This window comes from Macrobrachium rosenbergii, chromosome 5, assembly GCF_040412425.1.
Source record: "Macrobrachium rosenbergii isolate ZJJX-2024 chromosome 5, ASM4041242v1, whole genome shotgun sequence".
Taxonomy (NCBI): Eukaryota; Metazoa; Arthropoda; class Malacostraca; order Decapoda; family Palaemonidae; genus Macrobrachium; species Macrobrachium rosenbergii.
The window spans coordinates 7,601,469-7,673,557 of record NC_089745.1 but is presented as its reverse complement, the minus strand read 5'-3'; the positions used below and the strand labels follow the sequence as shown (position 1 = coordinate 7,673,557).

At 36.9% G+C, this 72,089-nt stretch overlaps 2 protein-coding genes across 11 annotated transcripts in view; one reads left to right on the top strand and one right to left on the bottom strand.

Annotated features, from left to right (window-relative positions):
• Nucleotides 1-35,662: 35,662 nt before the first annotated feature.
• LOC136838481 (zinc finger matrin-type protein 4-like) lies at nucleotides 35,663-58,700 on the bottom strand. Of its 10 annotated transcripts, none has more exons than XR_010853008.1 (11): nucleotides 58,533-58,700; nucleotides 56,013-56,193; nucleotides 54,467-54,934; nucleotides 51,249-51,331; nucleotides 49,349-49,492; nucleotides 45,587-45,762; nucleotides 44,958-45,080; nucleotides 42,738-42,862; nucleotides 39,898-39,990; nucleotides 39,499-39,598; nucleotides 35,882-36,502 (listed from the first exon to the last, which is right to left on the bottom strand). XR_010853008.1 is itself a non-coding variant. In XM_067103450.1 (10 exons), exons 2-10 carry the CDS (start codon nucleotides 56,014-56,016, stop codon nucleotides 36,402-36,404), a joined length of 1,317 nt encoding a protein of 438 aa, XP_066959551.1. In that variant the 5' UTR covers nucleotides 56,017-56,193; nucleotides 58,533-58,700; the 3' UTR covers nucleotides 35,870-36,401. The 10 variants fall into 10 exon arrangements, 6 of the variants coding, with proteins under 6 accessions (XP_066959552.1, XP_066959554.1, XP_066959551.1 ...); XR_010853010.1 differs by having other exon boundaries at nucleotides 44,958-45,065; XM_067103450.1 differs by lacking the exon at nucleotides 39,499-39,598 and having other exon boundaries at nucleotides 35,870-36,502.
• A 9,354-nt stretch (nucleotides 58,701-68,054) lies between these two features.
• LOC136838477 (uncharacterized) overlaps nucleotides 68,055-72,089 on the top strand; it is a 57,780-nt gene continuing 53,745 nt past the window's right edge. Inside the window, exons 1-2 of the mRNA XM_067103440.1 lie at nucleotides 68,055-68,385; nucleotides 71,103-71,244. Of these exons, the coding sequence (XP_066959541.1) occupies nucleotides 71,156-71,244 (89 nt within the window). The 5' untranslated portion in view covers nucleotides 68,055-68,385; nucleotides 71,103-71,155. The remainder of the gene's footprint in view (nucleotides 68,386-71,102; nucleotides 71,245-72,089) is intronic.

Sequence of the window (72,089 nt, the reverse complement as noted above, 5' to 3'; positions counted from 1 at the left end):
ATATATATATACGTGTGTGCGTATATGTGTATATAAATAATCATTGTATGTATATGTATGTATGTATATATATATATATATATATATATATATATATATATATATATATATATATATATATACACACACATATACATGTATAGAAGAATTTACGTGCATGAGAACACTCGCGCACTCAAACGCACGCACCTTTTTCCTTAACTCTTTCCTTGACAAGAATTCCAAGAATACTTGCACCTCCCTGAATGGAATTGTGAGCTTGTAAGGTGCTTGTAGAGCTTCATTATAAAAGCGGAAAATCTTAAGCAAATTCGGTCTTTTCAGAAAACTTGGCTGGGTCGCGGGAAAAGAATCCGCCGTTTCAGGAATATATATATATATATATATATATATATATATATATATATATATATATATATATATATATACATATATATGTGTAATGTGTGGGTATGTATACACACACATTTTATATATTTTATATATATATATATATATATATATATATATATATATATATATATATATATATATATATATATATATATATATATATATTGTTTATAACTGTAGAGAGACCTGAAGTTTCCAACCTAATCCATTATTATTATTATTATTATTATTCTTATTCTTATTATTGTTATTCTTATTAGTGTTATTATTATTATAATTATTATTATTATTATTATTATTATTATTATTATTATTATTATTATTGTTGTGATCATTTAGATTGAATAACCGAAAATCAAAGAATAGAAGCCTAATTGTGCGCAGGGAGAAAGCAGCAAAGTAGAAAGCTGTATAAGGGAATTTATTGAGAGAGAGAGAGAGGGAGAGAGAGAATTTTCAATAAATGGTTGTAATAAAAAGGGTTAATTTCAGCCCGAATGAAGGAAAAAAATTGTTCTTTATAATAATGCATATATATATATATATATATATATATATATATATATATATATATATATATATATGTATGTATATGTATATATCATTCAGAGATTGATATCTTTTTAAATAACCTCACTGGAGTCTTTAGGTTTCAGAACCGATGATCGATCTTCCAACATATGTTAAATTCCTCTCTCTCCCAAAATCTTACCATTTGTAGTCAATGACGAGGCCCACCTCTGGTCAGATTTTCGTGAAAAAAAAACCCGAACAAGAAAATAATCTCTCTCTCTCTCTCTCTCTCTCTCTCTCTCTCTCTCTCTCTCTCTCTCTCTCTCTTATTGCAAACGGATATATCCCCTAAAATACGCTTAATTATTCTTTGCAATGTCTCTCTTTTTCACTGTTGCAGATAAATGCATCTCCTAAGATGAGGGCTTATTCTCTCTCTCTCTCTCTCTCTCTCTCTCTCTCTCTCTCTCTCTCTCTCTCTCTCTCTCTCTCTCTCTCTCTTTCCAGTAATATGCAGCCCCTAAGACATAGGTCTCTCTCTCTCTCTCTCTCTCTCTCTCTCTCTCTCTCTCTCTCTCTCTCTCTCTCTCTCTCTCTCTCTCTCTCTATTTTTTTACAGGGGACGTGGGCAATAAGCATGAAATATGGCCGTCAGAATGCATAAAGGAGACTCCATCATATTACCATGAGGGAGAGGGGACATTAAGGCTCTGGGAAGGAGGAAAGGAGGGAGAAGGATTGATTAGGAAGGAGGAAAGAAGGGCGAAGGATTGGGAAGGCGGAAAGAAGGGAGAAGGATTGGGAAGTTTTGGCGTGAAGGAAATAAGGGAGAAGGATTGAGAAAGAGGGAGGAAGGGGGAAGGATTGGCGTGAAGGAAATAGGGAGAAGGATTGGGAAAGAGGGAGGAAAGGGGAAGGATTGGGACGTAGGAAAGAAGGGGGAAGGATTGGGTAGGAAGAAAGACTTGGAAGGATTAAGTTGAAGGAAAGATGGGTGAAGAATTGGGATGGAGGAAAGAAGGGGGAACTATTGGGAAGGAGGTAAGAAGAGAGAAGGATTCGGACGGAGGAAAGGAGGGAAAAGGATTGGGAAGGAGGTAAGAAGAGAGAAGGATTGGGACGGAGGAAAGGAGGGAAAAGGATTGGGAAGGAGGTAAGAAGAGAGAAGGATTGGGACGGAGGAAAGGAGGGAAAAGGATTGGGAAGGAGGTAAGAAGAGAGAAGGATTGGGACGGAGGAAAGGAGGGAAAAGGATTGGGAAGGAGGTAAGAAGAGAGAAGGATTGGGACGGAGGAAAGGAGGAAAAGGTTGGGAAGGAGGTAAGAAGAGAAAGGATTGGGACGGAGGAAAGGAGGGAAAAGATTGGGAAGGAGGTAAGAAGAGAGAAGGATTGGGACGGAGGAAAGGAGGGAAAAGATTGGGAAGGAGGTAAGAAGAGAGAAGGATTGGGACGGAGGAAAGGGAGAGAAAAAGATTGGGAAGGAGGTAAGAAGAGAGAAGGATTGGGACGGAGGAAAGGAGGGAAAAAGATTGGGAAGGAGGTTAGAAGACAGAAGGATTGGGACGGAGGAAAGGATGGAAAAAGATTGGGAAGGAGGTAAGAAGAGAGAAGGATTGGGACGGAGGAAAGGAGGGAAAAAGATTGGGAAGGAGGTAAGAAGAGAGAAGGATTGGGACGGAGGAAAGGAGAGAAAAGGATTGGGAAGGAGGTAAGAAAGAGAAGGATTAGGACGGAGGAAAGGAGGGAAAAGGATTGGGAAGGATGAAAGGAGGGAGAAGGATTGGGAAGGGGGAAAGATTGGGTAGGCATTTTCAAGCTCGAAGGTCCACAGCAGGCCTTTAATCCCTTTCACATCTTCACACTCTTACTAGGACATGGGACTGTGCTGGCATAAGGCCCGCTTAACCTAAACTATCCACACATTGCGGGAAACAGAGAAAAGAAAATTCTCTCTCTCTCTCTCTCTCTCTCTCTCTCTCTCTCTCTCTCTCTCTCTCTCTCTCTCTCTCTCTCTCATAGGCGTTCCTCTCCTTTCCTATCGTCTGACTTATCATTAAACTTTTCGAATATTTGTGGCCCTTTCATTAATGTGTCAAAGTTAACTCTGCCTAAGGATTGGTTGAGCTGTTTCTCTTTATAATTTATTATCTCTTTTAATCATTATTCCTTTTTATCCGACTGAAAATTACTTTAGAAGATATAGAAGGACGTAGATCGTTTTCGCAGGACCGTAGGTTATATTAGTTGTAACCCATCAATAGGGAATAGCAAAGTAAAGATAAGTATTATTGAATTATATGACATTTACGTAAGACGTCAGTATTGACAAATATTGCTGTGACAGCTTAGTATAATGTGATGACATAAAAAGTCACGTGTACCAAATTGGAAAACTTTTGCCACCATTTTTCATGTACCTTCCACTCACCTCGGTAGTCCTGTTTAATGCACCGCAATTACGTTATATATATATATATATATATATATATATATATATATATATATATATATATATATATATATATATATACACATATATATATACTACATACAGTATATACATATATGTAGTGTGTGTATGTATGTATATATGTATATATATATATATATATATATATATATATATATATATATATATATATATATATATATATATATATATACATTATGTAAAAAACTGTGTATATATCAAACTGATGGAGAAGAGTATATATTTGAAATACAACAGAGAGAGAGAGAGAGAGAGAGAGAGAGAGAGAGAGAGAGAGAGAGAGAGAGAGAGAGAATTTTCAACAAAAGTTGCAAAAGCGGGAATGAATCCATTACCTCCGTAATGGTGGGGGAATAAATTGCCTTGCCTGCTCTGAACGAGCATCCCCTTTTATTTCTGTTTTGCAGCGCCAGAGAGAAAAAAAAAAGTTTCATTTGGTCTCCACGTTTTGCTTTATCTTTCAAAAAGTGTTCGTGGAGGATTTACGCCGTTGCCCGGGGAATTTTTTTTTGTTTTCTTTTTCCGGTAAAAGATGAAAATGGCGCTATTGCTGCGCTGCTGTTGGTGCTGTTCCCGTCATCCGTTTACGCTTAGTTGGGCACGATTTGTTTTTAGGCGGGAAGCTTCTAGATCATTTACAATTTACAAACATACACACACACATTATATATATGCTTATATATATGTGTGTGTGTGTGTGTGTATGTATGTATGTATGTGAACAAACCTGGATTTATGTATCACTAAAATTTGTTGCGAACTGATCCGTTGTTGAGAAAGATATTTTTTTTTATTTGACGTGAAAACTAGTACTAGTTGGATAGTCCCCTAGGCATATTTAATAATAATAATAGTAATAATAATAATAATAATCTTTTGTTTCGAATATAAATTCATATACATCTAGGAAATAACTTGATCGATAATCAAGGAATGTTTTGACAGGAAAGATGTATGTTAAACTTTGATAAATGAATATTGTATAATTATGAATGACTGTATTGTGGTTATCGATTAAAGAGACAATTATCTAACGTACAGTGTTTTATATTCAGATTCTGAGGTTGAGAATCAAAATGAAAGATAAAAAAAAGAAAGAGAAAATCCATGGTTTCCGTACACCCATTCCCTCCACCGTAAGTTGCATTGGCTGGCAATTGTGTGCAGGGAATGCTTGTGCTGCGGTTGTGTCGTTGGAGGGGGAGGGCTGGAGAGAGAGAGAAAGGGGGAGAGGGAGGGGGAGGGGTAACGGAGGGGGAAGTGTGACCTAGTAATAACATAATGTCAACATTGAGGGGAAGGTCTGTGTGGATTCAGTCCTCCCGATGGACACCGAGGGATAATGACAGGCTGGTTGGTTCACAGTTTGATCTCTCACACCAAAGGAACCCTTTCCCCTCGCCCCCCCCCACTCCATAGTCCATCAACTCCATCTCCTCCCTTCCCCCTCCCTCCCCACTCCCCTCCCCACAAGTCAAGTTTGGTGTTGCTTTCATGGTCTGAAGATCCCTAGACCGAAAACGCTATGTTGGTCTGTTGGACGTTAGCGAACTGCTCCCCGGGTCCTAAGCCCGGATAAAAGTGGAGGGCTGAGCATAGGGCTCTGCTGAAACTTGCAGCAACCCCTGGCAGTCATGTGTGAGCGGCAGTGGGTCACAGTAAGGCTGGAAAGGCAAGACTCAGTAAGTTTTCTTTGATGCTCTCTCGGGGGACCCATTAACCATCTGCTGAAGAGAATAACAGTCAGATTTCCAGTGTTTCTCCTGTTTTGTGTGTAACAGTGAGATTTTGTTTATTTATAATAATCAGATTTTCTTCCTTTAAGATTTGTATATTACGAAGTGGTAATGAAAAGGGTGCCACAGAAAAGTATAATATCTTTCGTTATTGTATTCGTCAAACTTATAGTTTAACTGTCGTGATTGTATGGGTAATTGTATTGTCAGCAATTTTTTTATTCAGTAATTTGAATTTAATAATTTTGCAAAGGGGCTTCTGTTCTTTTCTATTTGTGGAGAATTCTGAAGTCCCCCCCCCTTTTTTTTTTGCTGAAGTTATAACTGAGGAAGCACCTCAGGTGGACACACTGAGGAAATGACATTAATATTTTCTGTCTCTCACTGGAAATATTGATGAATCTCTCTCTCTCTCTCTCTCTCTCTCTCTCTCTCTCTCTCTCTCTCTCAGCGTTGACCAGTTTCTCAGTCTCTCTCTGAGTCTCTCTCTTTCTCTATGGAAGTGGATTGCTCTCTCTCTCTCTTTCTCTCTCTCTCTCTCTCTCTCTCTCTCTCTCTCTCTCTCTCTCTCTCTCTCTGGATGGTTTCTCTCTGTTTCTCTCTGATGGAATGTCTCTCTCTCTCTCTCTCTCTCTCTCTCTCTCTCTCTCTCTCTCTCTCTCTCTCTCTGGGAAGCGTTGACCAGTTTCTCTCAGTCGTTGGAAGTATGGATGAGTCCTCTTCTCTCTGTTTTTCTCTCTGAGTGCTGCCAATGTCTCTCTCTCTCTCTCTCTCTCTCTCTCTCTCTCTCTCTCTCTCTCTCTCTCTCTCTCTCTCTCTCTCTCTCTCTCTCTCTCTCTCTCTCTCTCTCTCTCTCTCTGGAAGCGTTATTACGTTTCTCTCTGTTTCTCTGTTAACTGTGAGATAAATGCATCTCATAAAATATAGGGGCTTATTCTCTCTCTCTCTCTCTCTCTCTCTCTCTCTCTCTCTCTCTCTCTCTCTCTCTGCCCGTTCCTCCTTATTTTTACGTTCTCTATTTTGGTTTATTCTCAGCCTACTTCGAATAACTCAGGGGCACAATTTGACATCCGGACATTTTTCCCAAATGAAGGCCGATCGTAAAACTGATAAAATAGGGGCTATGGAGTATTCTGACGGCTATCACTCAAGTTAATGCGAGACTGCGTAATTTTAAAATGTGTTCGGTGTGAATCTAATGGCAATTACAACGTTGTTCGTTCTTATAGATTGGAGATAAATCAGTGGGGGAAATAGATTCAGATTAATTATTGAAATAGATTCAGATTGATTATTTTGGATACCACTGTTTGCAGGGTTTAAAAAAATGGTATATAGCATAATGACAAAATGTCGTAATTTTCGGTTGGTTTAATTAAAATTGTCTGTATATACATCCTGTATTATTTCTTCATTTTTCATGAATATTTTCTCATTCATAAGTATTTTACATTTCATATATATATATATATATATATATATATATTATACACATATATCTATAAGTTAAGTATACACACATTTTAGTTTTACCTTTAGACCACTGAGCTGATTAACAGCTCTCTAGGGCTGGCCTGAAGGGGATTAGACTTATTTTACGTGGCTAAGAAACCAATTGGTTACTTAGCAACGGGACCTACAACTTATTGTGGCATCCGAACTACATTATAAAGCGAGAAATGAATTTCTATCACCAGAAATAAATTCCTCTTACTCTTCATCAGCCGGACGGGGAATCGAACTCCCGGCCCAGCGAGTGCCAGTCCACAGCTCTACCGACTCACCCAACGAAGAGCTTACACACATATCTATCTATAATATATATATATATATATATATATATATATATATATATATATATATATATATATATATATGAGAAAAAGGTCACGTTGCCGACTTGACCTTCTCCTGGTCAGGTCGGCAACGTGACCTCGGATGCGGGTTCAAATCTTTCTACGTCCATCAGAATTGCTTCATATTCTTGCATTTGGATCTCAGGCTTTGTAGTGACAAGAGTACCCAAAATGTCTGAAGTATTCGACAAGTTAAGAGGGCATTGTGGTCATTACAATTACATACGTATCTGGTTAGAATGTGACCAGTAGATTGTATATATGCATTTGTTGTCATGCATTGGTTGTGCAAAAAATACTTGCAGTTTTGATAACTTTGTGGTTGCGTAAATTTGACCCCATGCAGGGCATGGTATTTTCGTTGTCAGGGACCCTGGTAGGTGTAACGCCAGAAAATAATTTTCAGTCAGTCAGTCAGAGGATGATAGATCCTAATTCAGTCCTGATTATGCAACTACTGAATTTTTTTTATTCTAAGAATTTTATGAGATGTGTTGATTTTAAAAAATTGTATAATTTCACCTTTATTGGTTGTTTAAGCAGTATTTTGCAAATTATTATATTTCCACCTAACTGATAGTGTATTTGTTTTAATCATTCATTTTCTTTTAACTGAGATACAAGTGATAATTTTTAAGGTAATTATTCCATGTTTCATTTCTTTTAAAGCAGCTTTGCAAGCAACTCTTTACCAGTTTTAATTTCCTCTTTACAGGATTTTTTTTTTTTTTTGGCAAATAAATTTTTTGTTCTTTCAAGCAGTTTGTTGGTAATGTTTAGTTTTCTTTGCAAATGTTCATATTTAATCTTAAGTGGCCTTGTAAGTGGATGATGCAGTCAAATTTAAGGTTTAAGTGGCGTTATCTCATTGCAAATGAACGGATGGATTTTGTGAAAGATATTTCCTTTTAAAGAGATCACATAATTTTTTGTTTATATGCAGTATATACTTATATGTGTATATATATATATATATATATATTATATGTATGTATATATACCTATGTATATGTTTTTGTGCCGTTGTAAGTGGATTGGTTGGCAATAATGGGGACCTGACATTGAACAAATAATTAGCAATAGGTTTACTCATAATAGCCATTCCTTGATTTCAATTTAAGCGCCCCGTGCGAGTAAATTCTTTCTCTTTCTTTTTTTTTTTTTCCTCTTTGCAAATGTTTTTTTTTATTCCCATTTAATCCTCCGTACAAAGAGGATTGTGCGGAAACAGACGGAAGCTCAGAGCCCGGGCAGCCGTTTTAAATACGCTCTCGCTAATCTCGCCCTTTGCAAATCACATGTTTTGCCAACACTCTCGCCTCGCTTCGACGAATCTCTCACTGAATTATTCATTGCGACGCAACATAACATCTGGTTATCCCCACCCTGCAACCCCCCGCCCGCCCCCCCTTCCTCCTCACTTAGAGAGAGAGAGAGAGAGAGAGAGAGAGAGAGAGAGAGAGAGAGAGAGAGAGAGGAGGTACTGGTGCATTGCTTGGCAGAGTTAGAGAAAGGATACTCCTTGATTTGTATATAATGGCGTTACAAGGACAAAGGTCGCTGACGGAGATAGAAGCCGTATTTGCTTACAAAAAATTTAACCTAGTCACTGTGAGGGAGAGGTGGGGGGGGGGCTTTGCGTGGCAAGCCAGCCCAGCTCAAGGCAGGTCCCAAGCCCAGATAGATATGGAGGCTTTGATTCAGGAAGAGCATCCGTCTGTCAGACATCTGCCAAAACCCAGTATGCAATGAGCTGTTCAAGACAGAAACTGCTGAACGAGGCTGATTAAAAACAGCGACCCAGACTAGGGATTAAGCTGAGAACAAGAAGACTTGGAACAAATCACATGGATAGATGTGCCTTGAAGTCTTACTGTTGAGTCATTCATGTTGCCTAATTTATTCTAGCATTGGTTAGTTGCTGTACAGGTTGATGACTTTTAGCTTTCTTTAGTATCCAAGGTGTCTGTATTGCTTGGAATCTTTCTATGTCTTTCCTTTGGAGAGAGAGAGAGAGAGAGAGAGAGAGAGAGGAGAGAAGGAGCAGGGAGGTAAAGACCAGAGAAAGAACCAAGAGGAGAGACCTCCCACCTAGAAAGAGAAAGAGAACTAACTCTTCTCACCTCCAGAGAGAGAGAGAGAGAGAGAGAGAGAGAGACTGATTGATTGATGTTGATCATGCGTTGGCATGACAATAACAAAACCCTTGGACACCAAAGAATAAATCCTAATTTTCTATAGAGAGGGGAAAAAGAGAAACATAGAGAGAAGCCCGTACTACTTCGAGGCCGAGATGGCGGCAGTGATTGAGGGAACGCCTTCTCTCTGGCGCAGAATAAGAGACCAAGAAAAAGGGCTGCCGGCTGCTAAAAGCGTCCGAGACGCCCGAAAGTGTAAGAGAAATGAAAAGAAGATTTCGTCGACTCAAAGGAGATTTAGAATCGGAACACGTTTGCCGACTCCCACGAATCTCTTTTTTGACGTCTAGATTTGCGTGCGAAAATAGGGCTTATCCACTCTCGGCCCTCTTAAGGCCCTCCTCCCCCTCCTCCCCCTCCTCCTCCCCCCATCAGTCATCAGCCATGCCTTCCCCCCCAACCTCCTTACTCCCTACCCCCCTGCGGCCTCACCCCTCCAGCCACAAGTAATGTTTTCACTCATCCGCTTTTGACCTTAATGTCTTTTCCCTTGTGTCTTCGTTTCAATTTTTGCGTGTTTCTTGTTAATCAAAATCATGCATTAGTTACAGTGTTCCTTTCACTCATGAGATACACACACACACACATACACATACACATAGATATATATATATATATATATATATATATATATATATATATATATATATATATATATATATATATATAGTTTATATATATATATATTATATATATATATATATATATATATATATATATATATATATATATATATATATATATATATATATATATTATATATATTATATATATATATATATATATATATATATATATATATATATATATATATGAATGTCTAGAATAATGAGGAACATAAGTAAAGAACGCCTGCTAAAACAAGGAAATTTGTGTATTGTCATTAACTGTTTTTCACTATTTCTGTGACGAGTCGAACCGAATTTTTCACTTGAGAAAAAATTGTGAATTCTAATATTCACTTGCAGCAAATCTCTCTCTCTCTCTCTCTCTCTCTCTCTCTCTCTCTCTCTCTCTCTCTGACACGCATATACACACACACATTCTTCAAACGCTGAAATGAAATAAATTATTTTTCCTTTGCTAGAACCATCAATAATAATTAAATCGGAGACAATGCATCTGTTTGGCTCAAATTTCACAATAATAATCAAGGTAGAAAGAAATGGCATTATTTTTTCATGTGTTTAATACGATAAATTTAGCGTTATTATCATTTGTATAATACGCTAAATTTAGCATTATTATCGTGTGTATAATACGCCAAATATAGCGTTATTATCGTGTGTATAATACTCTAAATCTAGCGTTATTATCGTCTGTATAATACGCCAAATTTAGCGTTATTATCGTGTGTATAATATTATAAATTAAGCGTTATTATCATGTGTATAATACTTTAACTTTAGAGCGTTCCTCGTTGGGAAGGTGGGTTCTGTTCTCAGCTAGCACTCTGCGGCCGCGAGTTCGAATCTCCGACCGGCCAATGAAAAATAAGAGGAATTTATTTCTGGTGATAGAAATTCATTTCTCTCTATAATGTGGTTCGGATTCCACAATAAGCTGTAGGTCCCGTTGCTAGGTAACTAACTGGTTCTTAGCCACGCAAAATAAACCTAATCCTTCGGGCCAGCCCTAGGAGAGCTGTTAATCAGCTCAGTAGTCTGGTTAAACTAAGGTATACATTTTCTTTTCTAAATTTAGAGTTATCATGTGTATAATACGCTAAATTTAGCTTTATTAGCATGTGTATAATACGCTAAATTTTGCATTATTATCGTGTGTATATTACGTTAAATTTAGCGTTATCATGTGTATAATACGCCAAATTTAGCGTTATTATGATGTGTATAATATTCTAAAGTTAGCGTTATTATCGTCTGTATAATACTCTAAATTTAGCGTTATTATCGTATGTATAATACGTTAAATTTAGCGTTATCATGTGCATAATACGCTAAATTTAGCGTTTTTATCATGTGTATAGTACGCTAAATTTAGCGTTATCATGTGTATAATACTCTATATTTAGCGTTATTATCATGTGTATAATACCGTAAATTTAGCGTTATTTTCATGTGTATAATACTTTAAATTTAGCGTTATTATCATGTGCATAATACTCTAAATTTAGCGTTATTATCATGTGTATAATACTCTAAATTTAGCGTTATTATCATCATGCGTATAATACGCTAAATTTGTGATCATTGAAACTTGATAGATTATTTCTGATTCAGATGTAATCTGTAAGAATTAACTCCACTATAACCAGGAATAATTATCGATCAAATTATCATAACAAGACAGTCAACTGCAATGATAATTTAGTCTTTAAAGAGTCAGTTTTAACTGAAGTCTTTTCGATGAAAGCCTAAAGGGTCTTGTAATGAACCCTTAAGAGTCTATTGGTGAAGAACGTAGGAATGACTTTAGTCTAATCGCCAAGAAAACTCCCCGTAGGGTGCACTGTAGGCATTACCAAAGGTTCTTTGCAGCGTTCCTTAGGCCCCGAGTTGCAGCCCCCTTTCATTCGTTTTGCTGTAGCTCCTTTCATATCATCTTTCTTCCATCTTGCTGTCCACCATCTCGTAACAACTATTTCGAAGTAAAAGTGCGAGGTTTTCCTCCTGTTACACCTTTAAAACCTACCTACTCTCAATTTCCTTGCCAGCGCTGAATGACCTCATAGGTCACAGTGCATGGCCTTTGGCCTAAACTCTGTATTCCATTCCATTCTACCAAGAAGACTGATTCGGTAACAAATTTGTCATGTCTTTGAACAGCGAGGGAATAAGTCTCATATCTCAGTGTTCAGGGAATCGGGAGACATCTTGACCGGACTGTGGTCATCATATCGTATTCAAGACCGGACTTTCGTCATCATATCGTATTTTTGACAGGACTGTGGTCATCATATCGTATTTTCTGACAGGACTGTGGTTCATATCGTATTCTTGACCGGGCTTTCGTCATCATATCGTATTTTTGACAGGACTGGTCATCATATCGTATTTTTGACAGGGCTGTGGTCATCATATCGTATTCTTGACCGGACTTTCGTCATCATATCGTATTTTTGACAGGGCTGTGGTCATCATATCGCATTATTGACCGGACTGTGGTCATCATATCGCATTAATGACCGAACTGTGGTCATCATATCGTATTTTTGACCGAACTGTGGTCATCATAACGTATTCCCCATTACTATAAAATGATGAAGTGGTGATCGTTAGCCCAACGTCAGTCTGCCTTTAGAAACTTTGCAAGTAGACAATTTCCCCCTCGATACGAAAGGCCATTATTATTCTTCATCTTCAAACAGGGAAATTACTTGTGTGCTAATTAGAGGCCTCTCTCTCTCTCTCTCTCTCTCTCTCTCTCTCTCTCTCTCTCTCTCTCTCTCTCTCTCTCTCTCTCTCCCCTAGGAAACAAGGACAGGTTTGACTCCATTCACCTCACCCCTCCCCTCTCACTTTCACCTCAATAAACCCCCTCCACCCCACCCCCACCCCCACCCCACCCTCCACGCCAAGCAAAGGTGCGTGGCTTGCTTTCTTTGGTGAGAGAATGTGCATAATAAGTTTCTTTGAATTTGGTTGATTTCGCCACAACTCCTGTCCCTTAACGGAGCGTTTAGGAATTAATTTAAATTATGACGGACGACGTCTGTGTTATTATTATTATTATTATTATTATTATTATTATTATTATTATTATTATTATTATTATTATGTTAAAAAGGATGGCAGCATGAGTGGAATTGATGCTGTCATTTTTTTTAACAGAACATCCTTAAAAGGGGGTCTACTCCCTTCATATTATTATTATTATTATTATTATTATTATTATTATTATTATTATTATTATTATTAAGGAGAAGAAGAAGAAGAACAGAGTGGCAAACTGTGAAACAGAAAAGGCAAACACAGAAGGAGAAAGAAACCTGATTGAAGAAAAGATACGATATTCTCGATCATCTCTACTTACGTGGTTATAGAACCTCCAGATTTTTTAATATAGATCATCTGTTCCCCACCGTAAGTCTTTGTCAATACGCCTCATATAATATTCAATTATCCATTATGTAGGGAATTATTTCATGAGAAAATATGCATGTATTAACAATAGAGACTTGAGTCCCCTCTGATAATTTGAGTTCCCACGAGAATTATTCGTATCGGAAGTCCACCGTTTAATCTGCCATTTAATGGAATCAATGGAATGTCTTAAGTCTGTTCAAATCTTTCCCTAAAGGAGAAATTCAGTTCATCTCTACTATTTCTCAGACGTGAAGAGAACAACTCATTCCACGTCATTTTAATTTCTCACTCGCAATCACAGGCCCTAACACCCCCCCACCTTCCTCTCCCCTCCCTACCCCCTCCAAATCCCCCTCCTACCTCAATCCCCCAATCTTGATCCACGCCACCATTAACTCTAAAGGTTTTAAGTGGTGGCCTAGAACCCGATTAAATGCATAATTAGCTTAAGGGAAAAAAAGGAATGAAAAGAAAAAAAAAAAAAAGTCAGGATTTCCTGTTTCCATCTGAGATTTGTGGAATACCTTCCGAGGTTCTCCCTTTTCTTTCATTTTTCTCGTATATTTATGATTTATCATCGTGATATTCTCCTTTTCTCTTATGCATATTTACTGCTCATTATTCATTGTCATTCATTTTGATAATGCTAGTGTTTTTGTATAGCTAAGGGAAATTCATTCCTGTTGTCCCTCAGCTTTCATTTTTTCCTTTTTAAGGGCCACAGTATATTTGAAAATATAGTATATTATTATTATTATTATATTATTATTATTATTATTATTATTATTATTATTATTATTATTATTATTATTATTATATACTGTATTTTCAATTATTATTATTATTATTATTATTATTATTATTATTATTATTATTATTATTATTATTATTATTATTATTCAGCACATGAACTCTGTTCATATGGAACAAGTTCGCAGGGGCCACTGACTTTTTAATTCAAGGTTCTAAAGAATATGGTTTTCATTTGAAAGAAATAACAGAAGGTAATGGGAAATACAGAAAGAAGAGATCAGTTATTAGAAAAAGATTAAAAAATTTATGAATAAATAGATAGAAATATAAGTAAATTATTAAAATACAAGGAAAATTGTTTTTGGGGTAGCAATGCTTTGCATCTTCTCTTTGAAACTTTGAGGTTCCGCTTATTTCAAAGATTTTGTGGAAAAACTTTTGCTGGCCATCAGTCTAATGTTGTAAGTTTTGATTTAAAGAGTATCTTTCGTTCCCTCTCTTCATTTTGTGTTTTTGTTATACATTAACATTTAAGGAACTTGATCTTTCAGAATTTTTTACTGTTCTCTTATTCATATTAGCAGGTGAAACCTTTTTATAAGTATTAATTTATTCACTTCCCATTTTCCGTAAACATTCAGTTTTCCTGTTTCTCTGTATTTTTTATTCATATTTCTCTATATTTTATATTAATTTTTTTATTGAAAAACATTCGGTTTTCCTTTTTCTCTATCATTTTTATTCATATTCTCTATATTTTTTATTAATTTTTTATTAAAACACATTAAGTTTTCCTATTTCTCTATCGTTTTTATTCATATTTCTCTATATTTTGTATTAAAAAACGTTCAGTTTTTCCTATTTCTCTATTTTTCTTATTCATATTAGCACAATGGAACGTTTTTTCTTATTATTCATTTATTTTTTTCACGTTTTCATATTTTCTCTTATGTTAAAAGGATGAAACGTTTTTGCAGTTATTAATTAATTTTTTCACGTTTTCATATTTTCTTTTATTCATATTAAAACGATGAAACTTTTTTTCAATTATTCATTTATTTTTTCACGTTTTAATATTTTCTTTTGTTCATATTAAAATGACGAAACTTTTTTCAATTATTCATTTATTTTTTCACGTTTTCATATTTTCTTTTATTCATATTAAAAGGATCAAACGTTTCTCAATTACTTATTTTTTTCACGTTTTCATATTCGAAGGATGAAACATTTTTCAATTATTCATTTAATTTTTTCACGTTCTCATATTTTCTTTTGTTCATATTAAAAGGACGAAACTTTTTTTCAATTATTCATTCATTTTTTCCAACGTTTCCATATTTTCTTTTATTCATACTAAAAGGACGAAACGTTTTTCAATTATTCATTTATTCACTTCCCCATTTTCCGACGACGTTTGCGTATGTAAATGAAGAATCATCTCTTCACGACGGAGTAATGACATTACGAGACGGAGTTTCTTCATTCTCTATTCATATTAGGCGACCCAATTGAATTACTGCGGCTAATATGTTGAAATATCTGGCGATTTCTTTCTCGGAGTTTTTTTTTTTTTTTAATGTCAGATTCGATTAACGGTAAGTTTTTTTTTTTTTTTACCGGGAAGTCATGTCTTTGTTCCTGGGCGCCTTTTTTGAATTTGGGGAATGTTTATTGAGGTCCATTTCCCCCAACCGGCCCCATTTTTTTTTTTTTGAACCTGTTCCGCGTTTTTTCTTAATAATAATAATAATAATAATAATAATTCGTAAAAATCTTATAACAGCATGAATCACTAAAATGGTGAAGAAATCTACAACAGTGTAAATGTAAATATGTGTTAAAATGTATATACAGTATATATTCTGGAATAATAGAATGGCAGCATCATCGTTGAATTTATTTATATCATGGTCTTTTCAGTTCTTCTTCTTATTGTCTTCTCGTCAGTTTTGTGTGTATTTAGTCTGATATTTGATTACTACATAATCTGGCCGATGTTCGTAGTCTGGGTAGTGAAATTTAATAATTAATAATAATAGAATGGCAGCATCAGTGGAATTTATTTATTATGGTTTTTTCATTTTTATTCTTCTCATAATGATATTTGTTAATTTTTTTATGTTCATAGTTAAAAGCGGAAGTTAAAACTGGCGTGTGATCGCCGTAGAGTTTAAGGGGCTCGCAAATTAAATCTGGGAACCAGAATTCGTCGTATTATTTTATGGAGAATCTTCGTCGTCTTTTTAAGGGCGTGGTGGAATTCCTTAGAATTGTTTGAAAGAAGGTCTCTCTCTTCAAATAATAATAATAATAATAATAATAATAATAATAATAATAATAATAATAATCAGTAGTACCTCAACTTAACAGACACCTTGGGGGTCTAGCCTTTCTGAGGAGCGACAAAGTCTGGTAAAAATGATTTAAAAAATCTCAGTATTTTGAGATGGAATCTCAGCATTCCACTGAGATGGAATCACTCTCTCTCTCTCTCTCTACATCTCTCTCTCGATACAACGAAGATTAAAAAAAAAAAAAGCTTTATTTCTCAACGACTTGTGAAATCAGTGCTTTGGAGTATGTAATGGACGTTTGGAGTTCGGTTTGAAGTGAATTCATTATTAACAGTCGAGTAAAACATCTAGAACTATCGTTGAAGGTAAAAATGAATGCGGGAAATAATAGATATTCCATCCGGCCTCCAATGAATCGAGAACACTTTCTTGTTTTAAAGCTAAACTTTTGGATTTCCTTCCTGCATCCTGCTTTCCCCCTTCTTGCCTCTCTCTGGCCTGGGCTAGACAAGGGCATCTTGGTATCTCGATGTGTGGAGCTAAGCAACACTTGGGTCTGGTCAGTACCTGGATAGGTAACCACCTGCAAATGCCATGTGCTGTCGACGCATGAGCATCAGCGGCCTTTTCTGAAGTTTGTGACGTGGACTGGGAGTCTGGTTCGAGCGACAATGGGTCACAATGAGCCCCGAAAAATAAACAATGTTTGACAGATTATTTACGATTGATTTCTTTTGAGTAGTGGAAGTATTTTGCTATAGTCTTTATCTCTGTCGCTCCATTGTGTTGAAAAGGAATCTGCCGTTCTTCACACACCTTTCATTCCTTCTACTGTACCTCCTTTCATATTCTCTTTCTCCCACCTCATTTCCGCCCTCTCCTAACAACTGTTTCATAGTGCAACTGCTTTGAGGTTTTCCTCCTGTTACACCTCTCAAACCTCCTTTACTCTCAATTTACCGTTCAGCGCCGAATGACTGCACAGGTCACAGCAGTTCCTCGTTGGGAGAGCGGGTTCCGCTCTCAGCCACCTCTCTGTTGGCCGCGAGTTCGAATCTCCGACCGGCCAATGAAGAATAAGAGGAACTTATTTCTGGTGATAGAAATTCATTTCTCTCTCGCTATAATGTGGTTCGGATTCCACAGTAAGCTGTAGGTCCCGTTGCTAGGTAACCAATTGGTTCTTAGCCACGTCAAATGAATCTAATCCTTCGGGCCAGCCCTAGGAGAGCTGTTAATCAGTTCAGTGGTCTGGTTAACCTAAGATATACTTGACTTTTTCACAGTTCACAGCGCTTGGTCTTTGGCCTAAATTTTATATTCCAGCTCCAGCATCACAGTAGTCATTAGGAATAACTTTACGAGTTGTAGCTTAACCGAAAGTTATTTGACACTGATAACTTTCTTGGAATACCACGTTCATCTGCCGTGAGGAAGAATCGTTCCTCGTTGGGCGAGTCGGTAGAGTTCTCGACTAGCACTCTGCTAGGCCCGAGTTCGAGTCTTCGGCCGGCCAATGAAGAATTAGAGGAATTTATTTCTGGTGATAGAAATTCAGTTCTCGCTATAATGTGGTTCGGATTCCACCGTTGCTAGGTAACCAGTTGGTTCTTAGCCACGTAAAATAAGTCTAATCCTTCGGGCCAGTCCTAGGAGAGCTGTTAATCAGCTCAGTGGTCTGGTTAAACTAAGGTATACTTAACTTTTTTTTGAGGAAGAATCAATGTTCGTCGGTAAACATATCCAGATTGCAAAGTTACGAGCAGACTCATCGAATGAAGAATATTCGTCGGTATTATTTCATCAGGAAGGGAAACGCTTTACTAAAGAACTAAATATTCCAACAAACTCTACAGACGCGAACTTAACAGCCTTCCTAGTCCGTCAGAAAGCAACAAGACTAACGGCCACTCGCCCGTCACAATTCTCTTGACAGATCGGGCTGTAGCCAGACTGATGAGATGTGGTTGGGGGGGAGGGGTTGGAGGGGGGTTAGGTGTGGTAGGGGGAGCCGAACTACCAAGGGGCCCTGGAGGGACGAGAGGGCCCCAGATGCCTCCGAGGAAAGAAAATGTTTTGAGATAAGAAAAGTGCTTTGACTTATCAGCCACATGCAGCTCCCAACTGACCTATAATCCTACAGTTTGTCTGTCCGGCCGAGGGACGTAAACCACCCTAAGGTCCGCAAAGCAATCTCGCCCTCACGACGTCAGGGGAAAAGGACCTTTCTTCGGCTTGCCAACTCGCCGGGCGAACGCCTCCTTCGTCATACGTTGTCATGTATCTCAATGAAGTAAAGTCTTGATTAAACTCGAGGAAGGAACCTGCTAGTGGAGTTTGAGCCGGAGAAACTACGTCAAATGGTAGATGGCCTTCTTGGTATAAACTTTTCTGATGGTCTTCCTCTGGTTGTGAATTGTTTGTTTATTGCTTTTTCGTTGTCGTTCTGCGTTACTCCTTTGTTGGGCGTCTGTTCTGGTATGTGCTTAATGTAAATGTAAATGGTCACTGTCTGTTTGTTAAAAAAAAAAAGTTTGACATATCTCCATACTGTGATAAAACTCACTCAGACACACACATCTGTATAGATATGAGTGTGCATACATATATACATATATATGTGTGTGTATACATACACATACATACATATATATATGTGTATAGATATATATATATAATATATATATAAAGAATCTGTGGGGAAAATTCTCTTTCTTGAACAATATTTTATAGATTTTATTAGTAACCTCCCAACTTACCCATTTCCCCACTGTTAATTTTACATCCCTCATAGCACATCGGGTTAGCAGTAGCAATCTATCGTCAAAGGCTTCTCTTCTTTTATTACCGGTTTTGGATTCGCAGCTCTCAGTGGAGGGAGCATTCAAAATGTATGGGGAAATGGAGACGTTAGGAGGTCATACTACGCGGACACTTCTGCCCATATTAGTGTCAAATGCATGGGATTGTAATACACCAATCCCAAGGGAGGTGCTGCCCCCTCTATGAGAGCTGTGCCTTTTTCTCTTGAGCTGAAGGTGATCACACATGTCATTTCAGTTCACTTAATAAGGACAGCTTCTGTGGTGGTAGTTATCAGGACAAACCGAGCATAACTGCCCAAGGATGTACCAGTGGCTTCAGATATAAATGTTAGGTCTCCCACGGCAGAGGACTACCTAGCTGAAGGCTTGTGGATTCGTTGGTGGAAGGAAATTCTCCTTAAATGACAGAGAGCCTCGCCTGTTGAGGCCATTGGCAACGATGCTCTTCAGCCATTGGCAACGTTGCGTCTTCAGCCATTGGCAACGATGCTCTTCAGCTATTGGCAACGATGCTCTTCAGCCATTGGCAACGACGCTCTTCACTCCTTTGGATGCCAGGGATAGGAAATGATAGACTTTGTGTTGCTCTGTGGGTTAGGAGTTGACCAGGGGCTTGGTGGTTGGAATGTTCAGAGTGAATTTCTGTGCTAGTTCTGCTTCGTATCGGTGAATATGGTTGCACGTTTTGCTCAGAAAACGTCATATCCCAGAGAATTATTGTGCTTGGCGAAGAGGCAGGCTTGGATGTGTTGAGGTGGTGGGGCTGTGAAAAGAGAACTAGTCAAGAAAGATTTTATACATATATTAGATGTGGCGGAGAGAGAAGTGAAGCGTGCCGTGTAAAAGATTATAAATTACTGCTGATTGGATTCTTGATATAGTTTTATTAAGTAGTTTTGAATTGAAGTTTATTAACAAAGACTGACAGTTTTTCACTTGGAAATCAAAAGGGTACAATACTAGAAGAGTATTGTACCACAATTTAAAGTGTACGATCTGTTAATCCAACCTTTGAACTTTGAAATCTTTTAATAGCATTTTTGGTTTTTATCTTATCTAATATGATGATGTAAAATTACTGTATACTTTACTAATATGATGATATAATATAAAATTACTGTATACTTTACAAGTTAAAGTTAACGTGCTCTACATAATGTAAGTCTCGTGCAAATTAAAATTCTGCCTCTTCTGTTCAAACTGGAAGTCACCCTTGGTTTAAACTTTATTGCAATACTTAATTACAATGATAAAAATACTGATAAAGCTAATTATAAAATTTTATGGTGAAATTTTGAAATAGCAGTAGACCTTTGACCTTGGAATGTATATCAAGGTCGTTAAAGTGAAAAAGTCAGTCAGCGGATCAACATGTTTGGTGTGATCATAAGCTGAGGATAGCAGTTGTTGATAATAATAATAATAATAATAATAATAATAATAATAATAATAATAATAATAATAATAATAATAATAATAATAGAGAGAAAATTGATAAGTATCAAGAACTGAAAATCGAAATAAGAAGGATATGGAATATGCCAGTGGAAATTGTACCCCTAATCATAGGAACACTAGGCATGATCCCAAGATCACTGAAAAGGAATCTGGAAAAACTAGATGCCGAAGTAGCTCCAGGACTCATGCAGAAAAGTGTGCTACTAGAAACAGCGCACATAGTGAGAAATGTGATGGACTCCTAAGGAGGCAGGATGCAACCCGGAACCCCACACTGTAAAAACCACCCAGTCGAATAGGATGACCGTGATTAGACCCCCCCCCAAAAAAAAATAATAATAATAATAATAATAATACTTATAGTGCAGAAGCGAGGATAGTCCTCATTTGGAATACTTGAAAGACTAATAATGATAATTATAATCATCATCATTTTCTCAAGGTAGTAGAATGACGTATGAGAATTACATCTTATCCTTTTAGATTCAATTGATATTTACGTTTCCCCCAAAGTATCTCTAAAGCTTAATTAAGCATTCATATTATTTATTCAGTTTTCTTGACGTATTCCTTTCCATTCGGGTTATTTTCCTTTCGTATTGCTGTCATTCGTTGATATTATCATAGTCTTAGAAGAAAGACTCCGTAGGATTTGTTTTGACAGTTTCGGCCTATATAGGCCTAGGCTTCCCCTTCTGTCTATAATCTCTTTCTCTTCATTCCCATTTCTTGTCCGTCTCTTGTTTAGCGGTCATCTAATCGTGGTCATGTCAACAGTTCTCGTCTCTCTCTCTCTCTCTCTCTCTCTCTCTCTCTTGATTAGCGGTTATCACATCGTATTCCTGTCAACAGTTCTCATATCTCTCTCTCTCTCTCTCTCTCTCTCTCTCTCTCTCTCTCTCTCTTCTTGATTAGCGGTTATCTCATCATATTCCTGTCAACAGGTTCATTTCTCTCTCTCTCTCTCTCTCTCTCTCTCTCTCTCTCACTTGTTTAGCGGTTATCTCATCGTATTCACCCAACAATTCTTAGCCCTCTTTAGTTAATCTCTCTCTCTCTCTCTCTCTCTCTCTCTCTCTCTCTCTCTCTCTCTCTCTCTCCATTTTGTCCATGCCTAGACGTTCCATCGTTCACCTCTCTCGTTTTTCCATTTAACTGAGCTTTGCTTCTTCTCCCGCCATTTATCGACAGAATATTTCCTTCTCCTGCTCCTTCCCTTTTTCATCCACGCTCTTATTGCGTATTTGTATCACTTCACACCTTGGGAAAGGGCCTGATGGTAGGGGAGGGGTGTAGGAGAAGGATGGGGGAGGGGGGAGGAGGGGATTCCATTATGCATGCAGGACACAGCGACCGGCATCGCGCGAGGATCAGCCAATTTGCTCCAGGTCAGCTCAAAGACACCCGAGGGACCGAGGGAAGAAGAAGAAGTAGCTCGGCAACCTCCATCTCTCTCTCTCTCTCTCTCTCTCTCTCTCTCTCTCTCTCTCTCTCTCTCTCTCTCTCTCACTATATATATATATATATATATATATATATATATATATATATATATATATATATATATACATACATATATGTATATATATACAGTATATATATAATTGGTATCTCTCTCGCTCTCTCTGTCACTATATATAATATATATATATATATATATATATATATATATATATATATATATATATATATATATATATATATATATATATATATATATGTATGTATGTATGTATGTATGTATAAAATGTACTGTATACAGTATGCATGTTTAGTTTCTTAGTACTTCCATCTTTTCACTATGTTGATCTACCTACATACCTACCTGGCCCCTCTCTCTCTCTCTCTCTCTCTCTCTCTCTCTCTCTCTCTCTCTCTCTCTCTCTCTCTCTGGACATGATAAGCCTACTGGTATTGTCCTAACGCTCATAAGCTCCAACGCCCCGCTGCTAAGCCTAAACATTTGCGACCCCAAAGGCCGCATTCCATGCATATATACGAAACTCTCTTTCTCTCTCCTTCTGGTCTGGTATTTTTGGATATTCCATTCGTTTGCGAGGGAAAGGAAGCCGCGGTATTCCGTCGTATAGTAGAAAAGAGATGAGAAAAAAAAAAAAATAAAATGTCGTTGGCGATGTTACGGAGGTCATGCCACGTTTGTTTTTGACATCCGATTTGTGACGTTATGCCTCTTCAGTTCATATTCTCTCTCTCTCTCTCTCTCTCTCTCTCTCTCTCTCTCTCTCTCTCTCTCTCTCTCTATATATATATATATATATATATATATATGTGTGTGTGTGTGTGTGTGTGTGTTTTTATATATATTTGTATATATATATGTGTGTATGTGTTTCTCTGTATATATTTGTATAGATATACATGTGTGTATATCTCTATATCTCTATATATCTCATATATATATATATATATATGTGTGTGTGTGTGTATATGTTTGTGTGATATGTGTGTGTGTGTGTGTTTTGTGTATATATACATATTTGTATATATATACATGTGTTTGTATATATATATATATATATATATATATATTATATATATATGCTGTATATATATATATATATACACCCTGTATATATGGAATGTATGCGTACGTGTATTCGTTGATAAAGTTTACTAACATAACTACGCTACAGCAACAACAATTTTTCTCTCGTGTATGAAGGAGTAATTTTTTCAAGAGACAATACTCATTCCCTTTTCTGTTAGCTCCCGCGGTCGGGTTGTAACCTGTTGTATATAGCTTACTCTACTCCGAAGCCTCTTTCAAATTTCAATCGACTTTCAGTTATCCAGTTTTCGCTTGTAATCAAACTTGGGTTGCATTATGCGTAGATTATCAGCGGACGCATCCATGTAGTTAATATTCCGTTCTGGATGTCTGTGTACACAGACAGACAGAAAGACAAACACAAGTTTTTGGGGGACCAAATTGTCCCGGTATCGATCTGACTAGAGAGCAACAAAATTCCTAAACCTAGATTGCACCGCCAATACAGAAGAGGCTGAGGTTCATATTGGCCGTGTACTTTGGCTTCCAGGGTGAGGAAGAGGTCCTCCTTCTTTCCACTTTGGTGTGGACGAATTGGTCCGCGAAACTGACCTAAAACTTGTTTATTTGTAAAGTGACATTATAGCAAGGGAAATAAGAGAGGCAAAGCAACAATAAAAATAAAACTTGGATAACTACCAAAATTTCACCTTGTGAAAATACCCCTACCAACAAATGTGGAATGGAATATACAATTTAACCCAAAGCCCAGTCGCTGGGACGAGTGAGGTCATTCAGCGCTGAAACGGAAATTTGGTGTAAAATGTTTTAAAGGTGTAACAGTAGAAAAACCTCGCAATCGCGCAATGAACCAATTGTTAGGCGGGGGTGGAAAGTAAGATGGAAGAAAGACTATGAATGGAGGTTCAGTAAAAGGAATAGAAAAGGTTGCAGCTAGGGGGCGAAGGTGCGCTGCAAAGAACCATAAGTAATGCCCACCGTGCACGGCACTACGGGGACCAACAAACGTAAAAAGAGAATGAACAGGTTAGTGAATGCAATGAATAAGGTCCACAGTAATATTAAGTTCCACGTGCGATTAGCAGGTTATGGCCCAAGCAGGACCCAGTATCCTGGGCCCAGGTTACTGCTACCGGATAATTGAGACCTTTAAGCCTATCAGTCCCCTTAAGACCCATTATATCCCAGATGTCATCACCCGCGCGCACTGAGTGGCCAAAGTGCTCAACAAGATATTGGTTAATATATACCACATCACTGTCTGAGTTCATTGTCCCACTGAAGACGATTCCTGTAAGGGGATAGTGCAGCCGGCGCACTTCATGCGGTGCACTGTAGGCATTACTTAAGGTTCTTTGCAGCGTCCCTTCGCTCCCTAGTTGCAACCACTTTCATTCCTTTTACTGTACCTCCGTTCATATTCTTTCTTCCATCTTACTTGCCACCGTCTCCCAACAAATCATTCATAGTGCAACTGCGAGGTTTTCCTCCTTTTACAACTTTCAGACCTTTTTTACTGTCAGTCTCCGTTTCAGCGCTGAGTGACCTCATAGGTCCCAGCGCTTGGCCTTTGCCCTAAATTTTATACTCTATTTTATTCCATTTTTATTATATTCTACTGAAGACAACACTCCTACAAAGTGACATCTCATCGATGTGTGTAAGTGTGTAAGAGTTCATTCACAAACTTTCTTGTAGCAGAGACTGTGAATATAATTTCAGGAAAGGTTCGTTAATCAGGTGATGAAGCCTTCGACATTCCTGCACGTAAGTGGCTCCCTTTTTGCCAAAGTTGATCTACACGGCCGCATAGATGATGGAACAGTGGGATCTTCTATTTGTTAACATTTCTATGGCTGCTGTGGAGGAAAAGGTCCTTCCCGAGTACGCCAAAACTGTCATTTGTCTGTGATTTATTCGACGCGAGTAATGAACAGGAACTTGTCACCCTTACAAGAGATTGCATTTTATCCTCCATAACTTGATGTTGTCACTGAGTATGCAGGGAGAAGGAACGAACAGCTATTAGTGTGTATGCTTGGTCGATCTGTAGTTACAAGTCCATCAAACAATACTGTGTGTCACACCACAACAACCTATGAAAATCATGAGCAGAGGAGTGAAATTAACAGCTGATTTCTGGGACTGTAATCATCCATGTAAAAATATGGTTGAAACAGTAACTGTGTGAGTACTCGATTTTTAGATGAATTCTCCTGAAATCTCTATGTGAACTTATGAAGGAAGAAAACAAATCGTGTGGAAGATTAGAAAAACGAATGAAATAACGCTGAAACAGTTTTAATCTTCTCTATATTTATACACAAACACGCTATATACACATACGTACACACACATGCATAAAGAGAGAGATAGATAGACTCACACACAGAGGACACACACACAGCACTGTGCTTGCATTTGCAAGGTCCATGGTTTAATTCTAACAGTCAGCCTAGATTCAGCAACAACTGGGGTAAAAGGATAAATACAGTGCACTTGCAACATCATTTATGGACACAGGGCGTCTCTGTTAGTAGGTCGAGTCCAGAGGTCTACGATACGCCTTCTATACCCATTATTAACTTACCATACCCACTGGCTGCCTTAAATTTAAGGCCCGTCTTGACAAAAGGCAAACTCATTCTGAACTAGCCAAGAAATGGGAATTATGTAACATAAATTCATCTACTCTGGTGAGGATCCGAACCTATGAGTTTGAATGTAAGGTATTCCAAGTAGAACATGAATTTTATATTAGTGTGTTATTTATGTCTTTATTTTTGAGAGTAAAATAAAGTCGTGTGTAAAGTGAGTGAGAAACACTATCTGCAAATGGTGTTTGCAGTACAGAGGTGCTACCTAAGAGTAAAGATTACGAAACATGCTTTTTCTCTTCCTTTTGTGGCCTCGAGAGTCGCACAAAGCACCAGCTACCGACGCCAGAATCGTTCCGAGAAGCCAAACAGGCATCTCATTCTTCCAGCTTCCTCTCCTTTCTCTGTTACACGAAAGCTCCCGACGGCTGCGGCTGCGGCGGGGGGAAAAAGCTCTTAAAAAACGCAATCTATGCATGCTGGTAAGCCATCTGTTTATAGGACACTCAGGCTTATTAGACAAACAGCACCTGAATACAAACATCCACCGTCCAAACAATCTCTGAATACAAACACATCACCCCCGATATCTTGTGAGTCGGCGGCGTGTTTGTACAGCACTCAACCACTGATCGCACCAAAGATAACCACCTACATCCCGCAGAGCGTTAACCTCCGCCCCGCCCCACCCAGCCCGTTTCCCCCCCGGCGAGGGCCGCCCAACCCTATTTGCCCTGGTAGAAGTCCTTTTTGGACCCTTCCGTCTTGTTCAGCTCTGTAAATGTGGGCCAAGAAGTTGTTGCAAAAGGCGTGTCTTCAAGGGCAGAGGGAGGGAGCGGTTGGGTTGGAGGGTAGAAGCAGTATCGCGCTCGCCTCTCAAAGTCTCCGTTCGAGTGCTCCACGTCCCACGAAGATTTTTTTTTTTTTAATTTCTTCTTCTTCTTCTTCTTTGGCATTATAGCATTTTCTTTTGGCACTGGAGGTGGCGCCGCGCCCCTTTTTTTTCAAGGGGCGGTGTGCTTTTTATATGTTTATTTTTCTGTTTGGAATTAACGCAATGCGTTCCAAACTATCTAGATGACGAAGCTGTTAAAATTCCCCTTCATATTTTAAGTATGGGTTTTTTTCGATTGTTTTAAGGTTAAATCAGAGAGAGAGAGAGAGAGAGAGAGAGAGAGAGAGAGAGAGAGAGAGAGAGAGAGAGAGAGAGAGAGAGATCCTTTCAAGCTGATGCCATTAATCGTTTATAAAATGCAGGTCCACCGTGAAACGAAGGCGAAGTAAATCAGGTTCGTCATCTATCCACCAGATGTCCTTTGTAAATATTTACCTCCTTCCTATGTGTAAGCGGGCAGGAATTCAGTGTACAATTCTGCTCTGATATTCTAAGGTAAACTTGTGGTTTTTCCTTTCACAGGAAGGGCCATGGATTTCACAGACGTGGAAGAGCAGAGAGAGAGAGAGAGAGAGAGAGAGAGAGAGAGAGAGAGAGAGAGAGAGAGAGAGAGAGAGAGAGAGAGAGAGCAGTGTTTAGTCTCCATTCGAATTTTATATGCAAAATTATTTATTGGAAGTTTTAAGGTGAGAACATTTTTGTTAAGAGCATTTTGTAGGTATTAAATTGTGAAAGACTATACTGATACCTGACTGGACCTATTATAATATTAAGAAAGCATGCAACTACATTCCTGTTGCGATATTTATGACTGAGTTAACATTATCAAAGAAATTTCTTGAGATGCAAGACTCACTAACAAGGCCTTTTTATTACAGAATTCTGTATGTGTGGATTCTGATGTTTCAGTGTCTATGCTCCCACATACAGCGACATTGAAATCCAAGGAAGCATTGAACTCACCGACTACTAAATTTGTTCGTATTGCTTGTTCGCCATTTGCTCGAACCTGGACAACTTGGAATCTGGGGTTCGGTAATTTAAAATCCCTTTCTGCGAAACAGATGTAGATTCATACTATAACAAAGGATTTCAAAATTATCAAAACAAAAATAAATGAAAATATGACCAGTTTCCGTCTGAAACTTATAAGGTCAAGATAATTTCTGCCTTTTGGGTATTTGGTTCCTTTTTGCATTCCTAGTCAAACTGTCATGTGTATCATGGACCATTGCAGACTCCAGGCCAAGAGGCCCTAAGAAATTTGTCTGACCTGTTAAACGTATTACATAGCCTCAAAACGCATTTCTGACATTGTACCGTGTCTCCCCAAAAGGACTTTTCTGACTTTGCGTCAGGTGCCCCCAAGGTACATTTCTGATTTAGTGTTGAGTACCTAAGAAATTTGTCTGACCTGTTAAACGTATTACATAGCCCCAAAGCGCATTTCTGACATTGTACCAAGTCTCCCCAAAAGGACTTTTCTGACTTTGTGTCAAGTGCCCTCAAGGTACGTTTCTGATTTAGTGTTGAGTACCTCCAAAAGGACGGATCTGATCTCGTGCCAAGTCTCCCTATTGGAATTTTCTGACCTCCTGTTAAGTACCGCAAAGGAACGTTTTTGACAGTGTCAGTTGTCCTCACGAAACTTTGAACCCCGCAATAAGTGCTCTCAAGGGATACTTCTGATCTCTTGTAAAGTCGATCTTTTTCTAACCTCTTGTCAAGTTTCCCCAAAGGATTTTTCTGACATGTCAAGTGCCCCTAAGTGACTTGATGACATGTCAAGTTCACCCACTTTTTCTGCCCACCAAGGAAATTTCCTGACATGCCAAATACCCCAAAATGGACTTGCAGATGTGTCAGGTGTCCCCAAGGGATATGTTTAATTTAGTGTAGATTCACCCTTTTTCTGAATTCGTGTCAAAGAACTTAATGATGTGCCAGGGGACTAAAAACTAATTATTTTTTTTAAATCTTTTTCTGTTGGCTTCTTGGGCCACATTGACCCACTATAGGTAACACCAGATGTAAAAGGTCCGTTGCAAATTCACTAAGCATAAATTTTTTGGGGATGGGTTTGCTAGTCTCATGCCCACGCCCCGACACTAGGGCACGGTAGTTTAGCTGCCATCGGCTTCCTGTCATCCCAGATGTGCATTCATTTAATCGAAATGAGTTTTTCGATCCCTCCTCCTCCTCCTCCACCTCCTCTCCTCCCCTCCTCCTCCTCGATGTCCTCCTCGATAATCCTCCTCCTCCTCCTCCTCATTCGTTACCACTCTTTATCGTTCTTTAAATGGCGATAATCGGAGAGAGAGAGAGAGAGAGAGAGAGAGAGAGAGAGAGAACACAGTAATCGGCATCACGTTTCTTATTTTCATTTCAGTTTTCTGTAATTGAGAGAGAGAGAGAGAGAGAGAGAGAGAGAGAGAGAGAGAGAGAGAGAGAGAAATACATAATAATCGGCATCACGTTTCTTATTTTCATTTCAGTTTTCTGTAAATGACGGAGAGAGAGAGAGAGAGAGAGAGAGAGAGAGAGAGCTCGCGCAACCGTATCGCGGCAATCGCAACCCCTCCCCCTCCTCCGTCTCTTATTTCCCTTCCATTCTGTTTAAATGAGAGAGAGAGAGAGAGAGAGACAGAGCGAGACGGGGAAAGAGAAATTTTCATCAAAAGCTTATCAGCCGGAGTAATAATCTTTTTCTCCTCGTCGACATCTGAGCCCCTGGCGGGAACGCGGTGAAATATATCGGCCGAATCCGTCTCTATCAATAACACATTATCAACTTCGCCGGGGCTTTCTTTCCCTCTCGCTCTTTCTTTCTCTCGTTGACGAGTTCGAGAGAGTTTCCCCCCCACCGACGGCCCGATTGATATGAAATAATCATTTCACAATTCCCGAATAATGAGGGGAGGGGAGGGGGGGGGGAGAAAAGGGGGATTAGTATGCAACTTCGCCCTCTGGGCGGATATCGGGGTGACGCCGAGAATTTCAGGCATTTCGTTCGGTGAGAGAGAGAGAGAGAGAGAGAGAGAGAGAGAGAGAGAGAGAGAGAGAGAGAGAGAGAGAGCTTGTAGGTTGCTATCGAGGCAAAATAATGCCCACGAATTGCTTTTGCCTTGGTGCCAAGTTTTTGTTTTTTAAAATAGAATTATCTCTCTCTCTCTCTCTCTCTCTCTCTCTCTCTCTCTCTCTCTCTCTCTCTCTCTCTCTCTCCCCCTTTAAACCCCTACGTTGTTATCAGCGCTACAAAATCACCGTTGGAAATAGACGTTGTTGGGGAAGGAACAAATTTTAACTCCTAAAAATTTTGCATTAATACGAACGAACGGATCTGTCATCAAACTACAAAGTATTTTTTATTGCCTCATGAAAGTTCGACTAAGTTATCTTGTCAGTCATTGTGAATTATCTACTTACAGTCGGTGTTATGCAAGTAAGGGTTGGTAAATTATCTTCATAAAAAGGTTGGTAAATTATCTTCATAAACGTGGGTTTTATCCTGGAAAATATAGATAAATTATCGCACTAAAAGTGGATGTTACCCTCTCAAATTATCGTATTAAAATTGGGTATTATTTTGGCGAGTTAGGTAAATTATCACACTGTGGGTAATAATCTTGCAGATGTATGTAAATTATCGTAATAAAATTGGGCATTATCTTGGCAAGTTAGGTAAATAATCGTACTAAGACTGTGTTAATTTTTCAATTACCACGTTAAAATTGGGTATTATTCTGACGAGTTAGGTAAATTATCGCACTGAAAATGAGTGTTACTCTCAGAGATAGGTAAATTATCATATTAAAATTGGGTATAATACTGGTAAAGTGGGTAAATTATCGCGCTTAAAGTGGGTGTCACTCTCAAAGGTAAGTAAATGATCATATTAAAATTGGTTAAGTAAATTATCACATAAAAGGCGGGTATTAATCTCTCAAAAGTAGGTAAATTATCTTATTAAAATTGGGTTCTATTCTGGCAGGGGTAGGTGAATTATCGAACTAAAAGCTGGTGTATACAATTTTGATGATTTTTTATCATTTACAACTACAGAATTTTTTATAAAGGAAATAAATAAAAACAAACTGTTTTGAACCTTCAGGTAAGTAAGTCATATTAAAATCTGATAATCCACTTTTAACTTCCTTATGCAGAATATAGTTCATTCCCCAAAGAGATTACAGCATTGTCTTAGAATTCTTTAAAAATATCATCTCAAATTCCTTGGCTTTTCAGAATTACTAAGCATTTACTCTCTACACTCTGTTTACGGAGCTAAATCTTGTGTTGGCATAAGGCCAGTGTAATCTGTGGACAGCCTGCTCATTAAACACTTCTCCCACAGGTGCTGTCGACTTGTGTGGAAGAACGAGGTACATCAGGTGAGTTCCCAGTGGCTCTTGTACATTTGACATTTCATATTCTGCTCATACAGCAAACTCTTTTTGATATTTCACATATTAAAATCAACTATTGTATCACGGTTGTATACAATGGAAAAGGAGCTTAAAATTCAGTCTAGCACGATACATAGATGTGGCTTCACAAAAATAGTTGCAGATGTTTCTCACCTTTTAATAATGACCGAGTTGAATTTTTTCCATATGTTACTTACCTTGTAGGGTTCAGTAAGTATTTTTTCATGTCATTGTCTTTTCTTACTAACATGTACGTTCACTGTGCTACTTTATATAATATAATGTAATATAATACAATATATATATATATATATATATATATATATATATATATATATATATATATATATATATATATATATATTTACAGTCAAACTGTGAAATCAGTCATTTCGTGAAATGACTGAAATTTCAGGCAGATATATAAATGCACTTAGGGACATTTGATCCCCCCAGGAGCTAGTACTAAATACGGCTTTACATTTGCCCCCAGGGACTAGTACTAAACCAACGGCGAAACAGTGTAGGTGACTCACTGTTTCACCAGTGTTCTCAAATGCTCCTGCAGACAGAATGTCCCTAAAGTGTATTTAACTATCTGCCTGAAATTTCAGTCACTTAGAAATGACTGATTTCTGAGTTTGACTGTAACATATATATATATATATATAATATATATATATATATATATATATATATATATATATATATATATATATATATATTACAGAATGTGAAATCCAGGTTGACCTTTCATGAAATCCCTAAGGAATTTGTGAAATGAGCCCCTGGAGGGTTAAATATATTTCACCATGTTTAGTGCTAGCACCTGGGGGATCAGAAGTCCTAACGTGAATTTGAAACCCCAGGGACTAGTACTAAACACAGCGAAATACATTTGACCTCCCAGGGGCTGGTACTCAACATGGCAAAACAGTGTAGAACATGTTTAGTACTAGCCCTCACGAAATTGGCCATTTCACAAATTCCCTAGGGATTTTGTGAAATCCCTAATTTCACACACTCCCTGTATATATATATATATATAATTTTTTTTTCTTTTTTTTCACACATGAATAATTACTTGGTATTTTCTTCAAACATACATTGTTAAATGTAATGGACCCTTGGCTTTTTGTTATCTTTTCATATATATATATATATATATATATATATATATATATATATATATATATATATATATATATATATATATATATATATATATATATATATATATATATTCAGTTGTGGTCAACTATTTGAGTACCAACTGGTCCAGCTTTGTTGAGACTGTGACTGCCTGCCATTTAGTGGTAGTCACCAATCCATGGAATGACCAGACCCAGTGTCACTCATCTTCACTGTTTGGAAAACCAACATTGTAGTAAAAGTATAAATTTGATATTTTTTCTCCTTTGTGCCGTATGTCTCTGGTTGCAGAATCTTTGAATTGAGATCTTGGATGTATTCACGGGTGAAGCTTAATCCTTCTAGAACTCAAAATATGTTGGTTAGCAGATTCAGAACACTTTTGATTTTGCATCTGGATTGAACATATAAATGGTGTTTTTTAAATGCCAGTGACTCTTAAGGTTTTAGGTAACTTTTGACAAGAAAATGACTTTCAAGAAGCATATGTAATATTGCTTCCTCAGTTCCTCAAAAAGTTAGTATGTATCTTGCATAAATGTGTTTTAATGCTTTGGGATGAAGCTATACTGTAATATGTAAGTGGTGTTTTAATTTTCTTCTTCCTTGTTTGTGTAGTCTCTGGGTAATGACTTCATCTCACTTTTGGATAAAGTTATGTCATCAGTCACGTTTATTTTCCAACTCCTAACATTGACTTGTGGCATGGGTGTAAAATGAGTTCATTAAGTCTGTTGCATTAAATGTACAACGTTAGCAAAAATCTGCAATTTTCTTGACCTGACCTAGCTGTTTCTGTTCAACACTAGGCAGGTTGCTGCTGCAGTGTGTTGTTTTCTAGTATAAGGTTTAATACCAAGTTGGCTATGAGTTTTATTTTGGCTACTACGATGAGCAAATTCATTCCTGGTTTCTGCTGATGTCTCTGGAATTCAGAAGTACCAGTTTTATTTACTATTCCCTCATATTTAATTATTTATTGCCTTTTACTTTAACTTTTCTCTCTCTGCGGGCTGATTTCCCTTTGGAGCCCTCTTGGGCTTTTCAGCTTTAAGACTTAAAGAAAGAAAGAAAGAAATAGTATTCATGTTGGACAGGCTTTCCAATATATGGCATTATTCTGAATGTTACCGTAATATTTAATATCTTATCAATTACCCCAGTTTTGTTTTAGTTTCTAATACTACACATGGTTTTCTCCCCTCATCCTTCTCACTCTCAGGGCTTAAAATTTCTATCTTCCCTCTATATTTCATGAAGGCAAGCAGATCTTTTTTGTAATTTGAGAGAAGTCCATTAACATTTCTCTTGCAGTAATCACCAGGATTGATAAAGAGAGTCATGCCTGTCTCAGCAGTCTTCACCATTATTAAAAAAAATAAACAAAAACTCAAAAAAAAACTCCAAAGAAACTTGTTTCTGTTGAGCTTTCATTATGTTTTGTAACACAACATAATGAAACATAATACAGTTCAGCTAATAGCAACCCCAGCCTTACCCTTCGATACATGGAACTCATAAGTGCATGGTGATTTCACTCTCTCCTCCACACATACTATCTAAGCTGTTATTCTGTTGAACTGAGGAAAATAGTCCCTCTGCTTTTCCTTGTTTGTGGACTCATAACTTCTACCAAGCAACCACATACCACATTTAGTATTTACAGCTGAATTAACAGCCATACAATTGGCTCTCAAGATTATAACAAAAAAAAGGAATTCCTTCAGCACTCATATTGAGCGACTCAAGAAGTGCAATTGAAGCAATAGGATCATTTAAATCAAATAATCACCTTTTCCAAAATATCCAACGGGAAATACATCAGTTAATTATAAATGGCCTTCAAATTCAAATTTGTTGGATCCCAGCCCATGTAGGGATTGAGGTAATGAGAAAGCAGATAAAGCTGCTAAATTGGCTTGTACAATCCCCAACTACTACGAAAGCCCCCATATCAGACTGGCTAGCATCAGTTAAACCCTTAATTTATAGGGATTGGCAAAATGATTGGACAAATATAGCCCCTCAAAACAAACTAAAACAAATTAAGAACGAAGTTAAAAGGTGGCATTCTTCTACCCAAAAGCAAAGAATTAATGAGGTGATTTTAACAAGATTCAGAATAGGACACTCCAGACTCACACATGGTCATCTGATGTCAACTCCGCACACAAACCCAATAACTTGTGAAAGATGTAACATCCCAAAAACAATCAAACATATCTTGACTGACTGTCCCAGATGGCATCATGAAAGAAATACTTATTTACAAAATAAATCAATAAAGGATATTCTAGCAGAAGGTAATAACTTTTCAATTAATAATATCATTCTCTTCTTAAACAAAATTAAATTGATAAGTAAAATATAATCTTCCCCCTTTTTTCCCTCCATTTTTTTTTCTCTCTTTCCCTCTTGATTTTTTTTTTTAAATTCCCCCCCCTTTTTTATTATTTATTTATTTATTCAACTACTTAATTTTTTTATGTACTCTTTCCCCCCTTTTTTTCCCAGCCTGAGAAGAACCCTAAAAGAGTTCAGAGGTCTGGTTAAACAAATCATTTATAACTAACTAACTCACTCTGTGTAAATCTACATTCTCCAGATTGTCCATTTCAGGGACTACTGTACTTTTTTCCCCAAGCTGTGGGATTCTCCATTGCTTCTGTTTCTCCTGGTTTTAAATCTACATACAATAATACAAATTGTATCAGATTAGACTTTGTCCAGTAAAGCATTGAAAGGGCATCTAAGCCTTACCCATATTCCAAATACTGTAATGACATTCTTTTAATAACTCAGCCTAAACTTTATTAGTGTGGAAAGGTTATTTTGTAGACTTGGATGAAGACCGCTTCAAAAACATCTAAACGTACTGTTCTGGTGAGCACAGTATATATTTTTTTCTTAACTGCATTAAGACAACTGTTCTATCTTGGATGGCTCTGCATATTTTTCTTGGTACATTAAATCAAAAGCTTTTTCTTCTAGTAACTTCAAATCTGCAACTGGAAGTGCTTTGTTGGGATCTAACCCCTGCTATTCTGTGGACTGGATCAGTTCTTCATTGGGAGGTTGGGTAGAGTTCTCGGTTAGCACGCTGTTGGCCCAGCGTTCGCCTCTCCGACCGGCCAATGAAGAATTAGAGGAATTTATTTCTGGTGATAGAAACTCATTTCGTCATAATGTGGTTTGATTCCACAATATGCTGTAGGTCCGTTGCTAGGTAACCAATGGTTCTTAGCCGTAAAATAAATCTAATCCTTTGGGCCAACCCTAGGAGAGCTGTTAATCAGCTCAGTGGTCTGGTTAAACTAAGATATACTTAACTTTGTGGACTGGATCTCATTTTCCAAAAGCACTTGATAGACTCTATATAACTTTTTATACATTTTCCAAGTCTTTCTTTCAATCTTATATGAAGCACTAAGACAAATATTGCAAAAATAGTGCATGGTTAGTTTGATATAATAATTTTGAATATTTGTATACATTAATCACTGATCTAGAAGCATTGTTTATTTCCCATGATGTCTGGTGAAACTGATAAAATACAATTTGCTGATTTGTACCAGTGAATGAAAAAAGTTTCTATTAATTTTTCGTAACATTACACCTAGCTGATAGTTTATAAAACACACTGCAAATTGATGATAAGTTGCTACAAAATAATGGCATAAACCCCTCTCATAAAATTAAAACAGTTTTTTCAAAAGTTTTGTTTATTTTTAAAATTATAAATTCATGTTTCTAAATAAAATCTATAATTATAAATAATAATTTCAATAAATTGCATTCACAGCATCGCCTGCTGTTTGACAGTAGTCATGACAAATGCTCTAAAAAAGTTTCAACACACAGCAAAACATAAAACATTTAAATTCCTAACAATACAGTATCATTAGTTTTATAATCTAATAATTAAAGTGCTTTTCCACTTATAATTTTTGCATTCCCATACCAAATCCTATAAGAAATAGTAAATACAACTTTCTTTTCATAACAACTACAATGCAGGAAAATTTTTTGGCATACAGCACTTTTTGAATTCTTATACACTAATGGCTCCCATTCCAAATTCAAAAGGTTCAAGTTATGAGAATATTAGGGTAGTGTGACCAATCTTAAAAACTTTAACTATATAGGAAGAAAGTCCACACTTTTAAATATTAAACACTTAACTAATTCAACTGCAAAGTATTTCACATTCTCACAAACATTTCTCTCATTCAAAACTTACTTCACTCTCCTTGTCTTGTGTTTTTTTGACTCGACGTGTTGAGCAAATTGACTTTCAGAATTCAAAGTAATATCACAAGGTGCACAGTAGTACTTTCCTGTGAAATACAATAAAAACAGATTGGTATATGTAAGATGACGACAAATCTGCTTGACAGAACAAAATGATAAGATTTCACACTTGAAAACAGAAGTGTCAGTTTTTATACTAAGACTGATTGTGTAATGGTGTCTTTATCTAGTTCTGTGTTGTTAGTCCCCAGCTGGCAGACTCATTGAGCTATAGCTCCTCATCTGCTTGTCTATCCATCCCTGGTGCTCACTCTTGTAGCCTCCTTTACTTCCCTGGCTCACCAAGTCAATTTCTCAATTTGCTAATTTGCTAGTTCAAGCTAATACTCCACCCGCCAGGGGTGTCATACTTGAGATGTAATGCATTAAAATACGCCACAAGCACATTTTAAAAATAAATATTTTATGCAAAGACAAAAAAACTAGATGGGGATACCCTTTGAGTTTCAAATGATGTCAGCAATAGATCATGGCTCAAATACCTGTACTTCACCATACGACATATGGCAATATATACCCATTGCATATAAGTGCTCTTCAATAATTTCCATCATATATGTCCACATGAGGACTATAACTTTCTCCCTGGTGCCTTGCTCCTCTGTTTTATTTCATTTTATTTTATTTGATTTTTTTGCAGTTGTTCAGTGTTTGTTACAATTTTTGAAGTTTGTGTACCTGTTTCAAAAATGTTATTGTCCACGGTCAAAATATTCTTTTTAACCATTCTGGCTCATAACCTTCATATGCATCTGTGCCATCTGTCACACCAAATCAAATTTCACCTGATCTAAGGAGTTTACAATAAAATTTTTAAACATCATGCCAATGACACTAAAGCCTCTTCTATTAGACATCCTGAAACCTGATACTGTATTAACTAAAAACATGCCTGACCAAACCTACCTTTAGCGTATAGAACGCATTTATCTGTGCAAATACAGTAAACTTCATATCCTAAATATGACTTGTGTTAAGCAATTAATCAGATGTGTCTAAACAACTCATGACCAGTGTTACAGCTGAGCCAGTCTTTATACCAAGTCATCATGTCACAATCAATACTATCACACCAAATTATCAAATTGCATTACATACTGGATTATTTTATAAAATATTATGGATTTATCATGTTTGATAGTTCTACAAAACATCAGGGAATTAAGAATATATAGAATCACAGTAGGAGCTATAAATACATTTTAGCACACAAAAAGCATCAAGGTGGGTAGCTACTGGGACAAATATAATACAATAATCATCAAAATTTTAAAAGCAAGTGGACCATTCCACAGACCTCTATGAAAAGTGAATTTTACTCAGTGAGAAATTTATAATGAAATAATATAATAATAAGTTCATCTAACAAAAGCTCTGAATCATACACTAATGGGAAATGCCTTGTTGCCAAATTTAATTGCAAATGCAAGACTGTTCAGTAATTAAAAAATATTATTGTGCAAAATTTATAGAAAAATGAAAGGCTGCAAATTATTGGAAAAATTTTATTAATGTGCACTTACCATCATCCTACTATATTCTTGCACACCTAAAGTGAAGCTGGAGAATTTATTTTGTAAAAACTATTTTCAAGACAGAGGAGGTGCAAGGCATGGCAGGCCATCATTATGTAGGTATTTGAACCATCAGATTTCTGATGTAGGTTCCCACAGTTCTCATGTCACAAGAAGGAGATAGCCTATGTTTGAAAAGCGACTTTTCTTCAACATATTTCTAACAATAGCAAACAATGTTATCCAAAACTAATCAAACCTTGAAGTATGTGGATCCCACTTTTCTTTACAAAAAAGATACTTGTGTGAACTGTTCCACTGTGAAATTTTTTGGTTCTGCCTCTAGTTCCAAAGCCTCCCTATCTTATGCAGGTTATTCATCAGTCAGACTCATATCTGACAGATCCTCTCCATGAGGATTGACTGACTCCTCCACATCATCTTCAGTTCCTGTGCTAATTTTATAATTCACTGTTTTGAACATTTCATCTTTAACAAATATACTAAATTTTAGGCACACATTTTTCGAAACTTTTTTTTTATGTATGCTTCTGTTAAATCTTCCCATGCCACAGTTATATTCCAGATGGCAATGTAAATATTGCAGGACTTCCAGAAACTTCTCAATGTTAAGTCAACATCTGCATCTCAAGTTCTAATTGCCAAGGCAATTGTAAAGCTATGATAATACACCTTGCAATCTGCATTCACTCCATTATTCATTAGAAGGGGGAATGTAAACCACTTACTTTTCCATTAAAACTGTCCAGATTGGGAGGGTAGCCTAAAGCATTATCCAAAATATGTGGAATCTTGAAAGAAATACCAATATGATTAAAATGTTTTTCACATTTAAGATTGAAGCCATTCTTAAACCATTGTTCAAATATGATAAAGTGTCATCCATGCCTAGGGTTAGTAAAATAATGCACAAGCAACAATGCCTTTTTAATTTTTTTCAAAGCTCTGAGAATTAGTGAGTGGTGCACAAGAGCAGGTTTCAATTTGCAAGTCCCAGATGCATTCCCTATGAGCAGAAGATTAACTTTACGTGTTACAGTTTACTGCATCAGTATCTGGACTAAGCAGCCTCTCCTGACACCTGCACTTCAAAAAATTTTGAATTAATTTTAATCATGCAAGCCAACTATGTACTGATGCAAATATCCGAGCTCCTTAACAGTATACTGAAATTTTATATCATCAAAGAGGCTTCAAGTCTTGACATGAATTGTCACAGGCATTCAGACAAGTATTTTCTACACCTGGTCTTCAGTATATATTGTTAGCAGTTTCTATATCTATAACATAGCAACTTCCCCAGTTTAAACACAGACATTCACTTTAAGCAAGCTCTGCCTTTTACACACTTCTTTTTTGGGCAGCATCCTTCACTATGGTATTCACAGCTGACACCACAAGACAAAATTCATCTGCTATTGATGACGAGTTTTGTCCTTAACATATTCTAATTATTTTCAATTCCAAGTCTACTGGCTTACACTTACAAGATGGTTTACCCTTCCCCTCAAAAGCATGTTTGCCATCAGCTATGGTGAAAATATAGGGATCATGGTGAACACAGGGCGAGACAAAGTATACCTCACTCTGCAAATATGCAAAAACTGATTTCAGAGGCTTTCCTCAGCTTCCAACCATTGTTTCCACTACCACTTTGCACTTATCATGTAGCATCTGCTTTGCTTTAGAATTTTCATAATTTTTTTGTGATGCAGATTTCCTAAAGAATTTCTTGTACAAAGTCAAATTCATGTAATGCAAATTTACATAAAGCAGGAACTAGCAGTATTTCCAAATCAGGGAATCTATTCAAACAAACCAAACTGTGTTCAAACTACAAATTACAAGATCCATGCATAAAGTCTAAAGAAATAAATTCCTCTAACCTGAAGGAGTTCTGTAGATAGAAAAATCTTTCGATTTGGTTTTTTTAACTTCATCTCCTTTTATAACACTTGCCAAAATGCTGTCTGCTAAACCTGTTAAAAATACCCTTGGGTTATTAAAACAAAGCAAAATACAACACTGAAACGCATACACATTGTACATACTCATACACAGTATTTCACATGTCTCCGAGATATGTGAATTTCTACTAATTTACAAAGGCCATTTTGATACAAAAAGTGTGCCAACAGCAGCACAGTATTATAACCAGACAAGATGTCTAAATGAATAAAAAAAAATATTGCACAGTTAAGTATTTTGTTCTAATGAACAAGAGGGATTTAGTTGAGCAATAATGAAAGGTAAGTCAGTCAAACAATTGAAAAACAAGGCAAAATGAATATGCAAACAATAACTTAATATACTTATCATGTGCAATGCTTCTAAAACTTTATGGCATTATAATTCAATTTCCTCCACAACCAAGTACAGTACCTGGAATATTAAATATGGTTAAAGACTTTTATTCAATTCTACTTTGAAGTGCCTTTAAGTACCTAGTAAACAATGTGATAGTAACAGAACAGGTCAAGTCTCTACTTCAAGGATACTCAAATTTCAAACCAAGCACATGTGATATACTGTACTCTGACCTTTAAATAACAAGGTCATGGATGTGTTTTTGTTTTTTTAAAACTGGATTCATATACATATCTGGAAAATAATTCTTCAGCATTATACATAGTACCCAAGACATATAAAAAAAAAATTATGGTTACCCTGAATAATAAAAAAAAAATGGCCAGCCTTTGGGGGGGTTCCCTGACAACTTCATAATAATGCAAGTTGTAAAATCAGCTCCTTGCAAAAAGCAAATTTATTTCCTGCCAAATAAAACATCCTTTTTAGTAGGAAAGATTCCTAAGTAGTCACTCACACTGGCAAGGGTGACCCTGAAATCTTTGTTCTCTAGATAAACATAATGACAGGTATTTCTCATCACCATAACTTGGTGTGCTTCTTGAATAAGGTGAGGTGTTTAGAACAAGTATTTATGTCAGACCAGCTAGAAGTCTAATTACTTCATGGAGACCAGTATGAGAGAAGATACCCCAGTGCATATTCTTCAAGTCTAAACATACAGTGCTGCCTATTACCCTACAAAGAGGATATGATGTACCTGGTGAGTGATAGCTATCTTTAAACCAAGGCAAAATATGGAGAAATTTGGCACCAAGTAGTCAAGACAGGCCCCCTCTGTCAGCCTTTTTAGGAATAAGAAAGAGCCCACGCATACCAATCTGTCCCTTTCACTTCAGCATTTTTAGGAATAGTAAAGAGGCACCAAATGCCAACCCAACAACAATGACGATAAACCCAGATCCCCCTTCCACCAATGCATGCAGAAACACCACCCAACAGTGGTTATTTACCCTATCCATGCTGCAGTGAAAAGATGTTTAAGAGAGGAAATAGGTAGATTTATCAGAGCAAGAATCAAGGAAGTCCTTTTAATTTTTTATAATCATGACTTCCCTGCTCACAAAACTCAACTAAACCATGTTTATCCTTCATTTCTATGCAAAAGGTATGCTAAGGAAACAAATACCCAAACAAATTAAACTCCTTATACTTTTGCACATATGAACTTTGGGAATATTAAATAAGTCTGCCGCAACCAGAAAATCACAAGGAATATGAAAAATAATCTTGATTCCACTGAAACTGCAATCTCAGCAATCTTTTACTTTTATGAATATTATATTATTACAGATTCTATTAATCACAGTTTTTCATCAGATCATGATCATTTCACTTAAATGATAAATAGGCCTATTTTCAAGTCACATGGCCACAAAAATAGCAAAATTCTTTTAAAATTGGATAACCAGATACAGATCGCACTAAATTCTTAAAATAAAATTTTTATTTTTTCATACAAATCAGTTACTTTTTTAAAGCATTCTTTGCAATAGCAAAACATCCCCAGAAGAAAAATAATCTCCCTTTCTCTTAGCAGTGAAAATGGGTTACTCCCTGTGAAGTCTGAACCAGCTATAGTTGGGTGTGTTCTGGTGGAGAGTCAAGTTTAATTACTTAAAGTAATGTTTGTATGTGAAGGAATTTTATTTTTAATAATTAGTATTGTTTACATACAAAACCCACTATATATACTCAAGCATAAGGACTAATCACAGGAAAATCCATTGTAGCATTTGTACTTGCAGAAGGGCCGAAACACTAAACCTTTTACTATTTACTAAAAGCACTGAATGATTCTCAAGTTATAATATTATGGATTGTATTTATGTCTGTAATAGCTTTAAAAGCCTCCACAGTTCCTGTGGCCCTGACTTCATGACCACTAACCATAAGAATCAGAGGTGTAGGAATAGGTCACCAAAATAACATTGTTTTAGCCAAAGGAAGATGGTATTTTTAGTTATTCTGTGTCTACTCAAGCTGAAAGAAATAAGTAATCATGTACCACTTTTGTAAAGCTAACACTAAGAGTTCTGACAGGGCACAGAGAAAGGTCTTCCTTGTTTGTTAGCTGCACTAGCAGCACAGGAATGACAAAGTTAGGTGATGCCACAAATCTGGCTCATAAGATAGGTCAATACTGTATTTTTAAAAATATTGTACTGGCATGGGATACCTTTCTAAATACTGGTGCTCAATCACCCTTTTTGCTGTGGCAACAGCAAGTATTCTGATATTAAACGATATGATGTTTGAAAAGGTTCAAAAAACTCGAAGTTAGAGGTAACACTACAGTACGTATTGTCCAACATACAGAATTATGACTATATACTGTATAAGGACCATTTTAACTAACCAGTTGAAGATGAAGATGCCTTTTTGGTAGTAGCTCTGACATTCTTCATATGACGTTGTCCCACCATGTGGCCATCAAGCTGCTCCTTTGATGTTGCTGAGACACCACATAAACCACAAAAGTATCTGTTGAACATAAAGGCCGTTTTAACTAAGCTTATACAATGCACACATATTAGTGACTTTCCTACAGGTAAGAGAACTGTTGATGCTATTTATCATAACTTGAGAGAAGAAGGGTAAATAAATGTCTTCAAGCAGCTTGTTATTTAATTATAAATCAGATTGGTCTCATGCAGCAACACATTTTAGTGGGTTTCCTATCCTGAAGTGAGACATGATCAAGAGTTTTAGATATTCATAAGTAAGGGTGCCATTTTAGCTCTTTCTGCACTAGATTTAACTTTTTCATATTTTCTTGATCAAAGACTTGTCATTTAGTGTAGCTGCAGTTTTTAACGTTATTTAGATATATGTGATGCTAAATATAACCTTTTTTTTTTTTTTAATACAATGGCCCCTAAACATAACAGCCCCAAACTTATTGGAATTTCATTATTTACTGGATAAGCCTGAGTCCAGTAAAAAGGAAAAGAAAATTTCATACTTAATGGCACAAGTCTGTTATATACATTAGATTCATTTTATGGTGAGCTGAACACACACAACTGACGCTTTCCTGTCTAAACCAGTGAGACCACGTAATTCATTCATTCAGCACATTTTGTCTACCTCATACAGAACCTGCTATTGTGTTTTTGCTTTTGCAAGTAAAGTATGTATAGTAATTGTTTATTGTACATTAAAAGTTCTAACTATAGTATACAATATGATTACATAATGCAATGTACTTTCAGTAAAATTGGTAAATTTATGCATAAAAAGTAATTTTTGAAAGTGAAGGTGTCACTTTTTTTCGAGGGGTAGGCACATGCTACGAAATTTGGAGATGCTTGTCATGCATTTTCTGCATTTCAGAAAAGGCAATCACACTACTGCAAATCACTATTAATCAATGTATAAAAACAGTTCCTTACATAAATTACTTTTAGTTTTAAAGTGACTGGGCCATGCTACTTGTCAAAAACCTGTCACAACATTTTCATATATTTGTTTTGATAAACCATGCCAAACCACTGACTGAAATCACTTATGCCAGTATTTTTGCATACTTTGTATTAACATTCCTGATTCAAGAGAAATACATATATTTAGACTTCAAAAACTGATATACTGTACAATGCAAAATGTCACATGGCCTTTACAACTTGCTTTATACTATACTTAGTCATTATTGATATAAAAGAATACTTGGTCATTATTGATATAAAAGAAACACTGATTCAAGTACTTCAGTGTAAAACACAAAAATAATGCAAAAAAAAAATATCACATGTTTTCTACAACCACCCCAGCCAAGAAACAGACGTTACATCATGTCTTTCAGAGCCAAAAATAAAGCTTATGCTTTGAATAGTTGTTACTTTGTGAGGTAGAATCTATCAACCGATACTCAGGCATTCTAGTGACATAGCCAGGCCACTTAAGTTTCTCAAATACATAGTTGGATGCCATTTTTAAACAAGCCCAAGATTGTAGCTCTTTGTCTTCTACTAATATAGCTTTGATCATGACCTTTTGAATTTTAAAGATTGAAAACACAAAATATATTTGATAGGTGCTTAATCTTCTCTTTTCTGATTCTGATCTTCTGAATTCATTCTGTTTTCAGTTCATTTTAGTCCTCATACTTTTTTAAGTGACTGTTATGAGGCAATCAAAAACTCTGCTCTGTTTGAAAAAAGGCATTACAGTATAACAGTTTCCTCAGCACTTGCAGTTTAATAAACTGAGTTATCTTCCTGGTAGTTTCAAGGAACAATGTTACAAAACAATCACTTATTCTTTATTTGTTTTACCTCGACGGAAACCACATGACAATTATATTCTTTTCAAAATGTCTCACCTTCAATCTCTAACTGGAATGTTTTACCAGACCATCCAAGTAATGTTCATTAGCCAGTTCATAATATTAATAACAACATATATTGGGCCTGAGACTATTTGCTTTGGATATGCAGGAAGAGCTGTTTTCATCAAACAGCAAACCCTGTTACACCTATATTACCCTGAATTTCCAGTAAAGGAAGGGACAAAATTTGGGTACATTTTGGAATCAAAATGTAATTTTGAACACTCAAAACAAGTAAAAATTCTTCACCTTTCCTTCTCTTTAACTGGTGATGGCTCTTCAGGTTTCTTTGAAGTTCCATTGGTTTCATCATCTGATGGTGGGTCAAGATTCAGCCCTATTCTCTCTGCTGCCACTCTAGGATCAGGAGGACTTAACATGAAAATACAGAATACTGATAAACATTCAGGCTTGAAAATTATTTAAAGTAAAAAATCTTATATCTTGAATAATGAGAGTACTATAATAAGTAAAATATCTTATGAAACTATACAAAAAGTTAAACTTCACTTAAGGTATTACTATACATACTGACAAATAATGCTGAATTAGTAACAAAAAGAAAAATTACCAGTCCAACTACAGTATGCTTTAATAAAGGATTAATATAGAGATTTCTTCAAATCTATATTATAGTCAATCAGTGTATACTTGTCAAAAAAATCAGCTGGTTTTCTGACAAATATTAACTGAACATATATTAATTAAACAAATTATATTCTAATCAACTTTTGTTATAGTTTCAAACTGCTCATGCAAATGAAATGAACAGCATATAGCAATAGTACTGAAATCTGGATGACTTTCAGTGGTTTTAATGCACTTTACCTTCATCATCTGACAGCAACACTGCAAAGATTAACAATTAAGAAACTTACGTTCTCTGCCATTTCCCAGTGTCCTTATTGTAATAACCAGCTTTCAATGGTTTAAGTCCATGCAAAACTCGCTGGTGATTCCTTCCCATATAGTGCTGTTGAGCATGTTGCTCTGATGTAAAACTGAGATCACAACATTTGCAGTAAAGCTGACTAACATCAAGAGTTTCTGGTTTCTGAAAGGACAGAGAAGAAAATACCACGAGTAATAATATTATAGGACCTTCATAAAAAGTATGGATTTGCTATGAATTCAAATCTGTTTAGCCATTTTTTTCTAATTAGTTAGGTTTCCAGCCTGAAAGTATCTACCATATATGCTGCACCACAAGACACACCCCATTTTTAACAAGGATTTTTTATTTCAAGAAAATAAATATTTTAGAACAGTACAATACACTGTACGTTTATTTCAAATAATTTTAATGCTTAAAGTACCTCATAATGGTATTGCATTTGAATTGATACTGCGAGTGCCACTTGCTATCCTTAAATGAATTCTCATTCAACTACACAGACTCCTTTCTTGTATTCACAAGCTTTATACTGTAAACCTTGTTTGTATTCACAAATGGTTTATTTTAAGCCTTTATGTAAGCAATTTGCAACTGCCAGATTCAAGATACCTGACCAGCCTATTTATCTGAACAGGTTTCATACAGATGTCCTGTTGTATTTCATATGAATGACTTTGATATAACAGAATCAAGTTCTCATTTGAAGAATGACTGATATGTTCCTCTATTATGAGGGTTAATTTCTTTTACTCAAAGGCTTTCATTTCTGCAGATAGTGTAAATGTACAAGAGACTGGCCAAGGCAACAGTAAATGTACAGGAGACTGGCCAAGGACCCCTCATGAAGATAGATACTACCAATAGATTAAATATGACTCTTCTGAGACTAGCCAGGAAGTACGGAGATTACCACACACAGAAGGCAAAATATAAAGGAGCTGGCACAAAATTCACTGGTGATCACAAAGAGAAATATAAATTCTGATGGAATAGTTGTAAAACAGAGAAAATGGAGTAGACATACTAGTCAAAGATGAAAGTGATTATCTCAGTAAAGATGGGTTTGGCTACCACAAGAAGAAAAGCAAGAATTAAGGGAAGGCTATCATATGATAGTGACATAGTGCTGCAGTCAGATGGGATACTGATAGGAGGAGACTTAAATGCCCACATAGGAAGAGACAAAGCTGGTTTACTGACGGTACGGGTAAATGTAGCATTAGGGGAGAAAAAAGGGATTTTGACAAAGGAAAAATCTATTTCTGGGGGAAGACCTGTGTCACCCAGTGAAATGGTTCCAATAGCACTCATTTCTAGGTATAACTATTGCTAAATATACCAGAGAAAAAAGCTATCCATAATGCCGGGGTTACTACCCCCGGATCGATTCACCATAACGGTGTCGGTATGCACTAAGGGTGAGTGGACTCCACTATCACAGGTCTTCGTCCAATAGACCTCTCTATTCTCAAAGTCCCAAATTTGGGTGTGCATACTGGGATTTTGCCAAAGTTGAAGAACACAGTACAGTACTTGAGAAGACAAACAGACAATAATATACAAAGACAAGGATGCTGAAACACACTGATTTCATTATAATGAAAAATATGGACAGCATAAAAAAAAAGATTGCACATTACATAAGACGAAGCTTATTTAACAAAAATGAGTGCTGCAAGCTAATTTGTTAGTAAGGAATAGAAAGATGAAAAAAATAAAAACATGGATACTGAAAAATGAAGAAATCTAAAGGAGTATGAAAAATTAACATAGCATCAAAGATTGGTCTGTGGAAACAACTGAAAGAAACTATACGAAAGGCAGCATAAGTAAAAGGTGACATCCAGGTAGGGTTACAGTCAGAGACATAGTGGTGGACTCAAGATGTAAATGTGGCAGTTGGAGAGAGAATGAGAGCCCTCTGAATAGAAGAGGAGCAAAATAATCAGAATTTCAACAAAGTAGAGTGAAGAGAAAATATTTAGAACACCAAAGAAGCTGAGGAAAAATGTAAAAATGGCAAAGTACATAAAAGATGAAAAGGGAGAAATTAAAGTTGAAAATGTAAACAGGCACTGGAACAATGAAGGCAGTAAGTAAGTATACCTTAGTTTTACCAGACCACTGAGCTGATTAACAGCTCTCCTAGGGCTGGCCTGAAGAATTAGACTTATTGTACGTGGCTAAGAACCAATTGGTTACTTAGCAACGGGACCTACAGCTTATTGTGGAATCCGAACCACATTATAGTGAGAAATGAATTTCTATCATCAGAAATAAATTCCTCTAACTCTTCATCGGCAGGCCGGGGGAATTGAACTCCGGCCCATCAAGTGACAGTCTGAAGCTCTACCAACTCAGCCAACGAAGGATTGTAATGAAGGCAGTACAGTACTGTGTTTTGAAAACCTTCTGAATAAAGAAAATTAACATGAACTTGATGCTGGCATAACTGAGAAAATAACAGCTAACTGAGGAAATTAAAAGGGCTAAGGAAAAAATGGGAAGGCCCAAAAACAACAGCTCATCATCCATCATTAGTTTACTAGAATATAAGAAAACCTGATAGAAGAGTGTGAAAAAGTCTCACAGCAACTGTATACAAAGGAAATGATGTTGCACCATAATGTGGATGTTTTAGGAGAAATAAGATTACCTGAGTTCATGTGAAATGTTTGAAAATATGCTGGATGAAAGGTCGAGAAAAATTTTTATGGTCAATAATTGTCCTTTTGGCTCCATGCCAGAGATTAACAACAGAAGCTATGTTTATAATGAGGCATGCAAAGAGGAAGAGTTTGCCAGAAAGACTCGTTAAGCTCATGATGTTCCTCTACCTCAGGGACACTGTAATTTTGTTACAACTAGACTGAGATTAAAAATGCAAGAATCAGGCATAAATTATATGCAATACTACATAACAAAACAGTTTAGGGAACACCAGGTCACTATTTACTTTTAACCATCCATATCTGAATGTTACTTTTAGTATACTGTACAACATAATGGGAAAGTTTTTTTGTGGGTATGTTTGGTATTCAGTTGCCATGTATTCCTTACAAATTTTATTTTTCTAGTTTATCTAATTTTATTATGTACTACATATGAGTACAGTATCTGTTATATGAAGTGTTGCTGTATATTTAAGGATGTTTTATTACTCTCTAAAACAATAACTTGTGAGGCTTTCTGATTAAATTCCAGAAGGAAAATATTTTGTCATAGGATTTCTTTCACAACTTTTATTTTCTAAGAACTTGCAAGTAAGTGTTTCAAACAAGGAAACTGAAATAAAAAATTAGACCTCAGAGTATAGTTGATATCTTGCTTGTTCAGCCCAGTTGCCTGCATATACTATACAAATCTTCATCTATGTTTTTCAGTACTCTAATTCTCTTGATTTTTTACTCATTTTCTTATTCTGTTATGTACTTTTTCTGCAGTCTCAGTAACTATGTATCAGTTTCACGATAAACAAGTTCCTCCTGCTTCCTTATCTCAAAATTTCACCAATAATTCAATATAAGATCTATTTCTAATTGTGCCAGGTGATCTTTGATATCTATATATTTCTTTATATTTACTTGTTTAGCTTGCTTACCTTACTTTGATGCCTGTAGCATATAATTTTAATACTTATGGTAGCATACAATATAAACATTATCTAGATGGATGACATTAATCCTACACAGTTGTAAGATGTACAGCACTTGAAAAAAAAATAACTGAAAATCAATTTACTTACCCTTTTGGAAGGAGAGATGTCAATTTTGGGGAGCTTGGCTGCAGATTCCCCATCTTTACGTGCCGATTCAATAAGAAAGTGTTTCACTTTTTTCTTATGAGGCTTTCCTTCATAGTGATTTTTTGACTGTATTCTTGAATTGAGCTGAAATAATAATTATGAGATGGTGTAATAATGTAAACCAAACAATACTGTACTAAACAGCTTTGTTTCATTATACAAGGTGGGGGCCCAAAAACAAGGTAGCCTGAAGTTTATCTTTCAAATAAGCTACCTTATGCCTAGGACAGGAACTCTAAATGCCAAACTTCCCCAGGGGTCAGCGGTTAAGAAAAGTATTCAACAATCACTGATTTTCTTGATTTGTATGATGTTATCAAAGCCAAGCTTATAGCATAATGTCTAGAAATATAAGTCAGATCTGCCTGGTGAGCACTCAAATAGAAGCAGATCAAGTTAGGTATCTAGTTATTTGTCAACCATTATTGGTCACAGCTAAGGAGAAGGGAAAAAGGGTTAAGAGAGGAAAAATTCTCAGCTGTGAGCGTTCAAGACCACCAAAATAGGAGGGCCATGATGGAATCCTCATTCAAGGGTTAAACTATTCCTGAAATGTTGTGTGATATGTGCATGATTATTTTACCAGACTAATAAGCTACCAATATGAATACTTGTATGTTTTGTGAGTCCATGCACTATGTGTACATGGTGATATTCTGTCCTCAACACGATGGAATATTGGCTCCACAGCTACATGCAGACTCATGACCATTTGGCAAAATGGAAATACATCCCTTTGCTACTAGGCAAAGATGGCCAGCTTAGCCTGACACCAATTACCTTTTCCAACTCTGTGCAGTCTGGAGATTTTCCCTACAGATGCTGGTGACTGCCCTGGTTTTGGTTATTGATTAATTTGCATGAATGAGAATTTTAGATAGTGATGAAATCCCATCATCTGAGATTACTATAGCCTTCCCAAAGAATGTGAATTCTCTCTACAGGCATACTCTTCCCAAACACAGACTAATGAGAAGAGAAAAGTGGATGATTAATGTCCCTGGCTATAAAAAATACCAAGTACATATTTATAAAACTTGCAACAAGCTTGAGAACTGTGCAAGAAGAGTATGGTCAAGAGTATGGACTGTTGTAGATGATAATTACCACTGAAGTCTGTGACTATTAGATAATAATCAAAGGTAGGAAGATGGAAGTGCAACAAATCTATATGAAGTAGCCTCTTACTTTAGTATGTAATTTCAGTCTTTGATCTCTAAATCTTAAGCAGCCTGCCCATAGTTTGACTTCACTTTTTTAGTCTTTCACTAAATTATATTTCAGGAGAACCTGTACTGGATATCATTAATTTTTATTATCATAAAGATTCAGCCTCATTAATCCTTTATCCAATTAATGCTGTTTCACTGCTCAATGTTAAAAAACACTGACCTTATGGAAAAAAAAGGTTTATTCCTCTAATGGAAATTTGTAGATAATACTGTACTCAATTCTTTTGCATCCTCCCAATGGTGCTACAAACATTCTGCCCTTCATTCATTCTCTTTGGTCTCTTTTCACATAGCCATCCGATTTCTTCAAGCAAACCTTCCATGAAAGCGCTCCCACCTTCTTTGGAGCAGTTCACTCTCCTTCTACCACAGATTAAAGCACATGCAGAATATAGATTTGTGTCTGAGCAGAACACAAGTTTAACAATAAAATTTAAAAAATCCTTTTTAAATCACTGCTGGCAACTAACTGTTAAACTGTGCTAAAAACTTACTTCAAGGAAATAAAAACCCTGAAAATGGTATTTCACCCATTAAAATCATACAGTGAACATCTAAAAATTTTTACACTACCTCCGCAGAGTAGTTTAGTTACATAAATGACTTACCTTGACATCACAAAGCTTACAGTGGTTGTTCTGAAATTTTTCAACCAGCTCTGACGGAAGATTAGGATCTAACTCAACTGGTACTGAAAAGCAGGAAATATACATGTAAACGCTATCCACACAGACTGAAATTATGATTATGGTACATATAGATGACAGTATTTTCATAAAGGTAAAATATAAGCACAAATATGAAACAGCACGAAATGTAATACCAAAATTATACAGAACAAATCAAAGCTCAGAAACACAGTAACAGACCTATGTAGAACAAGCAAAATCCACCCAATAGAAGATGAATTATACAAAAAATAAAAGTGAAATATATAAAAGAGTAAAAGTGAAGAAAAAGTAAAAATGAAAAATTCACCTGTCATACAGTCAATATTATTACTCTTACTGTTCAAGTATTATCATTTTTGTAATTATTATCATTAATAGTATTAGCATTAACATGAAATTTACTGGTCTCATTGATTTCTGTATACTTTTTTTATACACTACTTTATGCATTAAATCTGAACAGGTAATAGCATATTGGAAGAAATTAACCTTCCTAGATTAGATCTATGAGGTAGCCATAAATATTAAACCCATGAAAAGACATAGTTTATATCTACCTCATCTTAACCTAACATACAAGGGCTCAGCTCTCGCCAAAAAAGATTACTACTCCTTTTATCTGTTTCCTGTTTGGATTCAATGCTTACAGTAGCTAAAACTGGCCATTAATAGTGATTGCTAGCTCAAATGTACTATCGTCTAAACATACAAGATGACATAAGCTATAATACTGAACGAGTGTGTATGCACGAACTTCGTGTGTTATATTCATGTTAACCTCTATGAAAATCAAAATTAGTGTATTATATGCATGCCAGAATTAATCAAATCAGCGTTCTCTCTCTCACTCATGAAGCTGATGATAGTCAAGTATAAAAAATAAATTTACCATCTTACCTAGCAATAATACATTTTTATTTTCGTACAACCAACCAAATATGCAACATAAATTTACACATATTTTCATAGTTTCAAGACAATAGAATGCAGAAGTTCCCCTTCCTCTGATATTACATTTGATTTTAGTGAGCACTAGATTTTACAGCGTGGTTTTTATGTTGGTATGCTTTGCATAAGGAGAGTGCTGTCTTAGAGATGACAATGCTCCACAAGGCGATGCATAACTTTCCAGGATTCCCTGCAGAGGAAGGGGAAGTTGAAGCTCCCCTTACCAATGGGAAACCATAGCCCACAACCAAAAGAAAGCTGAGTCCCTTGGATCCTTTAATAAGGAGCAAGGCTATAACAAGAAGAGAGGATAATCATGTTAATGCTTCCTTCCCTTGAGTGGTGGGGAACGAGAATGTGAACAGGCCACTAGCAAGCATAGGCCATGCTCATGATGGTCCACAGAAAGAGCATGAGCTTGTCCCAGGATGTACCTGCTAGCCCTGAAGAACCAGTATAACCTGTAGTTAAGGAAAGTGTTGACTCTTCCCCTCAGGTTTCCATGAGAACACAGGCATGAGAAGAGTCAAGGTTGATCCTCCATTCCCTAGAGGACCATGCAAGTAATCAGAAGTGCCCAGGGTTGTACACAAGGGACTGGGCATGTGTAGATTCATGCACTGGTGACTGGTCAGGAGCACACTTATTAGCAGATCCACTTGAACTGCCCATGATCACCTACTCCATCTTCCACCAATCCTAAGGCAGGGAAAATGATGAGGAGGAAGACGAAAAGGAAAGGAAGGAAAGCGAAGCCCAGTGGAGTTTCTTCAACCTCCTGTGACTTCAAGTCATTCCAACCTCTCCTGAACATACCAGAAAAAGAATCAACAAAGCATTCACAAAGGGACTCGAGCAGTACTGGCCATAGCAGCAACACCAGGAACCGGAATAAAGCAATGAAGACCAACAAAGCAATGTAGTCCACCAAGACCAAAACATGTGAGGAACTGTATTCACTTATTACAGGTTTTAAAAAAAAATTATTTTCATATTTCATTTTTACTGTCAACTGACAACAAAAAATCTCCTAATCTCCTAAAATTTGACCACCACCCAATTAGGAATAAACAACAGGGTATACCATAATTTAAATAGGTATAGGTTTAATGTGTCTGAAATATTAATAAAACTGGTTGAAGAATGGGGTGGTAGCAGAAGCAGCTTGACATAACATAAGTTGTATTACCCTGACTGTAGGCTGATGGTCACAGTGTTACTTGGATCAAGGTTTCAAGGTTACTGAACTCATTTTGGTCTCTGGTCCCTAGTATCAATTGGGAAAATGTGTCATAAGTCAATTTAATTTGCCTGTTCATTTTCAGTAAAATTTATTATAGTTTATTCTGAAAAATGATACAGTATAATGTATAAAGTACAGATCATAGCCTACGAAAAATGTTTATATGTTGTTTAATAGTCCTATTGCCACAAGCCATAACTAGCTGTATGATAAAATGTCATAATTTTCACATTTGTCCAAAATCCTTCAGACAAATATAGGCCACCACCCTCTACATATCAAAATCCCAATAATGCAAATTACCCTTTCAAGATGATGACTTTTTGAGATAATTAACAATCACTGACAAGAACAGTTAGAATTTGCAGTCACATAAAAAACAATGTCACTTTTTTAAACAACTACTGTAATTTTTTCTCTTACCATTATTTAATAATATTTATGCAGATCCCCATCTCCACTCAGAATTTAGTTCTTCACATAGGATCACATGAAATTTACACATTTTCATAAGAGTAAATCCATCAGCATTGCTTTCTCTTTATACCATTTTCATTCATTCCTTTTGGTATTTCCCACCAAACTGCCTAACTTCTTTACCTTGCCATACTCCAGTTTCACCGTCAGTGGTCTTGTTGAACTAACCACTGATACTAATAATTTTATATTAGCATCACTGAATAACAATGTCTCTAAAACTGATGATTAAAACTGCAGGGAAATTTTATTCATAAATAAAGCATCTAACTCCTTATTAAAAACAAAAGTTATTCAGTTTCCTAATCAGAAGCAAAATATACTAGAAAATACAAAGTTACTTCTGCATACAGCTGAAAGTTAAAACTTTTAGCAAAGAATTAGTTCATTTTACAAGTAACCTAAGGCCATGCAAAAGGAAATAGTGCATGCTGTAATGACGAAGTCATGACTAAGTCTTCAGTTTTTAAGCACTTTGTATACTCACATGGTCGTTTATAAACAGGTCCTGAAACCTTTGTGGGCTGACCAGTGGTAGATTTTTCTCTACGTCTTGGTTTCCTGGAGGAGTCGTAAGACGTTGTCTTAGCTTCTTTCCCTCTTGGAACCAGTGGAGACCCTATCACTGGCTCATGTTGCTCGTTAGATCCATGGTCTGAATCACTGTCATCATCTGAAGGAACTAATGGTTCTTCCAAGGGTACTCTTTCTGATGGTGAATCTTCACAAGGCGGATTGGCCCGTTCAGGAGGTGGGGGAGGTGGAGGTGGAGGGCGAAATGTATGAGGAAGAGACCTTATATGACGATAGGAGACAGGAGGTGGAATACTAGGATAATGGGACTGGTTATTTGGAGGAATTGGTGGCATAGGAGGTGGAGGAACTGGAGGTCGGCCATATCCTCCCCAATAATCACTATACCCTCCATAAGTTGACTGACTGGGATTAAACATACCTAAGGAGAAAGCCTATTATCATTAAAAAGTCAACAAATATTAGTTTAACACTGAGAATGACACAATAAATATGAACTATTGAGCTTATACCATAATGAAAATAGTACTAAATACTGAGTTTAAAATGTTGGGGTCAAGATTTCAAATAATAAGGTAATATTACGTCAAAAGGGGGTAAAAGACAATTTCAGTGAAAGAGGTGAAAGAATTAATCTCACTGGACAAACATAAGTGCTGAGACTACCAGTAACAGTAAAAGGTCATTTAAAATAAAAGGTGACTGGTACTCTTTCCCATTCTGTTTCTTGCACCCAGCAGTTAATGGCTGCACTCTTGCTGGATGGGTCATATGCAGGTTAGTTACAAAATAGAGCTTCCCATCTCTGACTTATTTGAAGTCAGTAGAGTTGACTCCCTCAGTCTCCATTTTTTAAAGTAGGGGGCTGTTGAAACACCATTAGCTTGGAATTCATGATAATATCCTACCATCTGAGCTGGTCTTCCCATCTCACACATGAAACTACAGTTCTCAAGGTTTTCCTGTGAGGTTACACACAAACCAAACTATGTCATGGGGTTCTGTAAGCTTTGGCATCACTTACACAAAACTGTACACTTGGTTACATGAGTCATCCTTTCCCTGCTCACATATGTGATTAGGAAGCTAAGATTTCCAGGTAGATGAACAACACCAATGATGTTCCATAGATAAAACCTCCAAGTATTTGTCAAGAAAAGGGAAAAGTATGAAGTGTTTTATCTCTTCTTGGCTGGCCCAAGTGACCCCAGTTAAAAATAATACTACCACAGCCTCATCTCAAAGTGCAAGCTAGCTTTTACCTTCATAGAAGCCAGACATTCACAAGTGCTGTACTTCATCCTGAAAACATCCTTCAAGAAAACTCAAAATACATTATATTTTGCAATATAACATATCCATCAAAACCAATCCAGAAACATTAATGACACTCAGTTGTGAGCAACTACACATAAGTAAGGAATAGAGTAATTCCTTAAATACTGTACTTAATTTTTTTTTTTTTTTGTAAACAATAAAACTGATTTTCTAATACAAACCCATCAGTTACCATGAGCCTATTTATGTGGTCAGGACTCAAAATCACACTGTATAATGAAGAAGGAAAAACACTACCATCTTGGCCATACATCCAGAGACCCCTTGCACCACTCGTGATTACTAGTCATCCTGCTGTTGTTTGGACTTTCCAAAAGACTAGTGGGACCAGGAGGAGGGCCTCTGTAAAAATTGATGGGTTTGTTATAAATAAATTAATTTTTTCACAAAAAAAATTAATTTAACATAAATCCACTCTCATGGATAGCAAATTTTTCCAGTTTGGGTTGCTGGATAAGCAAATTATAGAGTGAATGCAATCCACATACATTAGTTCTCTAGGTTAACAAGGGGTCATGTAGTTACACTGATTCCTTCAAGACTTGGCCTTATAATATGCTACACTAACCCATTCCATAACACATAGCTGCAATTACCCAAGAGAACTGCTGTTTTTTGTTGCAGGCATGACAGCCAGTGCCTTACTGATCATGGAAAGAAATGTGGGATGGGTTTGAACTGAGGTGTAAAATGTAGAAAAAGCACGAACATTTTTACTTGTTAAAAAAAAAGTGACAAACCTGTCAGGGAATATTTAGGATCCCAAAAATTTCAGAAAAAAAAAATTTAAAAAATAAGCGTACCTGTACAGTGTTTTGGCTGGGGGCTCCAGTAAGACTACTGGACAGGATAAGACATACGAATGACTGAGGAGGAATGAAAAATTTTACAGTAATACGTACTGCAGAACAGTTGCGCACACATCCTTCTGCTATGCACAACCTCATGTTGAGGGGTTCAGGGGGAGTGATGACCCTCTGGCCAGGTCAGGGCATGGTGCCCTACAATGGGTTAGGTTAAGGGATGAATAGGTTTGGATGCATCCCCATTGAAGTGTGTGTTTGATCTGCTTTTCAGCAGTCTGCAACCCACAGAATTTGGATAACATGCAACTCTCCTGCACTTATACCAAATTTATGACTCCTTCGTACATTAACCAGCAGTCATCGACAAGTTCTCAAAACATCTGTATTGTTTATTTCCGTTGTGAATTCCCACCTGGTCTAAGTCTTCATTTACATGACCTACGCCTATGATAACCTGGGCATTCAGTTCCTACCAATCTTCATCCTGTTACTTCAACACTCAAAACTTTACTGACAAAATGCTCCTTGTACATTATGCATCCAGAATGCATGATCTCTGGATCGTAATCCAAAAAACCTTCCCATTTCAGTTTTCCAATTTCATCCTTAAGTTTGCTTTATCAAGTAGCCTAGCATAAGTTCAGTCCTATCCTACCATAACCTACTGGTAATTAGGACATGGTCAGAGCTTATAAACTAAATGGTCTATAAGACAAGCAGGGTAAGGAAAGATATATCCTATTAAGACCTCCTGTGGATCTATTAGCAGCTAGCCTTTGCTACTTGAGTCTAACCTTGGACAGGACAGATGAACAGCTTAGCCTATATCCTAATGTAGCAATTGTCAACCATGAGATAACTTGAGTGAATACTAATATATTAAGCTGAGCCATTTTCGAGTTAGCTGTCTCCCAAGATTGAAAAGGTAACCTATCTCCCAAGACAGAAAAGGCAATTGTCCAGACCTGCCTTCAGGATCCTAGGCTAGCAAAAATTCAGGATAAGATGACACACGAAGCAGATGCAGAGTAGGGAAAAGGGGTAGGCATGAGAAATCCACACCGTGAAAACGGGCCAAACCTAACCTTTCCTAGAATGCCGTGTCCTGACCTAACCTGACTTAGGGTGCCATGTCCTGACCTGGGCAGGGGGGGCTTTGACCCCCTGTGCCATCCCAAGTAACGCTGAATATCGGGACAGATCAGCAGGACTAAATCTCCCTTCGGATACGTGGTCTGGCACTGGCTGTGACCTAGGCAAACCTTTTCTAGTGTCGTGGCCTGACCAAACCAGAATTTACCTTCCTTTCCTGACTTACAGCACCGTGCCCTGACCCTCTTCGGGTGGTTTAGAGCACGCAGAGGACCTTTTACTCTGTGGGATAGAAATTACAACACCTACCCCTGTCTTCCTACTCTGCATACTACCCAGGTCAGTTATCCCCGAAGGTTGCAAAGGTAAGCTATCTCCCAAGACTGAAAAGTTAAGCTGTCTCCCAAAAATTAGAAAGGTAAGCTATCTCCCAAGACCGAAAAGGAGATATCCAGACCATCCTTCAGGATCCTAGGCTAGCCAAAGTCAGGACGGGACACCAGCCCACACCGGCGGTGCTACTACAGGAACACTTGACAGCACTTAACGGCTTCAAGCTCATACCTAACTTGAGCCTGACATATCCTCCCGCACTTATAAGCCTGTGGCTTCTCATGACAAACATTACTACCAAAAAACAACCAAATTTAATCGCCCACAACCAATCAACTGGAAAGTCACCATCGGAGGGGGACGAGATATCAGTCGGCATACAGCCGCAGATATTACTGAATATAAGTTAACCAGATGGCAAAATATAAGTTATATGGATTGCAACCACACCTTATATTCCTCCGGCTCTGGTTGAAGTCAGTCAGTGACGAAAATATCGATAACAGGAACGCCAAAATCACAAAATTCCCGTTTCGAGTTGGGAATCGGGAGCTGGAATTACTGTACTGTCTTGTTGACACTAGTAGGTCTCAGCTGGGGTTCGTTCAATAAGTGAAACACTCGATGCTAAACCGTTCGTCTCGATTTAGGCGCGTTCATGCGTTACGTAATAGACATGAACGTTGCCCCGTGGCCGTGAGGAAACATTGTTTATTCTCGTCATTTTTGTAATTCTTCGTTTGCTGATGCCTATTTCATGACATTGAAGATAACGTGGGAGCTTAAGAGACTCGTTTTGCGTAGTGTTCAGTCATTGATGGCGGTACAGGATAGGAAACATAGCATGTCATTCCGTTAGAGGTTCTGAAAGTGGGATGTTTCTCTTACATAACTGCTTCGTCTATCGCCATGTAATGCTTGCGCATGCAATACCCAAAGCAGGCATTAGTTGTAAATTATTTATGTGATGTCTTATTTCTTTTTAAGATGTCACACTAGTCAAATTACTTAGTTTTGCACTGAAGAATCGTTTTAGCAATTCAAAGACCATTTGGGAAGGGTATAACCGATCAGTCATAACTCTTACTGCTTAACTCAAGAAGACGTTGTGTTTACTGTTTTCCAGTGCCTTTCTTCTTTCAGGTAACGCATCAGGTCGTGTTCTTGTATCACAGCATTTGAAGATGTGCCTGTGTTCTAAATTTTCCTTATCACACTCAATTCTCTCTATTTCCATCGTCTAGTTTCCAGTGATGTAAAAGTTTTTGTGTGTAACCATGTATTCCAGAGTTTTTCTTATCGTTGGTCTTTTTATTTTTTAACTATCTCTAGCTTCATTGTATCATTTCTGTAATAAGGTGACAAACGGCGCAACACACAGAGTCTAGATCCCCGAAAAAGTATTTTTGACAAGCTTAACCAGCAATTTACTTGTACTGCTAAGATGGCAGCATAAAGCTTCACTCCTGCAACTTTACAAGTTCTATTTACTTTTGTTTTGGTTTTCTTCAATAATCTTAGAATCTTCACAATAAGTGTGATTGATCACTCGATTCAGTAGCTAACCTTTTGCACACTTGATAAAGAAAAACTTTATTGGCTTCCAAATCTGGTTCCTTTAACCCGATCTTTCCATTTAAGTATTCTGCAACCAAACTCCGATCCTCCCACCTTCCTTAACATACGTTCTTGTAAGTTTTAAGTAACCTTTTGATCTACGGCTGATGCATGTTTTGAGTCCTTATATGTTAATAAGCTTGTTAGCTTCCACTTTCCATAAATCGATTTCGGCATTCGTTAATCAGGTTGTCTTCAAATGTTTCCGAAATGCATGTCGGGCCTACTGTATATGTAGCAGATCTTGCATCTCAGCGAGAATGGCCTGTAATTGAGAATATGAAATTTGCTGCCTTTTCATGTGTTGCACAAACCATACATGCTAGCCATTGACGTACAGACTTTACTTGAATTAAGACACTTTCTTCGGATGATAGAGACAAAAAAGTGCTGGTCCCTGTCTCCTCCCAGCTGGTGTTACGTATCAAATATACTGTTGCTGTTGAATAACCATGTCATCTCAAATGACGAGAAATAGCTAGGCAGCTGGTATCACCAAGCGTATAAGTTTCCTAGCGACAAACGCATTGAACAGACCACTGGGGACCAGAAAATAGAATAGAATATAGAATTTAGGCCAAAGTCCAAGCGTTTGAGGTCATTCAGCGCTGAAACTGAAAATGACAGCAAAAAGGTTCAGGAGGTGCAACAGGAGGAAAACCTCGCAGCTGCACTATGAATCAATTGTGAGGAGAGGACTGAACGTCAGAAGAAAGATTATAAACGGAGGTACAGTAATATGAATGAAAGATGGTTACATGTTTAAGTTTTGGTTGCAAGTACTTCCTAAGCTTCAGCCTTCGGCACTTCCGTTAACACCGTGTGGACTCATATTTTAAGTCTGTCCACATATTCTTTTAAAGGACACTTTCAAAATTCGACTTTTTCATGGTTGTTGTGTAATACTTGTTCGAGTTTATATTTACCATAAAATATTATCTGTTATAGTTAAAGTCTGTATGAATAATTTTGGTACATTTTCCCCTCATGCACTTGTTTAGAAAAAAATGTTTTTTTAAGACTCTACGAGTCCTGTTAAGCAGGCCATTAAAGTGTAAATTTTTTCATGTGCTTCACTTCTGGGTTTGCCGCTTATTCTTGCTACCTGTGCCCGTATTTTGATATTTAAAGCTCCCGTGTGATGTGTGGAAAGCTCACCGAAGTAAAAGATATCGATTGACCTTTACGAAACAGTCAATGTTTTACCGCATCACTGGCTCATCTGAAAGAAAATCTAAGACACTGAAACAGACCTATCTCTCCTTTAAAGAAAGATTTCCGTATCGACTGGAAAGGAAGGGTTTTGTCTTTTCCCTCGCTAACAGTAACACGTAAACGACAGCATAAACTAACCTGTTGATAGAATGGTATAGGCTGTAGCCAATCCTAAACTTTCCGTAGAAAAAATGAAATATTAAACTCCAGATGTCATGTGTGTTCAAGAACGTTACAGACATTCTGAGTATATACAAAATGTGGGTATAAACGTGACACATATTTGCCTGAGAACTTACGCGCTTATTCTTCATCACCAGCTTATTCTTGATCACGCAAAGCCGCTGTTGTGAAATATGGAACGTTCGTTCCTCCCTTTCACATTAGCATATGAATCCTTTTGGGACATCTGCTCACGAGTAAACTTATACTAACTATGCCAACTTGTACACTAACTACACTGTTCTGTTGTGCAGAATATGGAATGAAAAAACAAAGCATGGCTGGGAATTAAAGTCATAACGAAGGAACCAAAGAAAGGTGACGTGACTGAATAATGTAACTATAGAGGCATTGCACGTTCGTCTGTTGTAACGGACATTTTTAATGATGATTATTGTCAATTGGGGGAAGAAAGTTCGATAAAATGCGTGAAGATGAACGAGCTGGATTTTAAAAATGCAGAAGTTGCGCAGCAGTGTACAGAATTTAAAATTCTTCTTTTGATAGCCTTTTAATTTATTATCATTACAAGACGACACTTGACAGCATCCGCAGATCAATATTATGGTGGTCTTGCGTCACAATGGCATCCCGGTAAATATGTAAAGCTAATTTAAATTATCCATGAACGAAGTAGATGAAAGGTGCTGATCAAATCTCATCCAGTGAATTTGCACTAAATAGTTGGGGTACTACAGGAGTCTTATCTCACCTTTATTGTTTACCATTCTAGTAGATTTGATAGGGAAAAAGTGTCGGGGATGGAAGAGAATGTTTAGACTGAAGGAATGACAGAAATTTCACATACTTAGAATATGTAGACGGTGCTGTTTTAATCAGCAGAGCTCCACAAGATTTACAAAGCATCTTGAAGAGAATGTATCATGTATCTAGAGAGATATGTGACCCATATGTGAAAAAGCAGAAGTAATAAGGACAGGTATTTTGTTTCCTTTGAGTATTCATCCGGAACCCGTCACCTGTATCAAACATAAGCCCTGTATTCTAACAAATCCTATCTGCTGATTTTTATCATATGGTGTCATTCCAAGTCAAGTATGAGAGTTTTCTTTCAAAAGGAAACTACCATAATTTGATTATTGCAACGTGACATCATATGAAAGCATTTGAAAGCATTTTGTGTGTGCATGTACGGTAGAGTTGTGGCTTAGCACTCCTGGGCCTGAGTTCGACTCTCCGGCCGGCTAATGAAGAGTTAGAGGAATATATTTCTGGTGATAGAAATTCATTTCTCGCTATAGTGTGGTTCGGATTCCACACGTTGTGTAGGTCCCGTTGCTATAACCAATTGGTTCTAGCCACGTTAAATAAGTCTAATCCTTCGGGCCAGCCCTAGGAGAGCTGTTAATCAGCTCAGTGTTCTGGCAAAACTAAGGTATACTTAACTTTTCCTAATGAGCGCCATATTCTTTGGAAGCTTGAATTTTAAGTCAGTGGCCCTTGTGGGCTTGTTCCATATGAATGGGGTTCATCTTGTGAATAATAATAATGATTTGCCAGGTACACAGATACTTTGTACACAAATGCAGGATAGTCACAGTATTAACAAGTGTATTCATCTCAATTTTTCACTAGGAAGTGCTCATGAAACACTGAAGGAAATGAACATCATTTATGCCTGTTATGTCTCGTGACAAAACAGTTCATTGAATATTCTTTGTTGCTCCTCAGTTATCCTGTACTGACGAAGGGACCCAGTGAATCTTTGTTGGTAGTTTCGTACAAACTCCCTAATTGCTAATTTCCTTTAAATTTGTTACTTCAGTGATTATGAGAGCTTACGATTGAAGAATAACGACGGAATGTTGGCTTTATTGATAAAAAAATGAAAAACAAGCCGTATCATTCTGTTTCACCTTAGAAAAGGGAGTCTTGAACATGTAACCCCACTGCTTTTATCTTATGAAAAGTCTCTGAACTTGGAGTATATATTATTCATCTGAAATGCAGCAGGACTTGAAAACTGGTTACAGATTGTATCATAAAAACATTTGTAAGTAATTAAAAATGTGGTTATTTTGCAATTGGAAACTCTTACCCACACCATGCCTCAATGTCGTTTACTGGATGCTAGGGTGTGAGTAAAAATTGAAGGTTTCAGTTTATGCAGACATTTTAAATAAAATATTCCTAAGCACAAATTCTTACCCCAGATATGCGCTTATATATCCCTTGATTATTTTGGCCCATTTTAAAATGGAAATTCTTGTTCTCTACTCGTGTGTGTCGTCCTCCAGGCAACTCTCCTCTATAACCCCCATCATCTAGAAGTTCTTGAAAAGAATCTCTGAATTCTATCATATCCTGAGCTGGTATGGCTATTTGACACCGAGAGCCACCCCTCGCTAATGTTTGTGGTACCTGAAAAACACAAGATGTGAAGGAAAACGAGGTTATTGCAGACTTGAACAAAGAAAGTAATACTTAAAGATGTTGCAAAACATTCTTAGCATTTTAGGTCCCACAGGTTAAAATTTACTTGTCAGTGGTGTTTGGTTTCTATGGACCATCATACTTCGTTTTTTACCTAAAGTTCAAACTACACGAATAAATATATCTTAAATCTTATCCTTGTTTTTACTGGTTCAAATGTACTTTCAGGCTTTACACAGCAGAATTGTTTCGAAGTTGTGGGCATTGTAAAATTTTATGTGCTGGAGATGAAAGTATGACAAACCATAATTCCAGTAGAGTTTTTCAACGATATTTATCAAAAAGTATAGTAATGTAAATGCATTCCACTTCTTTCAGTTAATTTTATTGGCAAGAATGGCCTGTCAGCTAGAAAGAATGTTTTTTTTTTTTTTTTTACTAACTTCATTAGGTGCAGCGCATACTTTACAAAGATATTAAGACCAAATTTTGTTGGACCTATGAAAAAGGAGAAAGCTGCGGTACAAGAACAAAATAGAATCCACTTTTGATCGGCTTTCATTTCTTGCAAAAAAAAAAAAAAAAAGATGGGATTAAGTGAGATCAATACATATCTATTAGGTCATTAATTACAACACAGTTAGACGTCAATAAGCAATTTAGAATTAATACACACTTGCTGGAGAGAGGAAAAAAAGAAAAACGGGAATGGTACATTATTGGAAATATTTACCCTTCGAGAAATGTAATTTCTGCTGCCGCTATTACTGCTAAATAAAGAGAATAAATGCTCTTTTCCATTCTGAAAATGTCAGAATCTTAATTTCCTCCTCTTGAAAAATCAGGCATATCAAAGAAGCACAATTCATCTCATCCCATGAAATATTTGTTCCAGATCAACATTGAAATAAAAATTCAAAACGACAAAAAAAAAAAAGGCAGTGAATTGGCTTAAAACGCAAACGGTGAAGGCTTCTGTTTATCACTGTCTAGTAGCACGCGTAGAAGTACTGTATCCTTCTCTGGGATCATATGGTCACTCGGAGCAACAGACATAAGACGAGCACACAAACTTGAGGCTCCAACGTGTTCTTCACTTAGTACACTTTAGCCGATCAGGAGCCTGCTTGAACTGTTTTCATTGCCACACATCCTTCCACTACACAGATGGATCTGCAAATCATAATGTAGTATTGATAGACCCCTTCAACCATCCCCAGCGAACGTATGTCAGCAAAGGCGCATGAACTTGCAGGAACGCCACATTACTGCGAGCAGAGTACATTCCGTGCTTGGTTTACACTCATCTTCCTATTTCCCATTCTCTCAATAAATGTCCAAAGCAACAATTTTTTTTCTAAAAACTTTCAGTCTACAAAACTGGAGTATGTAAAGCACACCAAAAGCTAATGGGAAATTTTGCCTTACGGTACGAAAGTTGTGACACTAAGCTCACGACACCTGTGCAAGGTGTGCTTGGTAGAAGGGCGCCGACGAGCCGACTCTAGACACAGCCGCTGCTGGCTAACATGTAACTCACGTCGGCACGCAATCAGCGTAATAATATTAAAATATTTAATTAAAAAAAAAACATTCTACTGCATGTCCTCTTCCATTATATAACAATTCATAAGATTCAGATAAACAACTTCTTAGGAAAATAATTCACTCCTACCTGGGAGTGCTGAATAGCAATGTGTGAAAGTACAATTATGCGCATCGTTAACACCGAATGCTGGTCAAATTGCTCTTCAATATAAAACTAAAATACACATGGTGAAAAATAGAACTTTAAATCTAAACAAACAATCATTATGAATTTTAACATAAATACACAGGGGGATGATGAGAAGGAAAATTAGCTTGGAAAAGGACACGGGCACAGACATCGAACAGGCGTGTATGATTGAATCTTGATGGCCAAATTTGTGTGTGTGTGTGAATTTGCTTCCTACGCAGTGGAAAAATAATGTGACAGCAGTGGAGATTTACCAAATAAGCCTGACATACGTATGGACAAGCATTACCATAAAATGAGTAACCGTTAGAAACTGTAACCATATTGTTACAGTTTAAAACACTGTTCTTAGCTCCCGACAGTGTCAGTTCTAGCAGAATCCACGGCAAGATCCACAGAAGGATTAAAGGCTAATCGCACATATAAGCAGTGCTATCACTAAGGCCAAAGAAAGGTCAACAATTGCATAACTATCAAACAGTCCATCGTTTAATATTAACATTTTATGTTCCATCAAAACAAATGATGAATTCACAGCTTACAGAAACTCCAAAAGCGGCGCCATTACGAACGCTCATTGCAGTGACGACAGTAGTGTCAGGAGTTATGATGATAACTGCTCAAAAAGCCTTTCTTATGACAACTTTAACGAAGGCACTTCGGTATTTTCTCTATATGCAGTTTTGTGCCTAATGGCAACAGTCTGCTCATGAGTAACAAGCGACTAGCAGTCGACCAGATCGGGACAGCGACCGTCACGGTCTCACCACTGTATGTCGGTATGTAACATCCCAGAGAGTCTGGGCTTGCTATTTCAACCTTCTTAGGTTGCTGCCATATAGGCTCTCCTATTTTCAGTGACCATTGATTGAAGCAATGTCTTGTTCCGGATTCACGCACCACATTCCATACTGGTATCTTATATTTTCTTTTCTTAAGGTGGTTGATTGATTTTTTGGTATACTTTACGACTTAATCTGATTCTGTTGAGTAACAGACGCCCGTTGCAGCATACCACCAGATAGAATGTTCTTCATGCTTTATCCTAAAGGGTCTTTTGAATATTCATAGTAGAACACAGATTCCAGTGTCTTATTCCTATCAGCAGAGCCATTTCGCATGAAGTGATTTATCTATTTCAAAGCATCTCATTCCGCTTACAATATTTTATCAGATTTATTTTGACAGTCATTGTTTTGGTACTGGAGTGTGGAGTTACTGTCGTTGGTTGAGCTGGCCTTATGCCGGCACGGGTACGTGTTCCTGAAGCAGCCAGTAAGAGCGCGGCTAATGTTCAAGAGATAAATACGTTGCTTTCGAGATAAGGGAAAAGTATATTGAATTAATAATCGTGATCCGTCCTGAGGACGTAATTTCTGTTATTTTTTCGTTGAATAGCAAAAAGGGTACTCAATGGAAGCAATTAATTTGGGCATTTCTCGTAAATGAGAAAATGGAAAAGGGAATTTGCTTTCAAAATAATATTGTTCATCTGTCATTAATGCTTATATGCCATGTGTTTAGGATACATCACTCCCATGCTGTAACGTGTTAAGTACCCAGTATCATTCTGTAACGCATTTAGGCCATTAATGTTTCAGGCAGTTCTCACACTACTGTCTCATTTTAAGGGGCCGTTCAAAAATTACGTTACGCCTCTCGGGGGTGGAGGGGATGTGTGATGACAGTGACGGGGCGCGGGGAGGCAGCAGCCATAAGTTACGTAACATTTTCAGATTTTTTCCTTTGTTTCCTTTGAAAATGTGTAAATGTAGGCCATAAGAGATAATGAAGATTCTGCAATAGACTTTTATTATATTTTAGTAATATTGAGAATATGGTATTTTTTCTGCATAATTATATGTTTAATTTGCACTTCAACATTTTCTACTATCCGTATTACATGGCAGAATAATATCACAAACTCATCCCTTTTCTGAGCTCCGACATTCTCTACTTTATACATCAATTTGACTTTTAAAAAATCACATTAAATTAACCCTCTTCTAAACATGGCATAATAGGACATTTTCATTTCAAATTTATCCGTGAATCTTTAATGTCATAACAAAAAAGTATTAAGAAAAACCTAAAGGTAATAATTTCCAGTGTTAGGCCAGACTTTAATATATTATTAAAAAAAAAAAGGGTAACATACTAATTCAAGAGGGTGGGGTTACTAGCTGATGTTACATAATTTTCTAGGGGGTCTGGACATTTGTTATGAGGCGTGACAAGGGGGAAGGGGGGTGGGGTGAAAAATTACCAAAAAGTTACGTAATTTTTGAACGGCCCCGTAATATTCCTCCTGAAGTACTTTATTAGTTCAGAAATAGCTGGTGAAGTCATTATCTCAGACATTATTATTATTATTATTATTATTATTATTATTATTATTATTATTATTATTATTATTATTATTATTATTGACTGCAAGTCTCACCCCTGAATTATTATTTATGAAAGTGCTTTTGCAAAGCTTCACTATAAAATGTTCATTCGGAATGTAATTAACTATATTTAATCTTGCCAATATGGGTTATTACATATTTTCAAGCCTCCCACAGTATGCCATGATCATTTTTCTACAAGTTTTGCATCTTACAGCAACTGTTGCTACTGATATTTCTGAAAAAAAATACTGAAGGATAAATTAGTTAAAACTACTGGCTGACTCTGTATTTTGTAATAAATAAATCTTTATCATTTGGTCGACCAGTGCTGGATTGCTCAAAATGAGAGAGAGGAAAAGAAAGAGCTTAATTAATCATGAATGATTAATTAAGGAAAATTATTTTTAAAGACTTCCCAGAAAGGAAATATGGACAGGAAAAATGGATTGATGTAGTTTACAGTCCTGACATCATTTCTGAGAGAGAGAGAGAAACTGTAGATAGACAACTACAACAAAGAACGATAGTTTTTCGTACTTCATACGTTTACGTAGATGCAGTAGAAGATTCACCAATTACTCCAGTTTCCTTGGTTTGACGTCAACGTTGCTGCCGTCCATTACCCGAACTCCACGTTATATTTTTTCAGTGAATATTTGAAAAACACAGGTTATATTCGACGCCGGCTTTATTCACACGAGTTTACGACATAGATTCACTCCAGGTAAGTTGAAAAAGAAAGAATTGACTTATTCCATTGCTCAGTGGAAGGCTGCATCCTGTTCTGGTCAGTCAGGTTGACACAACTATATGCCATAGGCTATTCGTAGGTAACACGTTGGGATTGACATGCAATTATCATGTTGACCCAGTTAACAGGGTTAACATATAATTGTCATGTTGACGCTGTGATTGACAAATACATGGGCGATATAAACTGTCAGAAATGGCCGAAAATAGTGAAAATCTACAAAGAACGGGAAGGAAGGGGGCCGTGGGACAAAGCCCACCCTGCAAAGTCAAGTCACAGTGGCCCAGGTTGGGTTAGGTTAAAGGAAGGTCTGGTCAGTGCTTTTGCAAATTGTAGGCAAGTGGTAAAATTTAACATTAAACTATTACTGGATTTTGAACTTTAGATTATTTTCATGTTTTAATGTGTGCTTAGAACATTTTTGATGTTCATTAGGTTATGTGCAGTTCGTTGGGTCATTTGCAAGTAGAGCATGCAGAAATTTACCTTCTTGTAGTTCATTCTTACACAGAAAAGCATCATGGGATGCCATGTTTATAAGGCCTGTCAGTCCCTTGGGAATTAACTTGTAAAATAAACAAAAGATGGTAAAATCTCAAATTATTTTGGTAAATCAAGTTATATTACTGGTATGGCATTATATACTCCAATTTCTGTATTGTTTAGTCAAAAAATCTCAAATATTTGTATGCAGAACACTTCCTTGGAATTACCTCAAATTTTAGCGAAAAAGCATATTTATTCCCCCTAATCTGCAGTGGTGCCACACACGACCCCCCTTCTCTATTCCCATAAAAAATGGTGGCCTAGACCAGTAGGAAACAAGGAATAGCCTATGTTCTAACCTAACTTATAATACCAAGTCCTTCTTGATCTTGGAGGCCAGGTTTCTGAATCCCCTAAGCCCTCCCTAACCTAACCTGGCCTATTGATTGACTATTTGTTATTGTTATAAACAAAGATGCAACCATACTTGCAAAAGCAGAGTGATAAATAGCCAAGGTACCCTACTTTGCCCCCCAAAAGGAGAACAACCAGTATGGAAAAAGAATTGAGGGTGAAAGTACAAAAGAGTTGCACACATTCTTTTATCTGCTGGTTGTACTGTGTAGCTTAGTAGAGGAAATACATACTTCAACAAGGATGTATCCCAGCCTAGCCTTTCTTCAGTCTAACCTATCTTAAGCTGTTGCACCCTGACCTGGCCAGTAGCAGAACAATGTTTGCTACTTTTCTGCAGTATAACCAAATTAAAAAGTAAGGATAAACTAAGAGAGAAAAAGTAAAACCAGAAGAAAAAGTTGCAACTTTAAGAAGTGTCAGTGATTAAACCTCACTGTGGTGGCTGCTCAACAAGTAGTTTAGGCACCCAGCTCTGATCCGACAGAGGAGTATCTCGCGCCTTTTAGTGCTTTAGCCTAGTGTAAGTTTGAAGGTGTGAATGTCGGGGTGACTGGGCTCAACTTCCCTTCTTCCTTCTTTGGAGCAGCATCTAAGGTGGAGAATCTGTTACAATCAGACCAGATACAGGAACCTACACTACTAGCATCCAGTCTTAGTTTAGCCCCTGAAATGTCTCTCTCTGCCCTCCCTTTTAACAAGTTTGAGGGAGATTGGAAGGTAAGAGCTTGTTCTGAACCTATTACTGTACTTAATATTAGCCAGAATTAGCTGTCTACTGGCTTAAATTCCTCTAGAAGATTTCATGGCTCTCCAAATATTAGCATTTCTCTAGCGAGCTTGCTGCCTGGGTCAGAGGTTTGCTCACTCCAGTGGCCCTACCACTTAGTCAACCCATTTGCTGACCGAGTAGGAAGTTATAGGAGTCATTGCATCCCCTGCTTGCATGTGCGTTGGGAGCTTGATGTTTCCAGGTAGGATTAAACAATGCTAGGTGTGAGCGATGACCTCCTGCTTAAGATTTTAGTACCCAATATAAAAGGCATTGGTTTTTATCTCTGTAGGAACAAACAAACTTTTAAGGTAATTTGTACTTTTCCTAGGTATACAAACCAGAGCCTTTCATCATAATCCCTCCTCAACCACCCTGCTTTGCCCTTGTGGCTGAAGTAAAATGTGGCTAGTGATGGAAGTTGAGTGAGGAGTATGTCCCCACCCATCCCCCATAACTACCAGTTAAGGCCTTTTTATCAAGTTCAAAGACTATTCCAGGTAGTGCTGAGTGTACTTCTGTATAAAAGGCTGTGGTTTGTATACCTAGGAAAATTGTAAATTACAAAAACTTATATTTAGATTGTGTGTGTGTGAACGATAAGCATGATGTTTATGCATTAGAGTGTACTTGTCTGAGTTTTTAATGCTGTAACTATTTTATAATAAAAATTTATTCACATATTCATTTCTGTGATGGCATTGAATGGCTTACCAGCCCTAGATATACTGTACCCCAGTCCCAGGGATATGGCCAAATTTCAGATATTTAATTGAAAGTAAATTGTATTTGCACAGTACATAAGGTTCAGAATTGTAGTTAGCTCTCTTGATGATCTTATTCATTATGAATATATTTTGCATCCCAGATTCAACTTAAAACTACAATATTTATACATGAACTACATAACCAACAAAATTTCATTTCTAAATCATGTAAAGCCCTTGTTTATTTTGTAAGGTATGTAAAATATTTCTTGATCACTTATTTTGAATTTTTGCAATCATTAATTTTGCAGCCAAATTCCTCATAGATAAGAAGAACGGCAGTGAAGTTATAAGGTTGACGAGAATGACATGGAAAATACAGCTACAGTGGGTGCTGTTACTGCATATTTTCAGTTTATGGACAACTGTAGTACAGGCTTCAGTAGAAGTAAGGTAATTATAAATATCTTTTGTATTTTATAAATAATAGTAACAATTACAGTACAGTGAAAATACGTTTTAAAATCTTATTGTATAGAATTTTCAGTTGTCATTTTTTAAAACTTTTTTTCTTATCTTTTTTTGGTGAAGGTCAGTATGGTAGATAAAGCTAGGTACATGGGAACTTTTCTTTTGAGAGAACACCGTAGATAAATAGTATTACCAAGAAAACGTCAAAATTTGTCTCCAAAAGGTACATCTTTGCTCTTTGCTGATCTTGTAAGGCATAACTGATTGGACCTTGTGACCTGACTATAACTTAACTTACTGGAGATGTGAAACTTTGTTAGGAAGCTGCTATTTTAGTTATGTGATATGGATTCAATAAGTTGGATTGGTACTAATTTGGTAGGTTCCCCAAAGATTTACTGGCGCTGTAAAAAAAACCCTGATGTTAAATGAGTGAATTTTTTTTATAGAGAGCTGCTATTTTATTTGTGATATGGATCCAATAAGTTGGGTTGGCAGGTTCCCCCAAAGATTCACTGGTACTGTCAAGAAACCCAGACGTTAAACTAATCTGGCCTGAAGCCAACACCACCTTACTGTTAAGAACAGTAAGGATGGGATGGGAAGGTGCTTAGCAATTCTTTCTTTTCTGCTCAGTGGGGAATGAACTTCATAGATATTGTTGAAGAAAGTGAACTAGTATTAAAAAAATCTGTGTAGATATGTGAGTAAATTTGAATATTACAAAACTTTGTTTGTTTACTACTTACAGTACTTTTTAAAATGTTTCCATCTCCTTAATGTGGTTTGGTCATGTAGTGGCCATGTTCTGGACCTATCTTTGCACC

Bases quoted from the DNA above. Each gene is read 5' to 3' on its own strand.
- LOC136838481 (XM_067103450.1), bottom strand. The intron at 49,493-51,248 runs GTAAGTCATTTA...TTATTATTTCAG, and splicing joins GTAAGCTTTGTGATGTCAAG to CTCAATTCAAGAATACAGTC. The intron at 45,763-49,348 runs GTAAGTAAATTG...CTGTCCTTTCAG, and splicing joins ACATCTCTCCTTCCAAAAGG to AAACCAGAAACTCTTGATGT.